Source organism: Triticum dicoccoides, chromosome 1B (genome assembly GCF_002162155.2).
Source record: "Triticum dicoccoides isolate Atlit2015 ecotype Zavitan chromosome 1B, WEW_v2.0, whole genome shotgun sequence".
In the NCBI taxonomy this organism is placed as follows: Eukaryota; Viridiplantae; Streptophyta; class Magnoliopsida; order Poales; family Poaceae; genus Triticum; species Triticum dicoccoides.
The window spans coordinates 650,258,314-650,320,687 of NC_041381.1; the positions used below are offsets into that span (position 1 = coordinate 650,258,314).

Consider the following 62,374-nt stretch of genomic DNA (forward strand, 5'->3'; position numbering starts at 1 on the left):
CAAAATGGTGCGGATACTGGCTTAACCGTGTGCGATGCAAGTGCACTGTGAAATCACCACAACTGTGCAAGCGCGAGCAAATGGTGGAGGTACTGGTTTAACCGTGTGCGATGCAAGTGCACTGTAAAATCACCATGACTGTGCAAGCGCGAGCAAAATGGTGCAGGTACTAGCTTAACCATGTGTGATGCAAGTGCGCTGTAAAATCACCACGACTGCGCAAGCTAAAGGCGGGTGAGTTTATTTAGAAAATACGATGAACCATGTGTGATAGACCAACGAGCTAGAAATATAAAAACAAACTATCCGCCTTGAGCGTTGCAAAAAATGGCGGTTCCGCCACTTTTCATTATTATCAGACACGCATATTCTTATTGGACCGTGCGTGATCTTGGCCACTCCCGCCCCGCATCAATTCATTCACCCAAATTTTAGTAGCCGCCGTACTTCAACCGTCGCCCACACTCCTCCAGCACCGACCTTATAGTAAAATTGCAGTAGCCGAGGCATTTGAATCGTCGCCCTCCCTCGTCCACCACCATCTCCGCCCACCACTACTAAAAATTTTAGTAGCCGCGGCGTATCCTCAAACACCACCACCCCCCGCACCCACCACAGTCCCCCCACCCGCCCCTTCCCTAGAACCCTAGATCGCAGCCGCCAGCGCCGCCGCCAACCCATGTTGGTCTGCCCGTTCCTCCTAGCTTAGATAATAAAGTTCAGGTTACCCAGCGATTCCCATACCGTCTCCCCACTCCCCTGAGTTTTTAGATGAGGCATGCGGTGTCCCTCCCCGCCAAATCCACATCCCCTCCTCCAGAATGTCGCAGCCTAAGCTCGACCACGTATCCTGGGGAGCCCGACGAGCGTTCGGCCAAGAAGTGGTTTATCATGGCCTCTCCGGCGGACGTTGGCGAGGTGGCCTCCGTTCGCCCTGACCTGTCGATCCCGGAGCAACATGTCACCGCGGAAGCCGGCGAAGACGTTGACTACGTTGCCATGTCGAAGGCTTCATGTCAGCGGCCTTGCTTATTATTGTATCTCGGGAAAGCTGGCTACGACATCAAGCTCGTCGACAATGACAGCTTCACGCGGGCCATGTCACAGGTTACGTGGTCCATTCCCAACCCCTCTGGTTCAACCATCGTCGATCTCTTCGATGGCCCTACCGTTGATCTCCTCCGCCAAGCGGTCAAGGATTTGTGATCCTTATACGCCATCGAGCCCATTTTGTCATTTCTGAAGGACATGTTCTACGGCGTCGGCTTGGAATCCTCAATTGCCAAGTCAGATCTCATCGACCACAACCACGAGGAAGGCACCCACAAAGGTTCTTCCACCATGGTTCTATGCTCTTCCAACTGGAAGGATCCCGTCCATGAAATGTGAGTCAACATCCTATCAGCAAATCTTACCTTTTCTAGCTTGCCAACTTGTACCCTTTATTGTAGTAGCATTTGTCGTGTGGTGCTATAACGGTGTCGTGTTTAATTATTTCAGTTATGCAAAAATGTATTGTTCAATAGGGTTATGTGATGTTTAAGTATGAATTGTCCACTTCAGTTTCACGAATGGCTATATTTGGTTGTTTATAGTGAGTAGATGCCTTGTTTATCTGTGTTGGGTTGTTAGGTTGGTTGCAGTGAGCATTTTTTCAGTTATCAAGCCGATGCCTTGTTTATATGTATTTTGTCTTAGTTTGGTTGCAGTGAGCATTTTTCCAGTTATCAAGCAGATGCCTTGTTTATCTGTATTTGGTTGTTAGGTTGCTTTTTTAGCATTTCTCCAGTTTTCAAGCAGATGCCTTGTTTATCTATATTTGCTTGTTAGGTTGGTTGCAGTGAGCATTTGTCCAGTTTTCAAGCATATGCCCTGTTTATCTATATTTGCTTGTTAGGTTGGTTCTAGTGAGAATCTGTCCAGTTTTCAATGGCTATATTTGGTTGTTATACTGATCATTTATGCCTTATTTATTTCAGTCATTCACAATGTGTTGTTCATTATGTGCAAGTCGGAACTGTGCCGCTCGACTGCATCAATACCAGTTTGAATCGCTATATTTGGTTCCATTTATGCCTGGTGTAGTTAACGCATGCCCTTTATTTTAGTTTTACACATTTATCCAGTGATGTTTAAGCATTACCTACGTTCTATTCATTTTCAACAATACCAGTTTGAATTGCAATATTTGATGGTTGTTAAGACTGTTGTCGGTAACATTGCCTTCCATTTTATATATGCTTTAACAGCATGCTGAAACCAACACATTCAAGCTATCATTTGGAGATCATATTTTTTTACCTTTGCTATATTTGTTTGATGTTAAGGTTGTCGTACTTATCATGCCTTTCCACTACTTATGCAAGACAACAACGGGAGTGGCCACCATTTTCCGCCGAGGTTAGCTTCATCCCTCGACTTGTACTCCCCCGTCTCCATAATGTAGTGCATATAGATCCAGGCCTGGACACTTGTTAGCTTCTAATATTGACTTGTTGCTTATAGGTACATATGCCCTTGGCAAGGATTCATGCATCAACCCTTTTTGCGTATGGGGCAATGAGATATTCATGAACAAGCATCAAGTGAGGAAACTAATAAGGATTATTGGCAAAAAGATACGAATGGTGGCAAGCAAATTATTTGTTTATGCTCTATCCAACACAACAGTGAGCTGTAGGATGGTAACTACAAACTCTGCAGCCTTCTCTTTTTACTGCCCATACTGAGTTTTTAGACAACAATGTCTGAATCTTTTTCATTCGTAGTGGTTCCCGAAGCAGTTCACTCAAGACTACCTCGCAAAGTACATGATTGGTGGACACGCAATGAAGGTTAAAGTATTTCATCTAGACTACAATGAGCATTGAGAAGTCGTAATGAAGACATTGATGGATGGATGGGCAGCCATCACAAGGGGTTGGCCTAGAGTCGTACGTGCATTACGCATGGAGGAGGGCACAATATGGGCATCCCGCTTCAGCTTCTCCAGCAACCAGAATGTCTTTTGTCTCTCTCTTTACAATCTTTAGTACAATTGTGGTTCATCATTCTTTACTTGGTGCTTCTGTAGTTCTTCACTATATGTACCTGTACATCGAATTATGCATTCGTGGTTGAACCTATATTTGTAATAAACCTGGTTGGATATGAAATAAGTGATTGCCAACTTTCAAATTCAAAAAGGTGATTTTTAAATGAGGGATTAATTAAGGATTACACTACACATAGTTTGCAAAAGCGAAATGTCTGCGATAGACATGGAGATCAGACACGTTTCTAGGATCCACTACGTGTGCGATCAATCTCCACCGCACACACAATCAGCCAGGAAAAAACTTGTGCGATCAATCTCCACTACACACACGATCAGCCAAGAAAAAACGTGTGTGATTAACAAAAACATCGCACACAGTTCTTTCTTATTAAATGTTTGCGATAGTCACATTATCACACACGCTTCGAAATTATTGACTGTTTGTGATATTGTGCGCATCGCAAATGTTTGGTACTTCTTGGATTAACTGTGTGGGTTGTACATACTAATGGAAACGTATTCCTTGAATGGACTATGTGGAATGTACATACGAACGGAAATGTTTAGCAAGGGCTGACTGTGTGGGATGTACTTACGACCGGAAACGATTTCACCTATACAATTGCTTTTAGCACTACTGTACGTATAACCGTATTTGCTCGCTCGCCGGTCGCACACGACCTCATTATGTCGAGCGTGTGTGCCAGGAGGGCATATCCCCGACGGTTTCTGGATCATGTGGGAAGGGTCCCCCTATTGCCCACACTCACTTGGCGACGGTTCCAAATGCCATCGCGGAAAGGGGTTTGAAACCGTTTCTATAGCACTGACGCGTACCAGTGACTAGTGTGCGTATTGAACTACGGTCACATCTATTTAGGAAGGATGGTATCCTCGGTGCATCTTTTGCATACATTATTTTTTAAGCTAAACTTTATTGCTAAGTATGTTACTACAATGTTCTTCAACAGGGACTCCTGATGAGTGTTGTGCCTCGTTGGATCGAGTCTAAAGGTCGCATGAGAATGGTTAGCTTACGGCCAAGATATCCTACATTGCACATTAGTGCATTCGTCATTTCTCGAAGCGAGCAACTCTTAATAGTCAAAGACTGGAGCAAAATTGTGAAGGATTGCAGCAGAGAAATACTAGGGGGCACCAATCAGAAGCGCAACCCACAATTAGGAGACAGGTTCATATGCATTCTCCAATATGATGAAGCAGGAGCGCTACACATGTTTTATGCTATTTTACCTAAGAGAGAGCAGCGGGAGTAGGTCCTACGTATTAAGAACAATTAGTTAGTGTTGATTATATATGACTATGATGATGATGAGAAGTTTTTACTATGTGCTACAATGTGTTAGAGTTGATGGTGATGCTGAGGAGGAGGAGTAGTGATTATGAGTACTATGATGACAATGAGGAGGAGGAGTTGTTATTATAACTAGTGACCAAGTTGTTATATGATGTCTCATGGACGAAAATGATGAGGAGGAGGAGTTGTTACATGACAATGATGTATTATGATGATAAGTTGTTAACGATGATGATGATGATGATGATGAGTTATTATGTCAATTACTGTAGAATAGTACTTTCCGAACCTTGCAATCGATAGAACAATATTTGGCGGTCCTCGCACATTCCCTGCTGCAAAAGCTGTAGTTGCACGCTCCCTTCAGACGAAGATCGTCCATAGTGGGAGTTGTGGTCGCCAACCACTTGTCGTCATCTGATTTGAGGCGCTGCACGCCATCGAGTGCAAACCCGCACCCCTTCATGTCCTCTGCGCGGACCGCGGGGGGGGGGGGGGCACGAATCACCCGTACCTACGAATGGAAGCACCGAGTATATCACGAATTGGATGACGGCAAACCTAGCAATCACCCGTACCTAACGAATCGGACGACGACAAACCTAGTAATCACGACGGCCATGGTTCTTGAAAAGAAAAACAACATCGGGGGAGTAGTATTACTTCTCAAGAGAAAAGAGACTGCCAGTACTGGATCAAGAATCTACCCCAAGGATCAAGAGACGTCTTAGGGTTTGCAGTAATCAAGAATCACGGAAGCAAAATCCGTTCCTTTCTACCCCAAGAATACTCGCCAGTCACGAGAAACAACATCCAAGTGAGAAACAAGACGACTTTCGGATCGCTGAAATCAAGGCAAGTGGCTGATGTGGAACAAAGAACAGGTTGACGAACGCCAATGTGGAACAAAGAACAGGTTGACGAACGCCGATGTGGAACAAATAACAGATTGGCGAACGAATAAACAAGTGGAGTTATGTACCCGGACAACCGAATCTCATCCTCCAAGGTGGTGGTCAGCCTGATGGTGACCGCCGCAACGTGGCTGCAATGTGGCGCGGAGCAGGTGAAGTAGAACATGGTGGTCGTGCACCGGAGAGTCTAGTCATCGTCGACCAACCGACGACGCGCCAGAGGGTCCATGTCGGCTGCCAGGAGGACTTGGACTCGAGAGGATAGTACTCTACGTCTTTGGTGGGTTGCGGCCATTTTTTATACCAAATATTTATACTATTTTATTTAAACTAAGTGTACATTTAGCAATTTTAATTAATATAATTCTTCTATTACTTAGCCACATAACAATGTTTTCAAACAATTGTTACATTATTGATTGTTTTACAATTGTAATACATCTTTGAAAATTTTGATTTTACAAAATTTGAATTGTAAGATATACCAAAAAATATCTTCTTTGTTAAAAAAATCATTCGAACTAATTTTATAATATTGCATAAATTAAATAGTGTATATACATATATTTGCATATCAATGTGCGTGTCCATATATGTTTTAATATCATTGAATGTCGTGGTAGAGATTTCTAAATCATAAATATTTTAATGGAGGTTTCTATTATATATCAGGCAACCATATTCCTAGAAACTTCTAGGGTATATCAAATGTGACATGCAAGTTGGGTTTAGTAATAGAGTCATCTAAGAACCAAATATGTTCTTGAGTGTACTTTTGCGTATGATTCGAATTATATCTGACAATATCATATAGATTCACTTAGTTTGATTAGGTGCAAATGAGATGTACTATATGTTCCTCAAATGAAAAATTATGGATTGGTTTAAGCAATGAAAACTAATTATTATAAATGGCATTATGATATTAAGACATATAACATAAAGAGAGACTAGTGTATCTAAACTTTGCCAGCCGAGTTGGTTTGCCTCCGCGTGGTGTAAACTATTATTATGTGTTGCGAACTTGCACTCCTGCCAATTGAATTTAATAATCTTTCAAATGTAATTTATCATATACTGTTTACTAGTATAATTTATAGTTCAGGCCCTCCCCTCTTGGGGCCCCGGGCGGTCGCCCCTTTTGCCCGACCTATGGGCCAGCCCTGGTTGCGACCCGTGGAACGCACCCTATTTAACCCCAGCGGTGCACGCTGCCAATTCTTGTTACTGATGCCTTTCGCGCAGGCAAGGGTGCGAACCCCCAACGGCTACTTTCTTCTTGCATTTTTCCCTGTCCAACATTTGTTTTTTTTGTTGCACCTATCCTTCGTGTCAAACCTTATTCGTATATACACGAGGGAGTACATATCTACGTGAATTGCATTTACAAGTGTGGAGTGTAACTCTTCGCTTGGGCGATTGTCGCATGATAACCCACAAGTATAGGGGATCACAACAGTTTTCGAGGATAGAGTATTCAATCCAAATTTATTGATTTGACACAAGGGGAACCAAAGAATATTCTCAAGTATTGCAGCTGAGTCGTCAATTCAACCACATCTGAAAGACTTAATATCTGCAGCAAAATATTTACTAGCAAAGTAGTATGAAAGTAACGGTAACAATGGCAAAAGTAACAGTGGCAACGAAGAAGTAACTAAGCAAATATCAATATGTGAAAAGCTCGTAGGCAATGGATCAATGATGGATAATTATGTCGGATGCAATTCATCATGCAACAGTTATAACATAGGGTGACACAGAACTAGCTCTAGCTCATCAATGTAATGTAGGCATGTATTCTGAATATAGTCATACGTGCTTATAAAAAAGATCTTGCAAGACATTTTTTGTCCTACCCTCCCATAGCAGCGGGGTCCTATTGGAAACTAAGGGATATTAAGACCTCATTTTAATAGAGTACCGTACCAAAGCATTATCACTTAGTGAATACACGAACCCCTCAAACTACAGTCATCACCTGGAAGTGTCCCGACTATTGTCACTCCGGGGTTTGCCGGATCATAACACATAGTAGGTGACTATTAACTTGCAAGATAGGATCAAGAACTTGTTGGAAATATGCCCTAGAGGCAATAATAAAAGGATTATTATTATATTTCATTGTTCATGATAATTGTCTTTTATTCATGATATAATTGTGTTATCCGGAAATCGTAATACATGTGTGAATACATAGACCAATATGTCCTTAGTGAGCCTCTAGTTGACTAGCTCGTTCATCAACAGATAGTCATGGTTTCCTGACTATGGACATTAGATGTCGTTGATAACGGGATCACATCATTAGGAGAATGATGTGATGGACAAGACTCAATCCTAAGCATAGCACAAGATCGTGTAGTTCATTTGCTAGAGCTTTTCTGATGTCAAGTATCTTTTCCTTAGACCATGAGATCGTGTAACTTCCGGATACCGTAGGAGTGCTTTGGGTGTACCAAACGCCACAACGTAACTGGGTGACTATAAAGGTATACTACGGGTATCTCTGAAAGTGTCTGTTGGGTTGACATGGATCGAGACTGGGATTTGTCACTCCATATGACGGAGAGGTATCTCTGGGCCCACTCGGTAATGCATCATCATAATGAGCTCAAAGTGACCAAGTGTCTGGTCACGGGATCATGCATTACGGTACGAGTAAAGTGACTTGCCGGTAACGAGATTGAACGAGGTATTGGGATACCGATGATCGAATCTCGGGCAAGTAATGTATCGATTGACAAAGGGAATTGTATACGGGATTGCTTGAATCCTTGACATCGTGGTTCATCTGATGAGATCATCGAGGAGCATGTGGGAGCCAACATGGGTATCCAGATCCCGCTGTTGGTTATTGACCGGAGAGCCGTCTTGGTCATGTCTACGTGTCTCCCGAACCCGTAGGGTCTACACACTTAAGGTTCGGTGATGCTAGGGTTGTAGAGATATTAGTATGCAGCAAACCGAAAGTTGTTTGGAGTCCCGGATGAGATCCCAGATGTCACGAGGAGTTCCGGAATGGTCCGGAGGTAAAGAATTATATATGGGAAGTCGAGTTTCGGCCATTGGGAAAGTTTCGGGGGTCGCGGTATTGTGCCGGGACAACCGGAAGGGTCACGGGGGTCCACCGGGTGGGGACACCTATCCCGGAGGTCCCCATGGGCTGAAGTGGGAGGGGAACCAGCCCCTGGTGGGCTGGTGCGCCCCCCTTTGGGCCCCCCTGCGCCTAGGGTTGGGAACCCTAGGGGAGGGGGCGCCTCCACTTGCCTTGGGGGGCATGTTTCCCCCCTTGGCCGTCGCCCCCCTAGGAGATCCCATCTCCTAGGGCCGCCCCCCCCCCCACCCCCCATGGGGTCCCTATATAAAGAGGGGGAAGGGAGGCCAGCCGCACCCTTGCACTTGGCGCCTCTCTTCCCCCTTGCTACACCTCTTCCTCCCACAAACGCTTGGCGAAGCCCTGCCGGAACCCTGCTGCATCCACCACTACGCCGTCATGCTGCTGGATCTTCATCAACCTCTCCTTTCCCCTTGCTGGATCAAGAAGGAGGAGACGTCACGCTGACCGTACGTGTGTTGAACGCGGAGGTGCCGTCCGTTCGGCGCTAGGATCTCCGGTGATTTGGATCACGACGAGTACGACTCCCTCAACCTCGTTCTCTTGAACGCTTCCGCTCGCGATCTACAAGGGTATGTAGATGCACTCCTCTCTCTCGTTGCTAGATGAACTCATAGATTGATCTTGGTGAACGTAGGAAAAATTTTATTTTATGCAACATTCCCCAACAGAACTCACATATATTCGTGAAAACATAATAGGTTCAGATCTAAAATCATGGCACTCGGGCCCTAGTGACAAGCATTAAGCATGGAAAAGTCACAACAACATCAATCTTAGAATATAATGGATACTAGGGATCAAACCCTAACAAAAGTAACTCAATTACATGGTAAATCTCATCCGACCCATCACCGTCCAGCAAGCCTACGATGGGATTACTCACGCACGTCGGTGAGCATCATGAAATTGGTGATGGAGGATGGTTGATGATGACGATGGCGCGATGAATTCCCCTCTCCGGAGCCCCGGACGGACTCCAGATCAGCCCTCCCGAGAAAGATTAGGGCTTGGCGGCGGTTCTGTATCGTAAAACGCGATGAATCCTCCTCTCTGATTTTTTTTCTCATCGAACATGAATATATGGAGTTGGAGTTGATCTCGGTGGAGGTCCAGGGGGGCCACAAGGCAGGGGCGCGCCCCAGGGGGGTGGTTACACCCTGCACCATCGTGGATAGGGCGTGGGCCCCCTTACGTTGATTCTTTCACCAATATTTTTTATTAATTCCAAAACGTGACTCCGTGGAGTTTCAGGTTATTCCGAGAACTTTTATTTCTGCACAAAAATAACACTATGGTAGTTCTGCTGAAAACAGCGTTAGTCCGGATTAGTTCCATTCAAATCATGCAAGTTAGAGTCCAAAACAAGGGCAATAGTGTTTGGAAAAGTAGATACGTTGGAGACGTATCATCGCGACAAGCCGAAGGATGTTATACCTTCAGATTCCGCGCCAACGAAGAGTATATTTTGTTGACCGATTCTGCTGCCACAGACAATGACTATGAGTGGGACCACATGAGCATCTTATTGAGATTCTAGTTTTGCTTCATCGCACGTGCATCCGTGCAAGTGAGTGCTGATGTCTCGATGCGGTGGCTTTGGAGCCAGCGAGCGGTGGCTGGCACTACATGCCCTTTGCATCAGACATTCTCGGGCTGGCCATGGAACCTCTGCGGTGGATCATCGAGCCGATGATGTTCGGCCCGAGTCTAAGATAATCGGCGATACTGCCCCTCGCCCGAGTTGCAGCGGCAAGACAGTTGTCCACCGTCGCAGATGAGGGACATGCCCGTCGACGCAGACAATTGAGGGGTCACCATGCATCGTACGTGGACATGTCTGGACGTGTCCGGGAATATTTGGGAGGTGATATTTAACGAGTCCGGTTGCAAGCGGAGGCTCCATATTCCAACCCAAACGTTCAGGCCGCCTCCATGGTCATTATCCGACTGAAAAACGATACCCAATCGGACTAGGCAAACACAACCAAACGTCTACTCTAACCGGCACCCCATACACGGTCCATATTTGGGACGGATATGGCGCGAACCAGACGCCACCGGACGCTGTCGCCACGCCAGACGGGCCCACGCCACATCCCCACCTTTGCCCCCATAAATACCTCACCTGAACGACAAACCCTAGTCAAACCATCACCCTCTCGACCTCTACGCTCCACCGCCCCATCTCCTGCCCTCCCTCTCCCCTTCCCTCCACCATGGCCGACCAAAGATCAGACAGCGAGTCCGACGACATTGATAGTGTGGCGCTTGTCAGGAATGACTCAAGCTCCTCCACGCTGGATGACGAAGAGCTCGTGTTCCGCATTGCCATGATAAACGTAAAAATTTATCGAGTTCTTCTTTTTGAAATGTAAAATTTTATCGAGTTAGTCTAACTCATTTGTAGCTTTATCCTAGTTCAACACCGTCACGTTTTATAAAAAGTATGCAGTGAAAAGGAGAAAATTTAGGACCGGCCTGGATTTGCCCACACACGCACACCGTCAGGTTATAAAAAGCGTGACGTTATCTTATGATGGATCCGTCCGGTGGCTCGGACACGGACGAGACTTGCCTGCTCCCCCGGCGTGTGCCCATCCGTGCTCCCACGTACGTGGCTTGTTTTGATTGGAACAAAATAAAATCCGGCCCCACCCCTTTAAAATCAAGGGGAGGGGAGATGATTAGATTAGAAAGAGAAAGAGAAAAAAGACAGCCGTAGGATGAAGTGGGAGCACGAATGAAAGCATGAAAAGGGAGCAGGCAAACCGGATCCCTCGGACACATGCTGGACCACGCATCTCCCGGGACCAAGGAAATCTCCGCGCGGTTCTTGGAGGTAGCCCTAGACTCTTAGCTAGCCCTCTTGCCTTAATTAAGCTAGATCTCCCAATAAATGCTTGGTTGTTCCCCGCAGAAAGGAAAAACGCATCTGCAGTAAGACGCCCGCCATTGTTAAAAGGAAACATCCTCCGATGTCTTTGCCATTCCTTTGGTATACTCACTACTCGAATTTAGTTATACGCCGAGTGCCGCGGACACTCGGCAAAGGGCCTATAATCGCCGACAAAGCCTTTGCCGAATGCTACACTCGGCAAAAGTCACCTAGCATACACCTCTCAGACAAACAGGAATTTGCCGGGAGCCAGGGTACGAGCACTCGGCAAAGACTTTGTCGAGAGCCGAACAGTACAGCTCGGCAAAATAAACTAACTTTCACGTCGGTTGGTTCCGTCAGCTGTTTGCCGAGAGCGGCTCTCGGCAAAGACGCCACAACAAACAGCAGGGGGATGCCACTTTGCCGAGAGTGGCTCTCGGCAAAGATCCGTTCCCAGACAACTTTTTATTGCTTTTTCCCTGATCCCTGCCGCAAAAATTTATATACAATACATAAACAAGCATTACAGTGTTTAAGAACAATGTCACATAACCATTATATAAAATAGTTCACACGAACTTCTTTTGAAATCACAAGGTAGCGCTTTAGTACAAATGCCTACTTACTAACAATAAAGTGATCAATGTGTTTCTACATGCGACCACATGATAAAAGCAACACCAGAATTATCACAAACTGAACAAGAATGATTCCCCATGGACCCGTCTCCGTCTCCAAAATCATCAGCTCTGCCCAAAATTCGTTTGTTGAGCTCCACCTGCCCATTAGCTTCATCCTTGTTCTCCTCGTCGGTTTTGCCATGCCCAAGCTCCTGAATGTTCTGCGATAAATTGTCCATTCCATGTATTCCAGGTTCACTGAGGACACCCGAATCAAACAATATCAGACGAAATGCTCACAAAATTCCGTTAACATCATATTTGATCCATCAATAAACTTTTCATTCGACATGTAGAAAAACTTGCTTTCTCTTGGTCTATTTGAACCTCTTTTCCAAGATGTTCAAAATTTAGCTCCTAATTGTCTTATTTTTGCTCTATTTAGAAACAGAGCAAAAATAAGACAGTAGGAAAAATGGGCCTGATGGCTGACGGGCCGAGCCAAGCCAAGAATGTTGGCCTGTTCCTTTCTCGCTGAGATGGACCCGCTGGCGGCCGGTCCAAAGGCGAACCGGGCCGCGTCCAGACTGACCGAGGGGGGGACAAAAATCCCGGAATCCCGATTACCGGAAACCAGCCGTAGAATTCGGGGAAGAGGAGGCAGCCTCCCTCCATAAACCCCACCCCCGCTCCCTGAGCTCGCAGAGCCCCAACCGACGCCGTCGGTCCGTCCGTCTGAGGAAGCCAAGCCGTTGTGCAATCTGCACCCAAGTCCAGCCAGCCAGCCAGGTCTTTTCTCCTCTCTCCCACTTTTGCTTTCCCCTTCTATGTCGTATGAGGGTTTCGACTTACTTCCTTGCTGATCATCCGCGAAACAGATCGGGTTTAGGTTCTTGCTGTTATTTGTTTGATGACTTACCTACTGAAGCCACCGTATCAATTGTCTTGTACCTCTGCACTGTGGCGATATGAATAGTACAAATTTTATTGTGCGATGACCACCAATTTCATTTGCAGGCGAAGAGGAAGGGGCGGAGCCATGGGCAACTCCGGCAGCACAGGTACGTTTGCCCGCCCAATCCAGCTTCAGACTGTTTCTGCTATGAACAAAAAGTCTGACGCGATTCACACCAATCCCTTTTAAGTACATAAGTACATGTCAGGTTAAAACATACTCCCTCCGTCCCAAAATAAGTGTCTCAGCTTTAATACCACTTCATATTAAAGTTAGTACAAAAAGTTGTGACACTTTATTTTGAGACGGAGGGAGTACGAGACTATAACTTTATTTAAATTGAGGAAGCACTTGCCGTCACCATCATGTTGATGAATCGGCAAGATGACTGCATACTGATGTGTTGAATGCAGCACCCTTTTGGAGAAACACCATCAATGCATTACGGTGCTGGTCCTTGATCGTAATGCTTATTGATTACAACTAACAGTAGAGACTATTTATATATGAAAAAAAGAGGCTAAAGGGGGGAGAATCCCTCCGTTAACTTTCCGCTGTTAGATAGAAGTAAGATTCTCCGCGAATAAACTCGGATATATAGCATCCCCATGGCCATGGGAAGGATTTAAACGCGGGTGGGCGGGTTCAACAACCTGGCCACTCTTGCCAAGAGCTAGCCCTTAATTAGTTCTCAATATTTATTTAGATATACGAGAAAAGTGGCCTCTTCAAAACAAACAGAAAAGAAGAGAAAAGTGCATGTTCGGTCGTTTGTATCCTAGATTCGTGACATGATAACTACCAAGAATATTAGTGGTCACTTCTCACAAATCACTGGATGCAAGATTTTCATTCACATAATCTGAACATAGAGAACTATTCTGCACCATTCCATTTTCCCCATGGTGAATATTGCAACTTGTTTATCTGCTGGAACTACAACCTGGACATAAATTTGCTCATACCACAAACTCCTTTTCTTTTCTCTGTTATACAATTTTGATTTATGCATTTTTCAAATTTCAGCTCCCGCACCACTAGGAAAGACCCATGTTCCAGACTTAGAGTGGAAGGTTCATGACTTCTCAGCGCTACTTGAGACGAAAGCTACCTCGGCGATATCCGCTCTTTTTCACTGCTCTGGGTACAATTGGTACGCATCATAACACAAAAGGAACTGTACAAAGTTAATGTATTATATGTATAAATATCATGCGGTCATGTTTCGGTCGGGTTCAAATATCAATCACAATCACGCAAACCCATGAAAACAGCCAGACAATGAAGCATGCATGAAATGAGGAAATTAGGTTTGATTCAGTTATGACTTCTAGACTTACCTGGTTCTTCTTAAATTCCCTTCGCAGGTGCTTGCTACTGACTCCAAAGCACAAACAAGATGATAAAGAAAATCTATATGTTGCTCTTTCTCTTATGATATCCAAGGGAGACTTGGAGCAAGGTCAAACGGTGCATGCAGTGTTTGAGTTGTCAATATTCAACCATTCAAATGGAATGTATTGTGGATACAAAGGTAGACTCGTGAATGTGTTTTTTCAAGTACATCCATCCTATTTCCCCACACACACAAAAAGTAGACCCATCCTATTAGCTATGACTCTATATATAGTCTTAGTGCATCACAAGTTTGAGTTATAAATTCCATCATTACAAATCAATAGCTATAAATGTCGTAACATGGTCATTTACTTTTCCCATTAACAAGTTGCTTCATATGTTTTTCTATGTTAAGTTTATCTGTTGACTGCCATTTGTGTCACGCTTGAGACTCTTCTGATTCAAACAATATCCTGGTGTTCCAGAGTACATATACATGTTCTCTTTTACTTTGTTAATCTTTATTTGGATGGATTTCACTATTTTCATCTCTCCTTAAATGCTTAACTGGGGTGAAAGTTGATTATATGTTTTTTGCTTGCGGGGGAAAGTTGATTATATGTTACTTGGAATATTTTCAAGTTTGTATTTCTCTAATTTTCTAACTTTTACCTAAACACAGCTAGCTACAACTTCGCTTTCAACAATGCCCAATCGAAAAAGGAATGCTTGATTCCTCTTCAGGAGCTACTGAAATCATCTGCTTTTCTAGTTGATGATAGTTGTGTCTTTGGTGTGGAGATATTAAAAATTGATGTCTCTTCTCCTGAAAAGAAGGCCGTCGTGGTTCAAAAGAAGGCTACCACAGTTCAGAACCTCTTTGTGCAGAAGAAGGGATTCATCAAAGGGACTTACACTTGGACCATAAACAATTTCCTAGAATTGGACTCTCAGAACTTTGTCCGTTCTCCTACATTTGAAGTTGGCGGGCATAAATGGTATTCACCCTGTTACCAGTTGCATCACTAATTATATATATACCATGCATGTGTTACCGACATGATTGCTTACACATAGTGGACAGAAGCATTTTTTAGTGCTTTGTGTCAACAGACATTACCGATGGCCAAGTCTTTGTGCAAGGCAAGGTCTGTTATCCCTTCAGATATTCCAACTGGACATCTTAGTTTGATCTCTAAGCATGGAACCAAAGAACTCTACTTCAAGTATATTTACAGTAACATTTTTACTATATTGTACTGTAGTCATCTTTTGCTTAGATTTTTTGTATAATTGTAATACTCTAATTTTGATGCCACCAAGTCGTGTTCAGAGTTAATGGGTGTACCTGCCTACACACAAGCTCAGACACAACTTTCTGATGTCATAACTAACTACATTCTTCAAATACATTTACCCGGGTACCCAATTGTATTTGAAGTATCACTTCCCATTCTTGTCAATAGGTACATCGGCATGTATCCACATGGTGAGAGGCGCAGTACTGATTGCCTCGCGTTGGGATTGTACCTGGAGTCCTCGGATGAGCTCTTTATCGAGTCCAGGAAGGTGGTTCAAATTACGCTGTCCATCCTGGACCAAAAGACTGGGAAATACTTCACTAGAACTACAGGTTAAGATCTCCCTAGCGACTATAGTGCGGTGTGTGAAATACTGTTTGTAACCCCCTGATAATTACCGTTGATCTTACTTTTGAGGTGATGGCAGATCTTTTGGTGTGTACACATCGAGAAGGGTGGGGATGGTTCGACTTCTTGCCACTCAAGGAACTCCAGGGTATGTCCAGAGGCTATCTTATAGAATCGAAGTGCGTCCTCAAGGCAGATTTCACTATCTTCGGGTCGTCGAATGATGGCTAGATCTTTACCTCGTGGCCTGATGTAGAGTCATCCTTTTTTTTGCGGGTAGATGTAGAGTCATCCTACTACTAGTTAGAGTTATATATATGAGATGGTGTTGCTGATTTGTTTGATGTTCTTATTGAACATATAAATGATGAAGGGTGTGCTAGACATGACCGTTGCCTCCACGTCCTCGCTATTCCTCGCTATGAAGAAGGGCAGCGGGCAGTAGGAAGTCGTGGCTCATCCCAAATCTATGCTACACATCTTCTGCTTCGCCACCCGCTCCCTCTCGCCGGCGCCGACACATGGGTCAGACCCTGCGCCGCACCTCGGGGCGCCTGACACCCCCTCCCCCGCCTCCGCCCCCGGCAAGCCCCCCGCGCGCCCACCCTCACCCGCCTCCACCACGGGCCGCACCAGCGGCTGCTGCTGGCGGCGGCGGAAGTCCTCCCCCGGATCGGCTCGACGTGCCACATGGTATGACGGCTTCTGCTTTTTTCTTGGATCTCGCTTAGCATTCTCGTGCTCACAAAGATACCTGAGACAAAGGATTAGGAGGGCGGCCGGTGATGAGGTAGGACGCTGGGCAGAGAGACGGCAGTCGTGCGGGAGTAACCTGGATCCTGCAGCCGGCGGTGTGAGGAGCGAATCAAGACGCCGCCAGGTCATGCCCGACCTCGCGGGTGCAGGCCGACAGCAGCCGATGACCCTCTCCCGTCTGCTGCACCTCCCTCTCCTATTTCCTCCCACTTTCTCCATCGGCGGTGGCGGCGGCGGCGGCAAGAGGAAAGAGGGTCCCAGGGGGAGACGCGGGCTAGGTCTCGCTCTCGCTGCCCACTCGCTTCGCTCCTTCTTATCTCGCTGCTCGCCGGTTTTTTCCTTCGCGTGGCGCACTCGCTGTACTGATGGTATGACGGCTTCTGCATCTTTCTTGGATCTCGCTTAGCATTCTCGTGTTGTGCCATTTAACCTGGCTGTTGGTTCTTGATGCCACCACAACTGTCGCTGCTGTGTGGCTTTGTTTAAATGCTGATGCCTGGATATTCTTAGGTTCTTGACCTGGCACAAATGCTCTGATTTTCTGGTCATATTGAGGTGCGGTTCTGATAGACTATGTAGAAGCTATTTCATGATCCTTAGTGCTTCTTTTTTGGGCATCGTCCTGCTCACGAAGATAACGTGCAGACTATTGAATTGAAATGCGACATGCTAATTAGGTAGTGGGTTCTGTTTCATCTAATGAAGTGTAGCATGTGAATTTCTGCAAATCAGTTTTGTGATCCCTTTGGGATTTTACGAACTGAAAGACTAAAACCAACTACGACCAATTTAGCATGGGCTATATATTGGGTTAAGTCAGCCAATTCATAAGTTTCAGAATTTGTTGGTATGATCATACTATACAAGAAAACTAGGAATGTCAGTTAACTTTATATCGGGTGTTTTCTGACACTGAATAGCACCGTTGTCAGTAAGTTATTGTTTCCGCCCGAGTGCAGCAGGGCATGAACAGTCTATCCAAAATTGTTATTGAAGTTTGCTCATGACATGATTGACCATAGAATTTGGTAAGCTGTTGCATTTTACGGATTTTACTATGAAGAACTCAGCGGCTGTTTGGATTGATTCCTACAGCTGCCCATCCAAAATATTGATCGTTGACCAAGCTGGTGAAGTCGTTTGGATGAGCACTGATTTTTTGACTCACCCAGCCCACCAGATTTTAATTTCTTGATTTATGTTTTTTCTAAACAAGATGTGTGCAGATCGGATGAAGAATACAAGAGGAAGGACCTTGAGGAAGACTGAAGAACAATGTACGTGTGCATACTTAATTTCTTTTTAGCTGTTCTATTGCGTTCTTTCTTCTTTCTTATTTCACAGAACTAAAAATATGCTCTAGAAAAAAAAAATGTGTTTCAGCCATGCCTTTCTTCTGTTTAAAAGAGTACACCATTCTTCGTTCGATCACTCTTGGATGATTCCTTCTGTTTGAGGAACTCAAATTGTCAGTAGCAAATATAGATATATGTGAAGGTCACTCGCTTGGTAGAGAAAACGAGTGGTTTATATAGATCTGTATGGTAAGTGCATGTGCTAGCATATGCATATCTCCTGTCAATACGAATAGCACACAAACACTTCAAGGATATATCAAGCAAAACTGAAGCTGCAATAAGGAAGGATTTTATTCATGGGGTGCTATTTCATTGTAGTGTAATGCGTCACTGAACTAAGTGAGATGTGCAGTTCCTGCCTTACATTATACAATGTACACCTGAAAGTTACCATTTCATTTAGGTCTGTATCAAGCCAATTGGCAACATGCAGTATTCTTTTCCTTTTGATTTATATTTGATTTTTAGAAGTCAAGTCTTACACGAGGTGAGTTGTCAGGATGGATGTTGACTACAACCCAACAGGATGGGAATTTGTTACAAGCCACTTTTGCAGATCCAGATTCACACGGTAATCATTTTTAGGTGATGTCTCACTATTTTTTACTGCTTTTGCAGGTATGGATCTTCAATTATAATGATGATCATAGCAGGGAGATATACCATACTAAGAGCATGCAAAGGTTTGTTTCTATTATATTCTTTTCACTCTACCTTGCTTATTTTGTCTACCTCATCTTAAACCCAAAATTCAAAATGGTTCCCAACTTATATACCATAGAGTAGGGATGCAGGCGGACGGTGTCCATATGTCCGCAAAGCAATAACTGCACTAATTTGCATTACATTAATAACCGTGTTAGTGTTTATGTTTCTTCAGTCTGCACACCCCTGATGGGCATACTGTTGTTAGTTCAACCAGTGAGTTCAACTATAGGAAATTATGTTCAAGAGGGAGATATGGTTGTAAACCTTAGTTCTATAAAGACAAACATGCATGCTGACAACGGTTTGAGCATACCACAACTTCATCATGTACTGACGAAAAATCCTTTTACTTGATTGTGTGTACTGCCGTTTTTTTTCCTTTTCTAAATCTTTGTGAAGTGCTTTAATTTATTTTCTCAACTTTGTAGATAAGCACTGATGTAGAAATATCAAGTTCGGAAGAGCACAAAACAATAAAACAGTTGATTAAGGCTTCACTTGGTAATGACAACTCCATGTGGTCAAAGGTTTGCAACCTGATTTCCTTACAAAATGTAGTTACTAGGGGAACCCAAAGTACTTAATTTTATAATAGTTCAGTTTGTTTTTTCTGAAGCATAATCTTCTAATTTCTGTGCTAAACAATAATGAGTATTTGAAAAATAGGGTTCAAACTATTTGCATTCTAATTCCAGCCTTTCAGTACATGAGGTACTGGCTGCTAGGCAGATTGCTTTGTTTTTAATTGCTGAGATGCTCAATAATCAGGTCCACTATTCATGCCTATGCACAGGAAGATTAGTTTAATTAATCATTCTTTTTTATAGCAATGATTAGTTTGCTCTCAAAAAGATGCTTTAGAAGAATCTATTCAGTTGTTTCTTGAAAAAGTTCTGCATGTGGCAAAAGATGCGGTGGCAAAGGTATACCCTTTATATTATCATTAGATCTGTTCTTTGTTCGGCTTTACTGTTTTCTTACCTTAATATTTTTTTTGGGTATGCAGATTTCAAATGAAGCGAACCGATGCATAAATATTTTGTTGGCAAAATAAGATCCTTTCAGATATCTTGTTGTATGTACAAATCATTTCTCTTTATGTATCACTGTTACTTTTGTTTCTGCTTCGTGCATCCCTACATAGTTGGTATCATGGGTTATCAACCCCTCAAACTTGTTCTGCTATCGGATACCAACCAGATCAATTTAGTGTGAGATTAGTTTTCAGTTGAACCAATTTTATAGTTGAATATGTTGCTTTGTTGGAACGTATGAAGGTTTGAGAAGAAGTACATTGCAACTTAATGCAAAACCATATAACCATGGTTCTTGGAATCGGCTTGAATGTAGCAGTTTTGATAGATATGAATATATCTATATATTTCTCTGTTTCTATCTTTAACAACTTGCTTTTATGTAATTTCTGTTGTGTTGTAACCAGATTTACCCTTACCTTGGCAGTGTGTCTTGTGTGAAATACACATATGATGTTCTTATAAATAGTAATTCCATTAATTGTCCTTTGTTTGTAACTTAGTTGAGTGGTCTGGTTGTACATGATTAAATTCTGGATAGAAACTACTTTGTGGAAATGTGAAAGCTTGAGGCTGGAGCTGGAGCTGGAGGCTGCGCTGCTCTATGTGCAGGTGGGTAGTCGGAGGAGGTCACCGAGGGAAAGCTGGCAAGTTGCAGCGACAGGAAAGCTGGCAAGCTGCGGCGACCGCGGACGTTTGGGGTGGCGGCCAGGTCGTTGGCCCTCGGCGCGAACTTGATGTTCTATGGTCTGAATTCAGTTTGATTTTTTTTGTTTTACTTGCTATCTGCTGCCTCTTAGACCAGTTTGAAGGATGTCCGCTTGCTTTCCAGTATATCCCAAGCCTTTGCTGTGGATACTAAAACCACCACTCGCAAGGACAAGTGAAGACTGCTACCCTGTTGCTGTCCTCATACGCTTGTACTTTCAGTGTTTTGAACAAACCCAGGCTTTAGCACTAATAAAGGTTGCCTGGACAGCAAAGCCGTTTTCAATATTCATGAAACGTGCAACGATGACTCCATCTAATGTTCGTTGCCTCATAAGATGTATCTCTGGGTATCTACCTTGCTTCCTAATAACATTGTAAATAATTGATAAAAAACTTCTATAACACTGTATCATCACTAAGTATCTATCTACCAGCAGTAAGTATTTATTATTTCGGTATGTGCCTGAATTTTCCTATCACCCCTCTTACAATACTTGGCTTGCTATCGCCATTTGCGCCATTGGCGCAACGGGTCATCTAGTGGTAGTATAAAGATGAACTAGTAAGTTGAGAAAGGATTTCTAGGTACATTGCCTCTAATATATTTCTATTTACAAGTACTTCAATGTTTGGACGGATGATGTCCCGTCGATCATGTAGTCATGGCCTCAGGCATTTTCAAATGTCAGCCAACAAGAGGTTAAGTGCTATATTTGTTTATGGACACGCATAGGGAGGGGACGTTCCACAGAAATCTTCCCCGTCGCATACATATGTATGCTCATAAGGGTTCAAAGATGGGTTAGCGTAGTCATCGTAAGGGTTCAGAGATGGGTTAGCTCTCATTAGTCATCGTGTTGCTCTAGGGGAAACTCTGATCCTCGGGTCAGGCGGTGGCGGCGTGTTACCGTCGTAACCCTCTTGAAGGCACCGCCTTGGAGCACATGGTTCGTTATATGCGGCTTCATCTCTTTGCGGTGGAGGACCCTGATTGCTCTTGTAGTGTCAGGGGTGGTGTTGTTGCGCTTAGCGCCTATATGTCCCGCCTTGGGTGGGTGTGTGTTGTCGTGGGATGCATTTGTACTTGGGCTGTGATTGATCGTTGCTTTATATATAGAGCGGGGCGAAAGCCTTTTTCGATAATAGTCATTGCTTTGGCATGAGAAAAAGATAATTATGTTACATTATAACTGAACTGCTTGGTCGCCTTTGTGGTTCAGGGTTGAATGTATGTTGGCATGTCCAAGTTTTCCTCGTGTGAAGCGGCTAGCAGATCATGTGTTAGCATGGCTACATCCATCAACTTAAACATGATTGATAAAAAACTGCCTATCAGTGCACATTGCCTAAAGGGTGATTGTGCTTAGCTTCGAGTTCAATAATAAGAACACTAACCAATACTTCCTCCGTTCGGAATTACTTGTCGCAGAAATGGATGTATCTAGACGTATTTTAGTTCTAGATACATCTATTTTCAAGACAAGTAATTCCGAATGGAGGGAGTACCTTGCAAAGGTTATCAACATTTATTATCTCAATATAACAGAGGTTCCAGCATACACTACCAATCATCACACAGGACACAGGCCCTAAAAGTAAGGTAAATTGGCAAATGGACAGCAGCAGGAGAAATGGGTAAACCCACACCCAGATGCCAACGGCTGACTACAGACCAGACTTCCACAACAAAACTTCACCCAACGAGTATATACAGTAACACACTTCCACAGCTACTGCTGCTGAACACCAGCTCAAGACCAACCGAATGTCGACGACCTGGACCATCTTCTTCAGAGTTGCGAGTTTAGGTACCCATTCAATACACGTCATGGGTCTCCATCAAGCGACGCCTGCATCGAAGAAAGCGAGCATTGTTATATTCTAGAACAATTCTCTCTTTTTTTTGCAGGAATTCTAGAACAATTCCTAAATGACACGACTTGAGCAAGTGGAGAGAGGCAGGTGAGTACTTACAGCAATTAGTCTTCAGCTTCTACTCTCTACCCAGAGGTGCCATCAACACGGTCCAATCTCCGGTATGGAACACCTCAGATAGCCAGTCATGTTGCCACCAATCAACTAAATCTGGTTAATGAACAAACGAGAAAGCTTCAGTAAGTATAGCAAAAGAGGGAAAGCCATAAACCAGACCAATCGAGAATGAAAACAGGCATGTAGATTTCAACCATGTTCTCAAAGATCCAACCACTACACTAACTCTCAGTCTTGCAGACTTATGGCAATACATGTGTCACTGCGTTAATTAGCATATTACGATATTTTCACTACACTTATTAGTAAGATTATGATATTTGTGTCATTGAACACGAAATATACCAGGTTGTTCAAGATGATCTGCAATAGTAGTACTGAAGAAGCAATGTTTGTTGGTTGAAGTGAACCACTGTGAACAAAACTCTACTGCGGGCTAGTAGAACTCAGATACCCCAACTGCTGTGCCAGTTCGTCGATATCTTCAGGTCTCCTTCCCTCCAACTCTGACAGCCCAGACCCGTCTCCGTCTCCAAAATCATCAGAAAATAGCTCTGCCCAGAAATCGTTGTTGATATCCAACTGCCCATTAGCTTCATCCTTCTTCTCCTCGTCTGTTTTGCCCTGCCCAAGCTCCTGAATGTTCTGCGCTAAATTCTCCATCCCATTCATTCCAGGTTCACTGAGGACACCAGAATCAAACAGGAACTGTGAATCAAGTTGCTCGCTCTGACTTGTTGTCGCCGCGGGACCATAAAATGGAGCATTGTCTATAGGCCGCCTTCTTTTCTTCGAGATGGCATCCTCAAGCTCCTTCCTCTTATCTTGCTTCTGGACTAATTGTTGGAAGAAGTGTGGGTTACGCATTGCTCTTGCCAAGAACCCCATCATCTGGGCCTGTCTCTGTTCAGCAGCTCGTAGCCTGCCTTCCATGGCTTGCACGTTATCCTTAGTAGCTTGCTGCTCCTGCCTTAGCTTCACTACCTCTGTGATCAAGAGGTTCTTGTCGCGCTTGAGCCTGTCAATCTCTTCCTCAAATCCAAACTCGCCAACCTCCAGGCAAGATGTGAGGGCCTGCTGCTGCGATGAGGGCGCGTTGGATGGCGGCTTCCTTCTCTTGATCATCTTGAGAAGATGCCTCTGACCCCTAAGGAAACCTTCATTTGCAAACTCCCATCTGTCAGGATCAACCTTTCTGAATCCCTGCAGATTGCAAGAGGTAAGTAACGACCACGGTTAGGCCATGGACAGAACTCACAACAGTCACAAGGCAACATGGCTATGCTGTAACTTCTAGATTATAGCTTGATCATCAGTACACTACATCATCAGTAGAGTCTTCTAGAACAAAACAATCTGGTTCCTGTACTTCATCCAGTATCTTGTTCCATCTAGTAGCTACAATAAGAGGTTCAAGGAATGATGTCAGGATGATACAATTTTTTCTGGAGAGTTCATCTCCATGCCTCACCGTCGGATGAAGCTCGTTGCAGGACATATTGCTTCAAGAATAAGCACATTCAGAAGATTTCCACACACACACATAATCAGTACAATGTTAAAAGTTTTAGAACTAGGATGTATACTTGCATTAAAGCTGCAAAGCCCTTTTACACTAGTGGTTGGCTTATTTTACACTTATTAATTAAATAATCTCAAGTAGAGTACAATACAACACACACAGAAGCACAGTGCATTACCCTGGACAGCAACAGATCCAGTTCTCATATCGCAATCTGAAGAGCACAGTGCTTGTCTGAAATGCTGCCGATTTACCAAGACTAGCTACAGATGAAATGAATATGAATATATGATGCCGACTTGTTAATACAAACACGCATATGCTTAATTGCAGCCATGACAAGACAAAAAAAGTAGCAAGATCGATTGATTAATTAATAAGTAGCTTAAAAGATGATTCTACCTCTCCATCCCTTATTACCAAAACAAGTCCCAAATAAGCACCATGACTAGAAGAAGTTAGCAAGACTAATCAGCACCAGGACACAGGAGGCAAGAGGGCGTTGAGTACTCACATAGGTGTTGAGCTGGCGGACGAAGCTGGAGAAGTTGGAGTGCTTGAAGAGGCGCGGGAGCAGTGCCTCGGCGAAGACGTGCGGGTCCCAGACGACGAAGGTGTTGCCGGCGCGGCCCCATGACACGACCTGGTCCGTGGCCGGGTCCTCCACCAGGTCGTACGTCTTGGTGAGGAACGGCGGCGGCCCGGCCTCGTGCAGCCCCTCCATCGGCCGCGGCAGCGCCCCGTCCTGCTGCTGCGGCCCCGCCGGCGGCTGCTCCTCGTGCAGCAGCAGCTCCTCCTCCTTCACAACGCCCCCCGCCACCGCCGCCTCCATGACCCCCACCTGCCCAAGCAAGAACACGAATCAAGCCCAAGAAACTCTGCCGGCGGCGCCGGGAAAGAAGAAGCTCGGATCGGACACCGACCAACTCTGCTCCCGCTGAAGCTCGGGTGGAATCGCGGGATATCTCGGGTGGAATCGAAGGCGGCGGGATAGATCTTTGTCGTGCGGTAAAGAAATGGTGGGCGGGTGGGTAAAGAAATGAGGGAGACGGTGGGTGAATTTCGTCGGGCGGCGGGGTGGAGTGGCGGCCGCAGTGCTAAATACCCGTCCGTACAGTGCGCGCGCGTCGGGAGGCGTCGGGAAGGTTCTAGATCGCGCGCCGGGCGCGTGGCCTCGGAAGGTTCTGGAGGATGGGTGATTTTTTCGCCCAAGTGGCCGGGCTGCGGCTCGGCCAGCAGGCCCAACCGCCGGTCGACAGCTCACCGGGGCATGGCCCAACTGCTTCGTTGTTTTATGCCTTGGAAAGATTCCTCGGAGCGCGGGCCTAGATTTTTCTGTTTTCTGTTACTGCACACGCCTAAAAAAAACTTGTGCATGGTGGTGTCGTCTGCCAATCAGCAACGCACATGCTTGCACAGTTGTTGCACTTGTACCCTGAGTCAAATCGCACATACTTTTCTTTAGAAAACTTAGAATCTATTCACCTTCGATCATAATAGTATAACGAAACCATAAATAATACTACAAAATTACATTCAAATCTGTAGACCACCTAACAACGGCTGCAAGTATTGAAGCAAGCCAAAGGTGCGCCGTTGTCATTGTCCTTCCTCGTCGAAGCCGGGGGAAAACTTGTTGTATTAGACAGTCGGGAAGTCGTCATGCTAAGATCCCAAAGGACCAGCGCAGCAGAACAGAAACTGCCGCCGATGAAGAGTAGCGTAGATCGGAAGGATCCAACATAAAAACACATGAACATAGACGAATTACGACCAGATCCGAGCAAATCCACCAAGAACATATCCGTCGGTGACACACCTCCTCACGCCCATCGATGATGCTAGACACACCATGGATGGGGGCTGGGCGGGGAGAACCTTATTTCATCTTCAGGGAAGCGCCGCCATCTCGTCTTCCTGAGCAGGACACAAACCCTAACAAAATGTGAAGGAACAACTGAAAACAGAGCCCTCCCACTGGTAAGGGCCGAGATCCACCACGCATACTACATTATCTTGTACAATCTCTGTTTGGGTTTATTGACCCTTAGTTTATTATAATCGTCTATATGTTTTTGCAAAAAAAAAAATCTATATGATTAATATAAAATATAAATTATATGGTAAATATATTGTTGGATTTGTATTTGAAAAACCTTTTCGATGATGTAATTTTTGTGACATATGCTTCACATTTTGCTTGTTAAATTTACACATCGAACATTAAGACAAAATAAGAGGGGTCGTAATAAACACGGGTGGAGAAAGGAAGTGTAGTGCTCCCTCGGTTTTTATTTACTCCACATATTAGCTTTGATCTAACTCAAACTCCAGGGTCAGCCAGCACCAGGCCAGGGCCGCCAGGGCCGGCCCCAACATGCCATGAACACGGAGAAGATGGAAGGAGGGCGACGAGTGGGCGGCTCGGAGTGGCTCGCCGGTGGTCGGAGTCGAGCTCATACTCGCCCATGGCAGCACCCGCGGGAGGACAACCGGGGTTATGGGGATTTGCAGCAGAGAGGGGAGGAGCTCCGTAGCCGTCGACGCCCCGGCCGAACGCCACCAGGATGCACCGCAAGCTATTGCACCCATCGACCACACCCACCTTGGCCACGAGCTCGAGCACGGGCGGGGAGTAGCCAGGGAGCACGGGCGGTTCCAGCCCGCCGTCACCGCCGCTACTAATTCCCGCCGGCCACAGCTGTCGCAACCACGTCCAAAAGCAACGCCGGATGATCAGCAAAGGTCCCTTCATCGGCCCTGGCGACAAGCTCGCCGACGAGGACCCGATTGCTTGAGTTTTTAATTTTGTAGGGACCCGATTACTTCTTTTCAGGGACCTAATTGCTTTTAGTTTTTACTGTAGGGATCTAATTGCCTTTCAAAAAATATTTGGGCCCCGCCTATCATAACCTGTCAATGGTCAACCTGACGAGTGGACCCGAGCTATAATAATAACGCTTAAAGTTAACCAACATAGTCATCAGTGTGACATGGTCGTTTTTTGGAACAGCGAACCAAATTTGTGGTAGCATTTTAAAAATCAAGTGAAGTGGTAGTTTTCCATAACCCTAGCCCGTATTGTGATAGTTTTTTTTTACCATTTACTCCATTGTTGCCTCCTTCGCGCCGATCTCTTCTAGATTTCCACCATCTAGCCTCCGCTCGAGAGCAGAATGGAGTTGCTGCTGTGCCAATCTGTGTTGTCGGAAAGGTGGAGGAGGACGAGAAGAAAGACCAACGAGGGAGATGAAAGGAGAGTAACACATCTCCGACATCATAGTACGCAAAGGGAGGAAAAAAGGGCAGAAACGATCGAACCAGGAGCTCCATCACCATGCTCTAGCGCCCGCCGACCGCGCTAGGAGGCGACACTTCAGGTGGAATCAAAGTAGAGAGATTTTTTTGAGACATGAATCAAAGGAGGAAGAGAACGTAGTAGTTTGAGAGGTAAGTTCGTTACAAACTCGTCCTCTCGTGGCCACATGGTCCACAGCCTCTCGGTCCGGTTAACTAAAAGGCATCCAGGTAGGTTTGCGGAGCAGTGGACCGTTTACGTGTATCAGGTATCATAGAGTTGTGTTGCGACGATGGAAAGAAGCAACAGAATATCCTATTCGACGCATTTTGCGTCGAACAATCGACGTTTCGCATAGAGCTCGCGATCGAGCGGTAACCTGGGCCGGCCCATTAACGTGTTCCAACATTTCTGGTTTTGGGAATGTTCTAGAGTTTCCCAGCCGGATTTTTCTGCTTTTGGAACCTTCTAGAAGGTTTCCCGAACCAGTTTTCTGTTTTCCATTTGGTTTTTCTTTTTTTTCAATTTTTTTTATTTTTCTTCTTTCTTTTTCTTTTCTTTTCTTTTCCTTTTCTTTTTTGTTTCATTTTTATATTTAAAGTTTAAATTCTTTTTTTAATGTTCATGTTTCAAAAATTGTTCGGAAACTTAAAACCTTTGTGCTTTTAAAATGCTCAATTTTTTTAAAAATAGTCGTGATTTAAAAAAATCATATATTCAATTTTTTTGCTTTTTTAAAAGATTGTTTGGGAATTTAAAAAATGTTTCTGTTACTTCAAAAAAATCGAAATATTTTGTTCATTTTATCAGAACTTTAAATGATGACCGGATTTCAAAAAATGTTCCTATTTTAAAATATTGTTCACAAATTTCAGAAAATGTTCTCATTTCCAAAATTTTATTCACGTATCAAAAAAATTGTTTGCGTTTCAAATTAGTTTACGATTTTCAAAGTTGTTCTCCATTTTGAAATTTGTTCTTAAAATTCAAAATTTGTTCATGATTTCAAAATTTTGTTCAAAAATTCAGAAAATGTTCATGTTTACGGAAAAAGTTCAGAAATTTCAAAATGTGTTCGCCATTTCGGGAATTGTTCAGGTTTGTCGAAAATGTTTCGTAATTTCGGTAAACAACTCAAATTTTAGAATATTGTTTGGGATTCTTTCAGATAGTGTTAAGTCTCCTACCGCTATTTAGTTTTTGAATTCTGGCGATGCATTTTTGTCACGAGTCATCTTCAGTCGTAAAGTTTGATTTCCAGGAAAAGCAAAGCGCGAACTGCCTTTTTTGCGATATTTTACTATCGCATTCGCGGGGCACCGTAATGGGCCGGCCCAGTCGGGCGCACATAGGAGGCAGCTCCCAGAAGCAAAGGAAGAGGATCTGAACCCCTCAAAAAAAAAAACTGAAGAGGATCTGAAGTACGCCTCCCTCCTTCCCGAGCGTTCCTAGCCGCCGCCGGCCAGCCGCCGCGGCGCACCCAGCCGGCCGAAGCCTCCGCTGCCCCTCCGCCCAGCAGCGCCTCCCTCCGTCGAGCAGCCGCTCCCACCAGCAGCGTGGAGCAGCCGCTCCCGCCCACCAGCGCCGCCGCCCGGAACTACGCCGGCGACCAGTCCATAGGCAGGTAGCCACCACTCCCCCCTCCTTCCCCTTCCCCCCTCCCTCCTCCTCTTCCATCCTCTGTTTGTTCAATTTTATTATCTTTCCTGATTCTTGTATTAGATTATGAGTACTTGCCGTAGATTTGATATTGTGAGACTATAACGTTGATTTGTTTCTCGATGAGTACTTGCTGCATGATTTTTCAAGTGCGTGTTCAAGTTTACATGTGAAAGAAAGGATTTCGCTTGATAGGTGTTTGCAATAATGCTTGTCCCATGTGGGCTGGTGCACATCCCTGTCTTTGGCTGAAGAACTCTTGGGCCACCATGACCAGAATTCTTGCCGCCTTGCGACACAATTTCTTAACTTTTTGCCTCTGCAAACCAGACCAGTAATCAATATAATGCAATATTGGACACACAATACCAGTAGGATCTGAGGGCATGATGATTCCATTAAAGCACGCGTTGTTCCTGGTCTTCCAAATTGACCAAACTACAGCAGCTACTCCACAAGCTATAAGCCCTCTACTACTAACAGGGAGCTTACTAATCCAGACAGGGGTATCATAAAAAACACTAGGTATCTCTTGCAAACTAAACGTACATTTGATCACATGCCAAACATATCTGGCAACAGGGCACAAGAAGAACAAGTGATCTATCCCTTCTCTAGTATTACAAAATATGCAATTTGCACTTCCTTTCCATCCCCGGTGCAATAAGATATCTTTGGTCAGTATACTTTTTTCAGTAACTAGCTACAAGAAGACTTTAATCTTAAGGACAGTATAACCAAGATTGCCCTCATATTTACATCATGGCCGATCTTGCCCGAATTATGTTTAGTATCTTGCTCTGATCTGTTTTACTAGTCATTAATGGCAGTACAAGAAAGATGGCCAATGAAGAATTGCTGAGGGATAAGCTTGATAGTTACTGGCAGGCCTTATAAAACATTGACCTACTAATTAGTGAACCTTTTAAGAATATATGTACTCCCTCCGTTCCTAAATATAAGTCTTTGTAGAGATTCCACTAGATAGACTACATACGAAGCAAAATGAATGAATCTAAACTTAAAATGCATCTATATACATCCGTATGTGGTCCATAGTGTAATCTCTACAAAGACTTACATTTAGGAACGGAGGGAGTACTTTATAATAATACATTTTCGTTTACGTGATGTTAGCTGCTCCCTTCGTTCCTAAATATGTCTTTTTAGAGATTCCACTATGGACTACATACGGAGCAAAATGAGTGAACCTACAATCTAAAATATGTCTATATACATCCGTATGTAGTCCATATTGAATACTCTAAAAAAGACTTGTATTTAGAAACGGAGGGAGTATTATCCAGAAAATTTGATTTTGCAATACTATGCTTGGATAGTTTGTAGTAGCATTATTTGTATGTATGCTCTCACTTGTGCCTAGTCACATCTCCTCCTCCAAAATCTGATATCTCTATCAAAATAGGGCTTGTCCAGTAGACCAGTACCCCCAAGCCGCTGTGGTAGCAGCAGCTGTGAGGTGAGGAAGGTGAGAAGGGTTATCCTTTTCTTCCGATCCATCTTCTTCTGTATTTCTGTTGTCTTGTGTGGTTCTAGTAATGCGAGCATATCTCACATGTAAATTCCTTTTCTTGGTAGGCGGTTATAAGCATGGAGCCCAAAGAGAAGCCCGAAACGACCAGCGCTGCCAGCCCACCTCCACCGCGGCTGGACTGTATAAAGTGCTTCGATGCGCTATGGTTCTGCTATACCCCTTTCCACCAGCTGCAGACCTACTACCGCCACGGGGATTTTGACACCTGCTTCGGCAAGTGGGGCGACCTCGTTGACTGTCTCTCGCTCAAGACGAAGCGGAGGGCGGAGGTAGAGGAGATCCTCATCGCCCGGGAGAAGGCCAAGCCGCACATCTGGACCTTCCGGACTGCCGAAGAGGCGCAGGCGAACTGGTGGCAGATGTACAAGCACAAGGTGGTGATGTCGTCGCCACCCAAGACTGCAGGTTCTACTGTGCCCCCTCCTGGATCATCTGGTGCTCTTTCCTGAGAATTGAAGGTCGGGGGAGCCTACAGAAGCGTCGATTGCGCTTTTGTGCGCTGTGCTTGGACCGCTGGTCTTTGTTCAGACTTGAATGTACCCTGGCAGGGTAAATAATTGGAGCCTTGGATTGAATGATACCTTGATCCTGTTCTGTAGATCATGGCAGGCAACTGAACCAAGATGTTCTGGTGGCTCTTTTGCTATTTTTTGCACAAGCTCTGATGCTAGCTTTTTTGCTTAGTTGCTTATCAGGCATAAATGTTCTCCCTCCTGGTTCTTCAAGCAATTGTTATCTGAATATCACACCTGCAGCAATGCTGCTTTTGTTATCTGAATATCACACCTGGTTCTTCAAGCAATTGTTCTGCAGTCTTGCAAACTCCATCTGCCCTTTGCACTGCCAAGAAAAAAATAGTATCTGCCTGTAGGTGTACTCGCCGCTTATTCGAAGTCGGAAGAGTTGTATTATCTCGAAGAAAAAATTGGGCCTGAACCGTGAGACGGCCGGAGATGCAAATTGGGCTGCCTAACACTACGTCCTATATTCGCTAAAAAAAACACTACGTCCTATATAATCCAAGCCAATAGCTAGCTTGATGATCAGATCTACGACGGGACTACGATGGAGGTGGTTGCGGCGACGAATCTCGGCGGACGCCGTCCTCCATGGCAGGACCTCCCGTCGGAGCTGCTGGGCCTCGTGCTCCAGCGCGTGCTCTCCCACGCCGACCGCGTCCGCCTCCGCGCCGTCTGTCGCCAGTGGCGCTCCGGCGCGCGCCTGCAGCCTCCGCTGCCGCCGCTGCTCCCGTGGCTCGCCCTCCGCGACGGCTCCTTCCTCAGCCTCTCCGACGGCGAGGTCCACCGCCGCGGCCTCGCCCCGGACGACAACGTCGCGCACCGCTTCTCCACCGGCAGCAAGCTCTTCCTCGTGCACAATGACAAAAGGTTCTCGTGCTCGCTGGTGAACCCTCTCGCTCGGGAGACGACGGCCACCCAGCGCATCAACCTCAACCGCCTCCGAGCTCGGCGGGGCGTCCTGCTCGACGCCGGCAACATCCGCAAGGTGGTGGTGATTGTTATATTTGTGTCGAATATACTATGTACGCAAGGGGTTACGTGGACTTGGAGTTGTAATTGGTGTGGTTAGGTATGAGTTGTGTAGGAGTCGGAACTTGTATCCTAGGCCTCTTATATACGGAGGGGCACCACACGTTGTAACCCATGACGACTTGATAGTAACAAGTACGCGGGGGAGCCGACGGCTTGTGCCGGCGCCCGGGCGGTCGGTGTTGTGGTATCTTGGGGAGGAGCGCCCGTAGTCATGCCCCGGGGATGTAGACATATCGGTGAACCTCGTTAACAAATATCGTGCTTCGGTGTGTCGTCTATGATCTTGCATTAGCGTTTTATTCTAACAAGTGGTATCATGAGCAAGGTTGCGAGAAGGCTATGCGGAAGATCATCCGGAGGTGCGAGGATTATGCTCGACGGGTGCCATGGAACGTCCGATTGGTGCAAGGTGGAGCATGACGGCGATCGCGGATGCGGTCGGTGGTGTCGGACACTTCGGGCAGGAGGCCTGGACCGTTCGATGGGCTGCGGTCGGTAAGGATCGGCTAGACGTGGCGATCGGACCGGCGTAGTGGCTGTTGAAGGCGTTGCGGAGGCGACGGATTCGGCTCGCGATCAGACCGGCGACCAGACGTGGGGGATGGCCGGATAGATCGGAGTGTGAGAGCATCAAGATGATGCGTTCGGTGTTGCACAAGGGCGGTGGCGCAGCACTGCGGACGGATTGTGTCAGCGACGCGGGTGGTCAAGGTACGGCACGGCTCGTGCACGGATGATGCGCGAGGTGGCGACTGTTGTGGCAGGGTTGACGTGCGGCACGTACGTGCGACAGGGCTGGACAGATTGCCGGCGAGAACCAAGAAAAGTGACTAGGCAAAGTTGTTCGTCGAGATCAGCGACGGATTTTTCCCGAGACACACGGACAGAGGAAAGGAAGGTCACGGCACGGGGCTGCGTACGCGAGACAAGCGTGTTTCGGCATCGTGCGGCAGCAAGTCTCCGTTGGCCGCGTGCGCTAACGCGTGTTGGTGGAGGAGTCTACAAGATTGGCAGCGATTGCATGGCGGTTTCTAAACTAATCAAAGGAAAGCTAGCGTACGTGCTGGTGCAGTTGTTTAGTTTGGTATGCAATGCATTGGGCCCAGTTTTTTGGGTAAAGGCCGGTCAGAATTAGACTTGAGTCAGGAGACTTGTGCAGGCCGTGTCCGTGAGGCTGTGAAACTCGTTCTCCGTGTCAGGCAAGGGGAAAAAGGGCCGGTTCTACCAGCGGTAATAAAAGGCTGGGATCGTCGAGGCGAACAGGCACAGAAATCGTCTGCAAGTTCAGAAAAAAGGTGGAGCGGGCTAGTTTTCGGCGGTAGCTAGTTTGATCAGCCACGGTGATTTCTGAAGGGCAGATTGGGTGCGGTGCAAGTCAGGGTTCTTGGTAGATCGTGGACTGCGGCGTGGTTTCAGACGAGGAATACGGGATCAGTGATTTTTTTTTGTGAGGAAGTCGCAAAGGAAAACCAGGGCGGTCAGACCGGCGGCAACAGGTCGGTTAGATCGCGGCTCGGCATGGCGCCGGGGTTCACCAAGTTTGATGTGGAGAAATTCGATGGCACGGGTAACTTCGGTCTATGGCAGACAAGAGTCAAGGATATTCTGGCGCAGCAGGGAATCTTGAAGGGTTTGCAGGAGACGAAGACGGCCAAGGCTGACAATGATGTGTGGGAGGATATGCAAGTGCAGGCGGCCGCTACCATACAGCTTTGTCTTGCGGATCAGGTCATGTATCATGTCATGGACGAAGATACTCCTAAGGGAATTTGGGACAAGTTGGCAAATCGTTATATGTCCAAGTCGGCGACCAATAAGCTGTATTTGAAGCAAAAGTTCTATGGGCTGAAGATGCAGGAGGGGTCGGATCTTGTGGAGCATGTGAATGCCTTTAATCAGTTGGTCACGGATCTAGCGCGTCTGAATGTGAAGATTGAGGATGAGGATAAGGCACTACTTCTTCTTGTTTCGTTGCCACCGTCCTATGAGCATTTGATCATTACATTGACACATGGAAAGACAACCATCAATAATGAGGAAGTCACTGCAGCGTTACTTGGACATGAGTTGATGAAGCAAAAGAATGATGTAGAAAGGGAGAGTACTCAAGGTTTGGGGTTGGCAGTTAAAGGTTATCAGCTCAGGAAGGGACAAGAGGCGGAGAAGAAAAAGAAGAAAAAGGTGCAGTGCTACAGGTGCAAAGACTGGGGACATATAAAGAGGGAATGCCCAGAACTGAAGGGTGAGGCAAGTGCTAATGCGGCTACTCATCGTGATGGCTCGGACAGTGATAGTGATGTTCTCGTTGTATCAAATAGACGGTCAACAAAAACTGAAGCGTGGATGTTGGATTCAGCTTGCTCTTTTCATGCGACGTCCAACAGGGAGTGGTTCTCTTCGTACAAGTCTGGTGAGTTTGGTTTAGCCTATGTGGGTGATGACACAGGTTATCGTGTTGCTGGAGTAGGTAACATCAAAATCAAGATGGTTGGCGGAGTTGAGCGGATGCTTCGGGGAGTCAGGCATGTGCCAGGGCTAAGGAGGAATCTAATTTCGCTTGGTGTTCTTCATGATGGTGGTATGAAATTCCGTTGTGATCGGGATACGAAGACCATGAAAATCATGGAAGATGGGGTGACCGTGATGATAGGAGAGAGGACGGCTTCGCATCTTTACAAGTTGCAAGGGAGCACTATTGCAGGTGGAGCCATGGAGAGTGGAGCTGCAGGAGTAGCAGTGGAGTCCCACGGTGGCGGCGGGTCTGGCCCGTCGGATAGCTCTCAGTAAGCTACGAAGGAGACAACCCAAGTCCGGAGTACATGGAGGTTCGAGCATGGACGACTTCTAAGTGGTGGAGAATATTCGCCAAGGTGGAGTTTGTTATATTTGTGTCGAATATACTATGTACGCAAGGGGTTACGTGGACTTGGAGTTGTAATTGGTGTGGTTAGGTATGAGTTGTGTAGGAGTCGGACACTTGTATCCTAGGCCTCTTATATACGGAGGGGCACCACACGTTGTAACCCATGACGACTTGGTAGCAACAAGTACGCGGGGGAGCCGACGGCTTGTGCCGGCGCCCGGGTGGCCGGTGTTGTGGTATCTTGGGAGGAGCGCCCGTAGTCATGCCCCGGAGATGTAGCCATATCGGTGAACCTCGTTAACAAATATCGTGTCTCGGTGTATCGTCTATGATCTTGCATTAGCGTTTTATTCTAACAGTGATGTCCGACCACATTACCGCCGTCCAGACGGGGAGCCAGGTGAGCGGTGGGAAGGTGATCACCATCTCCATCCGCAGGCCCCAGTCAACGACCGTGGAATGGCAGTGGCAGTGGATCCCCCATGGAGGCACCTACTGGCCCCACCCCTATCATGTCCTCGACATGGCACTCTTCCAGCACAAGCTATACGTCCTTACCGCAGCAGCCGTCGGTGCGTGCCACTACTACCAGCCTCTCCGGCTTCGTCTTTACGCCATGGACATCGTCGGCGGCAACCATGTCAACGTGCAACGCGTGCTCATGAGGCCGCAGGACGACGTCGACCGATGGCACCACGGCGGCCCTCGCCACTACCTGGTCGCTTCCGGCGACCGGCTGCTGATGGTGAAGCAGACAAGCCCGTTGCTCATGCCGGCCTGGTTCGAGGTCCTGGAGGCGGCAGACATCGGCGGCGGCCGAGGGCGGTGGAGAGACGTCGAGACGCTCATGGGGCGCGCTCTCTTCGTCAGCGAAGGCTGCTCCGAGTCGCTCCCCGCCGGAGACGGCAAGTACGGGGGAGCTCGGGAAGACTGCATCTACTTTCTCAAGGAGCATAACAATTATGGTGGAAGGATGAGTGACCTCTGCTCTGGGGTTTACGACATGAGACGAGGGACGGTGTCCCCCTTGCCGGTGGACACGGTGGTGCCGCATGACGGATCATTGACCGCGACCTGGTTTTTCCCTCCTGACACTTGAGTTCAGATGTATGTATGGGTAGAAAGTTCATGCTCATGCATAACCATACTTAACTTTTGCACTGTCAGGAAATTTTTGCTGTGTGTCTTTAGTACTACTCACTTATTCGAAGTTAGAAGAATTAGTTTGTCTCTTTGAACAAAGTTTTTTATATGAAAGTTAGAAGAATCAGATTAACTGGCCGATATTTGTTCAAAGAGATAATCTCACATATAGCCTCGGGAACCAGAAAGCATATAGGAGTATATGTTCGGCGATATGTTTCCTCACTCCTCAGCCAAAGGAAAAGGAGTGGAGAATGAAGATTTGACCAAGAATTCGATCTGTCTTCACTTCAAGGGTAACCTTCTACTTTGGTCCTAAGATCATAGATTGATGTGTGGACTGAAAAATTACTGTCCGGTTAATGCAACTACTAATTAGAATCTGAATACAAAGGATTAAAATCAAAACTGGGTTTAAGCACTTGAGAATTTGATATGGCAGTATAGCACATGCAATTACCTAGTGAATATTGACAAGTACGTAGGTAGCATATCTATCTGGTTTCAAGATTACAACACGGTTTCATCCAAGTGTATGTATATGTCCATGGGTGTTTATAATACATAGCTGAGGAATCACAAACAAACTTCAGTGTGCTGCCAGAGCAAGACCAGCATTGTCGTCCGTGAGCCTCTTGACATACTCTTGCCGCACCGGATGGTCCTCCTGAGGCCGGTTGTGCGCCGTCCACACTGGTTCTCCCAGGAAGAGCCTCATGAGCTGTGCACAGACAAGGCATCAGAATGTGTTAAGTTTGATATAAGGATCCAGTTGATATCTGATGCAAGCTATAGAGCTTCTGCGCATAGTTCGTTAGTTACCGGCTGAAAATGAACCTTGTTTCTGCATCCCACGAGAGCAAACTTTCTGCTAAACTTGAATATACTACCCAGATTGGCAAAATTGTGTTGTACATCTGATCCGTGAATGTGATATACTGCTAGTTCAGTATTGTATTGTTTTTCCTTATTGGTCCTCACCAAGTAGCTCATTTCACTCTCAAGCTCTCTGAGAAGAGAGAATCCGATTCAAGATGTTACATGAAGAATTAGTTGTCAACCATCTTGTTGGTCAAAAGATCTGTTTTGCAACTACTGATTCTTTCTCGGTGGTTCTACAGATGTCTTCTAGTCTAGTGCCTAAATCATGTTTTCATTGAGCTTGACAACATAGATTCATATTTCTATGCAAAATGTGATACATAAATAATTACTGCAACAGCTATTTAGATGTAAAAACATATAAAAGATCCCAATCAGTACCTTCACATGGTTGGCGGCGTCGAGGGTGAACCGATGATAAATTCCAGCCGGCAGCACGATCATGTCCCCTTCTTTTATCCAGATCCGAACCCACTTGTCATCCTTGTCGCGCACATCAAAGTACCCGCCGCCTTCCAAGCAGTAGCGGATCTCTTCGTCGGCATGCATGTGCTCTGTGAAGAAGTTCTTGAGCTTCTCCTCAAAGTTTGCCAACTTTCCAGGGCATATGTCGAGATAGTCCTTCAGCAAGCGATGCATGTGCAATACTATCAGATTACATACACAAGGTGCGCACGGTTAAAGAGAAGCGAAGAGGGACTGAGAGTTGGTGGGGGTCGCAAACCATGTAGTTGTATCCTCTGTCTTTGCGGATCTTCGCTAGCTCTTCTTCGCTTTCAGGCTTCTTTGGGTCCAAATGCCAGTATAACACACCAATCTCTGAAAAAAAACAGGGTAAGTATTGGAGGTTGCTTAGGAAATTGTGTCCGATACAAGAACCGAGCCCTGCTTCTAGGCACCTTGTGTTATGAAAAAGTGGATTCAGATACTGGGCCGTTTTTGAAAATAATTCAAATTGTTATTTTCAAAGCTAAAAGAGAACTGAAAACATTCCCCTATTTCACTTGCCTTAGTCAGGTGGTATCCATTCCCAGCAGTTACTTTTTTGGTGGTGAGGAGCATAAATTGTATAAGTTCGAATCGACAGAGGATAATCAAGAACAATGGCAGGTTAATTTTTTTTAACCAATCTCTCGATGTGGCAATTGGTCAACTGCAGGATGCCAGTCACACATATAACAAGTTTGCAAGTAGCAGTACATGGTTTGCGACACCCAACGAATAAAAGCTCATATATATTCAGCCAAAAGAGGCATTTTTAACCCAAACAAATAGGGGACACATCAACAATCCAAGAAACTGAGCCAGGATCATCATTCGCACCTTGGAGCTTGGAGAGAGGCAGGAGCTCCCCGTGGTTCTTGAGGTCCTCGCCGTCCTCCCCAACCATCCACACCTGATCCAAGAACCAAGAGCAGGCGCAAATCAGATACAGAGAAGATAGAATTCATCTCGATTCCAAGAGAAGATCCAGGGGATCGAATCCTGCGTGCTCCTACCTGAGGAGCCATGTTGAGCGGGATGGATGGAGGAAACCAACCCAGCAGCTGGTTTGATTGGCTTTGCGTTCTGAGTGCTTCCAAGGCGGTTCTTTCTTTTTCTACGGAAAAAATGGTGGAGGAGGATGATTGGCGGTGGTAGGGTCGAGAAGCCGGATCTGCCCCTCTGGTTTTTGTCTGCGCGCGCTGTGTGGCCATGGCCGTGCGATTGATTGTGGTAGCGAGGAGAGAGCCACAAAGGATCCTGATATGATCTGCAGAGCTGATGATGTCAGGCGTGAGGCTATCAATTTTGATTTTTACTTCAGGGGATCTCAGCCGGCTGTTCACGAGGTTAGCAATTCAATGAGCAAGAGCACTTTAGCAGAGTCCTCGTATCCAAAAAAAAAATTGTTTGAAAAAGCTGTAAAGGAAAAAGAGTCCTCGTATATCTATCCAAAAAAAAAAGAAAAATAAAAACATTTGGATGTCACTTCTTCCAAATAAATCGGCCCAGCACATTTGCTATTCCGTGCTCGTCGTAATATTTTTTAGAGCACGCTGCAAAAACCGCCTATATTTGAAGGCCGGAAGAGGTAATATGCAACCCCCCCTGCCCGCCAAATGTTGTTGTTCCGCCGTTGTTTGCTACAACCCCCTCCTCCTCCCCCCTCCCTCTAGATCAACCTGTATCTCACCGCTCTATGTCGTTGACCAATTTTTGGCCATACCACACGTCACCGGAGTTGTATGCTTCCAGCCGTTCGCCCGACCACAGTCATGGCCGCACCGCAGAAGCTCGATGCGGGCATGCCCCTGCCGCTATTCCTCCCTTCCACGACTTGATGAGGAGGTTGACATCACGCGTCAACCGTCCGTCATTGCCAACTCCATCTCCCTCATCAACAATGTCATACCTCACCCGTACAATCTCAACACGTTCGACGATTTGCCTAAACCAATATATTTTCTCAAAAAAATCATCTTTAGTAGTCTATCTCATTATAGATTCGTGTAAATGACATAGAATTCAACTTTGGTTTAGATGTTGATGATGGTAGAGGAGTTACTTGGTGATTCATTGTTCATCTTCGGATGACTCCGAAAATGATTTGTTGGATGACGAATGTGAGGGAGATTTTGTTTTCGCGAGTACACAAAAGCCTTGTGCATCTTTGCATTGATAGATAAAGTGAAGTTACAGAGTTATTATGCTCAAGGAAAGATACAACAACAATTGGCAGCCAACAAGCATGTGCATGTGGATGGCATGAGTGGGCTGACTAGGTGCGTGAAGAACAAATGTGGGCGCACCTCCCACTGTGGACTTAGTCTATGTCTGCGGGATGATGATAGCTAGTCCCTTGGCGCCGGCGCGCGCCCAAAGTCGAGCCTCCTCCTGGACAGCATGAACCACGCAGCTCACAGACGGCTGATCCCCGTCGAACAGGCATCCAGCAAGAATGGCCAAGGAGGACAGGCCTCGCCGTAGTTGGTTCGACACGTCGTTGAGAATCGAGGTGAGCTAGTCGATGAACTCCTACTCGTGGCCCGACAATCTTGCAGTAGATCGACACCACGAGAGAATCTCATGCCAGACTAGGTGAGAGAATGAGCACCCTTCCAGAATGTGTTGCATGGTCTCAAGTTCGTGATTGCAGAAGAGGCATGTGGCTTCGTGGGAGAGGCTGTGGTGTGCCAGGCGATCGACAGTCCAACATCTCCCAAGTAGCGCCAGCCATACGAAGAATTTGATGCGGTGATCGAGGAGCCCAAGATCTCCAGGTGATGCGTCAATTGGAGTAGGTCGTGGCTCTAATGAACATCGCCTTGTAGCAAGAATTGGCTGCGTAGGAGCCCGTCGGGGACCAGCGCCATGTCGGCCGGTCTGGCTCGTCAGAGAGTGTCATGAGTTTCAGCCAGCGCCAGAGGGAGACATATTGGATGGCCACCACAGCGGTTAGAGCGCCCTGGATGTCCACAACCCAAAGCACAGTTCGTGAGCCCATCACGCACAGAGCGCGTTTTGCGTCGCCACTTGGACACCTTGATGTAGACAAGGGGCACAAGCTCAAATATGGATCTCCCGTCGATCCAATGGTCCTCCAAAAATAGGCATGATCGTCCATCACCAATCGACCAGGATGTGGAGGCCCGAAAGATAGCCTGAACCTCGGGGCTCCGCGAGATGTGGAGGTGCTGCCATGGGCATGACACGTTCATTCTTTGGAGCCAAGCCAGCGCGCGCGTAGGGATATGCCCATACGGTGAAGGTCTAGAAGCCCGAGGCCCCCAAGCGAGGTAGGGTGGCACACCTGCCGCCGGTTGATAAGGCAGTACCCGCTTCTTGTGTCCTTGCGTCCATAACACAGGAAGTTCCAGATGAGTCGGTTGATCTGCTTAAGCACAGGTGGGTTGATGGCCATGGCGAGAAGCGTATGTACTGGTGTAAGGGCATATTTATTCCCAATATGTTTTGGTGATTGATGACAATGCTTGTATGGACTAATCGTGTGCGTTAGTTCTTTCAGAGATTCATCCATTGGCACGAGACGATTTCCTCCCCTCGGTGTTGTAATTCAAGACGGTGTAGCTCCTTCGTTTCATTGTTGGTGGACTAGTTTCGTAGGAGTCACCGTACTATCAAGAGGGGATCCGTTTTGGTAAGACTTGGGTGGAATCACACGTACACATCATTTTCACACCCGTCGTCTTTCCTTCCGCATCTCTGGAGCTGCTGTTTTCCCCTTACTATGCTCTGCTTTGCCCTAGCGGTAGTACCACGTCCACAGCGGTAGTACCGCCGAAAACTCCACAGCGGTAGTACCGCTCTCAGAGCGGTAGTACCGCTCCAAGCGGTAGTACCGCTCTCAGAGCAGTAGTACCGCTTGGGTGTTTCGGCCGTAGTACCGCCGTGCGTCTGGGCTACTTCCGCCTCGATTCTCGAACGAATTTTTTCGTGTCGGGTTTTGCGGCACTAAGGGAGGTAGTAGGGGCGGTAGTACCGCTCTAAGCGGTAGTACCGCCCTTCCCTAGCGGTAGTACCGCCCTGGCGACAGGGCCCTGGGCAGTGCGGCAGTACCGTTGGGTCTAAGCGGTAGTACCGCCCTGAGCGGTAGTACCGCTCTTCCCTGGCGGTAGTACCGCCCTAGAGTCAGGGCCCCAGGCAGCGCGGCAGTACCACTGGGTGGAGCGGTAGTACCGCCCTTCCCCAGCGGTAGTACCGCTCTGTGCGGGCTGGTAAGTGGGATAACGGTTGGATTGTTCTTCCCACTATATAAAGGGGTCTTCTTCCCCAAAGTTGACCTACCTCTTTCTCCTAAAGCTCCATTGTTGCTCCAAGCTCCATTTTCGCCCGATCTCTCTCCCTAGCCAATCAAACTTGTTGATTTGCTCGGGATTGGTTGAGAAGGCCCAGATCTACACTTCCACCAAGAGAAATTTGATTCCCCCCACTTATCCCTAGCGGATCTTGTTACTCTTGGGTGTTGAGCACCCTAGACGGTTGAGGTCACCTCGAAGCCATACTCCATTGTGGTGAAGCTTCGTGGTGTTGTTGGGAGCCTCCAATTGTTGTGGAGATTGCCCCAATCTTGTTTGTAAAGGTCCGGTTGCCGCCTTCAAGGGCTCCAATAGTGGAATCACGGCATCTCACATTGTGTGAGGGCGTGAGGAGATTACGGTGGCCCTAGTGGCTTCTTGGGGAGCATTGTGCCTCCACACCGCTCTAACGGAGATGTACTTCCCCTTAGAAGGAAGGAACTTCGGTAACACATCCTCGTCTCACCGGCTCCACTCTCGGTTATCTTATCCCTTTACTTTTGCAAGCTTACTTGAGTTATATCCATTGCTTGCTTGCGTGCTTATTGTCTGTGCATCATATAGGTTGTCCACGTAGTTGCACATCTAGACAACCTATTTCATTGCAAGTTTTAATTTGTTAAAGAAAAGTCTAAAAATTGTTAGTTGCCTATTCACCCCCACCTCTAGTCAACCATATCGATCCTTTCAATTGGTATCAGAGCCTCGTCTCTTTATTAAGGACTTTGCCGTCCGAAGAGAATGATTGACACCAACGACGGTGCGGAGGAGCACTCCGGTGTGAATCCCGTCTCGTCTTCGGCCGAAGGGGGAACCTCGGTCTCTCGTGAGGAATTCAATGTGGATTTAGACACATTGAAAACCTCCATGACGGCCGAGGTTAAAAGCATGTTTACTGAATTCCTAGAGGGACTCAAACTATCTACCTCGCCGATGAAAGTGGGTGATCCCACTAACAAGGTGACGGATGCTAACCCCGACAAGGGGGAAGCTAATAGTGAAAAGAGTCCGTCTACTAGTGGTAGAAATGGCACCGGCATCTATGCCCATGTGGAACCCCAGTGTATAAAGGACCGATCCCCTCTACGCATTTGAATCATGCCGGTCCTCCTCCTAAATATGTGAAAAATGAAGATTGTGATTCTTGGGTTTATCGCTTCAAGCGTCACTTAAAACATGTGAATACTAACCTTTGGAGAATTATTGAAGAAGGTTTCTATCCTCATGATCCAAGCAACTTCACCCCTCGAGAAGAAGTGGACAACCAATTCAATGAGAGTGCTCTCTTCATCATCCAAGATGCTATTCTTCCCGAAGATCTCCCTCATCTTCGACCTCATGTCATGGCTAAAGAAGCATGGAAGTGTGTCGAGCGTATGTATCGAGGAAGTGCTAGCATTCAACGCTCCAACTATGAAGTGGTGCAATATGAAGCCGATGAGTTTGCAATGAAAGAAGATGAAGAACCTCGTGAGCTCTTTCGAAGAGTGACCAAACTTGCGGTCGCACTCCGAGATCATGGGAGTAAGGACACGGATGACAACTGGATCAAGCGCAAGTTCCTCAAGGCCATGATGCCCTACAACAAGGCCATGTCCTCCGTCATCCGCGAAAGACCGGATTTCCACTCCATGACCTCTGGTGAAGTGTTGGATGAGTTTGTTGCAATGAACATCTTGGATAAGACCGCCGACAATGCGGTGCTCCGTTCCCAAAGGGCAAAGAAGCCCAATCTTGCCTTGAAGGCCAAGGTTAGTGTGGAAGAAGAAGAAGAAGAGGAAGATGAGGAGAGCAACCCCAAGGACACGAAGTATGATTATCATGAGCACATGGCTCTTGCCTCAAGACAGTTTTGGAGTAAGAAGACTACAAGACCCAACTTCAACAAGAACAACTCAAGTGGCCTCAAAGGGAAGCAACGAGTTAGAACTTGTTTCAACTGTGGCAATGTCAGTCATTTCGTTGCGGATTGTCCATACGAGAAGCGGGAAGACAATGGTGGCAAGTTCATTCGAAAAGACAAAGCCAAGTCCTTCCCCAACAAGAACAACTTCACCAAGAAGACTCCTTCTCGCGGGTTGGTGGTTCAAGAAGAATACCATGAGGATGACGATGATGATGAAGATGGTGAAACAATGGCCATGGCATCCGTTGCCATTGTCTCAACTCCTCGGGTGTCTCTCTTCGATGCACCTAACGAGAACATCACCGCCAAGTGCCTCATGGCTAAGGCCACCAACAAGGTAACCCCCAACATCAAAACCACCATTATTCCTAACCCTCCTTCAACGGATGACTTTGATAATGGTAAGGGGTCTAATGAGGAGATCAATGAATTTGAGTCCTTCATGAGTAAGCTCAAGGGAAAATCCAAGAAGCATTTCGTTGCTCTCTTGGAACAACTTGGTGAAGCCAATGACATGATCGAGGCTCATGAAGAAACCATCACTAAGATGGAAAGTCGTAGTCGTGACTATGCCGACGAGATATCGGATCTCTCTAATGCTCTTGAGGAAGAGCGTGAGCATCGTTTGGCTCTTGAGGAGTCACACAATGATGGTCATGCTAAACTAAAGAAAGATCTTGATCATGCTCTTGTTGTGTCTCGTGTTCTAGATTCCGAGAAGGCTAAACTTGGGGTTGATCATGTTAGACTCATGGAGGAGTTTGATGTACTTGACAAGGCCCACAAGGTCTTGAAAAGTGCTCATGCCACCCTCAAGGAGTCTCATGCTCAACTCCAAGTTAAGCTAACTAAGGAAAAGGCCACATTTCCTCACATGGTCTTAATTCATAATGCAAATGCTACTAACCCATGTTGTGAGCATGTGCATCTTGTGGAGGAAAATGCCAAGTTGAAGGAACAACTCGAGAAAGGTCTTGTGTCATGCATACAAGGTGAGAAGAACCTAAATGACCTTTGGAGCAATCAAAAGGAAGTTGTGGGAAAGGAGGGAGTTGGGTTCGCACCCAAGTCCAAGAACAAGAAGAAGAACAAGGAGAAGAAGAGCAAGACCAATCGACCTCCTCCGCTCACGCAAACCTTTGTGAAGGAGGGAGAAGGTGCTCCTAAGGAGAAGAAGAACAATGAGAAGAGCGGTGAAGCCAAAGAGCGCAACGCCATCTCTCCCAACAAAGCCGGCGACTTTAACCCCTCTTATGTGTTGTGCCGTGCTAGTGATGGACATGTTTATGCTAAATTTGTTGGTTCTCCTTATGAGTACATTGAATGGTCTATTTGGATTCCTAAGACCCTTGTTACTAACATCAAAGGACCCATTACTCAATGGGTACCTAAAACCAAGCATTGATCTCTTGTAGGTGTTTGCTTCCGGTGGGGGATCATGGTTGCTCGATAGTGGAGCAACAAATCATATGACCGGGAGCAAGGACTTGGTGGTGGACGTGCACAATATCCCATCTATGCCCACCAATGTCGAATGGGGTGATGCCTCACGTTCTAAGGTATTGGGTCTTGGCAAGGTTGTCATTTCTCATGATCTAATGATCGAGAAAGTCATGCTTGTTGAGTCCCTTGCGTTCAATTTACTTTCCGTTCGTCAACTCGCACTCATGGGTTTTGCCACCTTCTTTTATATTGATATCGTGGCCCTCTTGTGGAGCAAGACTCTTAAAGTAGCCTTTGTTGGGCATGTCGAGAACGGTCTCTATGTGGTTAACTTCTCAGAGCAACCCACTAAGACCGCGACATGCCTAATGGCTAAAGTTGATGTGGGATGGCTTTGGCATCGCCGTTTAGCCCACGTCAATATGAGATCTTTGCAAAGTCTTCTCAAGGGGGACCATGTCCATGGACTAACGAATGTTAGTTTTGCCAAAGATCGTGTTTGCAGTGCTTGTATCGAAGGAAAGCTTCATGAGACGGCTCACCCTCCCACGACTATCATCTACTCGAAGAGACCCTTGGAGCTCCTCCACATGGACCTCTTTGGGCCCCCATCCTTTGATAGTCTTGGGGGTAGAAAGTACTGCTTGGTGATAGTGGATGATTATTCAAGATACACTTGGGTATACTTCTTCAAGAGGAAGAGTGAGACCCAACAAACCGTCATCGACTTTGCAAATGAAGCTCAACGTCAGCATGATGCAAAGATCTTGACAATAAGAAGTGACAACGGCACCGAGTTCAAGAACTACACCTTGGATGAGTTTCTTAGTGATGAAGGGATCAAGCATCAATATTCTGCACCATATACCCCTCAACAAAATGGTGTTGCGGAGAGAAAGAACCGGACGTTGATGGATGCGGCAAGGACCATGATGGCGGAGTTCAAGTCTCCATACAACTTCTGGGCCGAAGCCATCAACACAGCTTGTCATGCATCCAATCGGCTCTACCTCCGCAAAGGCTTGAACAAGACTCCGTATGAGATACTCACCGGGAACAAGCCCAATCTCAAGTACTTCCGGGTGTTCGGGTGTAAGTGTTTCATTCTCAAGAAAGGTGTTCGTTTGTCTAAATTTGAAGCTAGAGCTCATGAGGGCATATTTGTTGGTTATGCTACAAACTCTCATGCTTACCGTGTTCTCAACAAGTCCAACGGACTCATTGAGGAGACGTGTAACATAGAGTTTGATGAAAATAACGGCTCCCAAGTGGAGCAAAGTGGTACTTGTGATGTAGGTGATGAAATTCCTCCCCAAGCCATAAGAAGAATGGGTATTGGTCATATCCTACCCATTGAGTAACCCCTTGTGGCCGAAGGAGAAGGACAACGCTCCACTCTAGTGGAGCCATCACCTCCCCAAGACCCACACGCTTCCGAAGAACAAAGTGAAGGCCCTCACCTTCATGAACAAGACCAAGGGCAAGATCAACCTCAAGATGGAGGTGAACCTCTAAATGATGCCCAAGGTCAAGTTCTCCCCCTCGAGCAAGTTCAAGATCATGAGCAAGCTCAAGACGGCACTCAAGATGATCAAGTTAACCTTCCTCCTTCCACACCCGAGGAAGAATTAGAGCGTCGTGCCGCGAAGATTGCTTCCAAACTAACCACACAAGGCCATCTCATGGAAAACGTGGTTGGAAGTCTAAGAAAGGGGGTAAGCACTCGTAGACAATTAGCTAACTATTGTGAACATCATGCGTTTGTCTCTTGTGTTGAACCCCAAAAGGTCTATGAGGCGCTCGAAGACTCGGATTGGCTCAATTCCATGCATGAAGAACTCAACAACTTCGAATACAACAAGGTGTGGAGATTGGTGCCAAGACCTTCGGGGAACCACAACGTCATTGGAACAAAGTGGATCTTCAAGAACAAGCAAGATGCTCATGGGAACATCATTCGCAACAAGGCAAGATTGGTAGCACAAGGCTACTCCCAAGTCGAGGGTATCGACTACGGTGAAACCTTTGCTCCCGTTGCTCGTCTTGAATCCATTCGTTTGTTGATTGCATATGCTTCCCATCACAACTTTAAGTTGCAACAAATGGATGTGAAAAGTGCTTTTCTTAATGGTCCCATTAATGAGTTGGTCTATGTCAAGCAACCCCCCGGGTTCGAGGACCCCTACTTCCCGGATCATGTGTATCAACTCGATAAGGCACTCTATGGCCTTAAACAAGCCCCATGTGCGTGGTATGACCACCTTACCGAGTTGCTACAAGATCGTGGATTTGAAGTAGGACAAATCGATCCCACTCTTTTTACTAAGAAGGTCAAAGGGGAGTTGTTTGTATGCCAACTATATGTTGATGACATTATCTTTGGTTCTCCTAACAAAGCTTTCAATGAGGAATTTGCCGCTCTCATGACCTCCAGGTTCAAGATGTCTTCGATGGGAGAGTTGAAGTTCTTCCTTGGTTTTGACATCAAACAAAGAAGAGAAGGAACCTTCATCAACCAAGCCAAATACACTCAAGACATGCTTAAACGGTTCAAGCTAAGCGATGTCAAGCCGGCTTCTACTCCAATGCCTACCAAGTGCCAACTCGACATCGATCCCAATGGTAAAGCGGTGGATCAAAAGGTATATTGCTCCATGATTGGCTCCTTGCTTTACCTTTGTGCATCTAGACCGGATATCATGTTGAGTGTGGGGATGTGTGCACGGTTTCAAGCCGCACCAAAGGAAAGTCACTATGTGGCGGTCAAGCGAATCTTTCGATATTTGGCTCATACCCCAAACTTTGGCTTATGGTACCCAAGAGGAGCAAATTTCAAGCTTGAAGGGTTTACGGATTCCGATTGGGCGGGAGACAAAGTGGATAGGAAGTCCACTTCCGGAGGGTGCCAGTTTCTTGGGTGCTCTTTGGTAAGTTGGTCTTCCAAAAAGCAAAGTTGTGTGTCTCTCTCGTCCATAGAAGCAGAATATGTGGCGGCCGGTAGTTGTTGTGCACAACTCTTATGGATGAGGCAAACTTTAAAGGAATATGGTGTCATTTGTGACAAAGTGCCTCTTTGGTGTGACAACGAAAGTGCCATCAAGATTTCTCTCAACCCGGTGCAACACTTCAAGACGAAGCACATTGAGATTCGGTATCACTTCATCCGGGATCACATTAGGCGAGGAGAGATCAAGCTCAAGTATGTCAACACTCATGATAACCTTGCAGATATTTTCACGAAACCCTTGGATGAAGCAAGATTTCGCGAGTTAAGGCATGAGCTAAATATCATTGATTCGAGCAATGTGACTTGAACCCTTGCACACCACACCCCACTCAACTTGGTATCTTGCTTAGATGTAGGCATGGACATAGGGGGAGTGTTGTTCTCTCAATGAACTTTCCCTCCCCCCATTATGCATAAAATGATCAACTCTTTCACAATAGCCATTTTTGATGGTACTTGTGCTTCAAAGACGAGTTTTGGTCATGGGCCCAAGGATAATTCTTCGCGGTGCCATACCAATTGACTCAAACATAGGTGGCTCCGGCTACCGCCCTCTCCTGAGAGAGGCCAGAGCTTGCTCTGTTTCGTGTGGTTGTTTGTGTTTGAGTTGTTTCTGGTCTGTTGTGTGTGTGTGTGTTGTCGCGTCGGTCCTCTCGTTCTGTTGGCTTTGCTTTCCGTTTCTTTTTGAGCGTTAGCCGTTGGTCTAGTAGCAGCGTGGTTGCTGAAGCGGTACTACCGCCCTCCAGAGTGGTACTACCGCTGTGAGGCGCAGGCTGGGGGTTATATCGGGGGCAGGGGGAGTTTCTTATCCCTCATACCCATTCGCTCACCCCTTCGCCCCGTTCGTCTCTCTCTTCAGCAACCGGCACCGCGGGAGGGCTCCGGTAGATCTCCCTCTCCGGGGCGCTCCTCTCCGTTTCCTTCGGTGGAATCGATCCCCACCTTGTCCTCTTGCCATGGATGCCGGTATTGCCCCCGTTCCCTGTTTCCTTTTGTCTAGATTTCCAATCTAGCGTTCTTGGGGCAATAGCAGTTGCATCTCTAGATTTTTGTCCAGATCTAGGCTTGAGTAGGATGGAGAATGCTTCTAGACTGTTTGGATTAGTGTTTGGTTGGAGTATTTTTGAATTTGGTAGGACGGTAGTACCGGATCTGACCACGGTAGTTGGAAACTGCTGTTTCCCCGCCTCGAGCGGTACTACCGCTCTCCCAGAGCGGTACTACCGCTGAGAGCGGTACTACCGCTCTACCAGAGCGGTACTACCGCTTGGGGCGGTACTACCGCTCAAGGGTCACGGTACTACCGCCCTCTACCCAGTTCCATCATCCTTCAACCTTTCAGTGATCTTTTCGTTCGTGTTTGTGGCTTACGCTCGTTCTTTCTGGTTGTTTTGCGTGTTTGTGTGTGTGGTTCCAGGTGATGAGGTTCCTGAGCATCAGGCTCGTCGTGTCAACCCCGGTCGTGCTTCGTCCAAGCGCTACCGCACCATTGAGCCCACTGAGCCTGCCGGAGGATCTTCCAGTGCTCAACCTCCTCCCCAACTGCCGAAGAAGCCTGGGGTCAAGCCAAAGCAAAGCAAAACCGTGCCAGAAATGCCGCCCAAGGAGTTCTGGGCAAGGCGCCGCCGCAACCCATATGAGGTCGACCAAGATCCCACTTTGGTCAACCGTCCGTTCTGGAACAGGTTCCAGTTGAAGGAAATATGCCCTAGAGGCAATAATAAAGTTATTATTTATTTCCTTATTTCATGATAAATGTTTATTATTCATGCTAGAATTGTATTAACCGGAAACATGATACATGTGTGAATACATAGACAAACATATAGTCACTAGTATGCCTCTACTTGACTAGCTCATTAATCAAAGATGGTTATGTTTCCTAACCATAGACATGTGTTGTCATTTGATTAATGGGATCACATCATTAGAAGGATGATGTGATTGACATGACCCATTCCGTTAGCCTAGCACTTGATCATTTAGTATACTGCTATTGCTTTCTTCATGACTTATGCATGTTCCTATAACTATGAGAAATATGCAACTCCCGTTTACCGGAGGAACACTTTGGGTACTACCAAACGTCACAACGTAACTGGGTGATTATAAAGGAGTACTACAGGTGTCTCCGAAGGTACATGTTGAGTTGGCGTATTTCGAGATTAGGTTTTGTCACTCCGATTGTCGGAGAGGTATCTCTGGGCCCTCTCGGTAATGCACATCATTATAAGCCTTGCAAGCAATGTGACCAAATGAGTTGGTTACGGGATGATGCATTACAGAACGAGTAAAGAGACTTGCCGGTAACGAGATTGAACTAGGTATTGGATACCGACGATCAAATCTCGGGCAAGTAACATACCGATGACAAAGGGAATAATGTATGTTGTTATGTGGTTTGACCGATAAAGATCTTCGTAGAATATGTAGGAACCAATATGGGCATCCAGGTCCCGCTATTGGTTATTGACCGAGAATGGTTCTAGGTCATGTCTACATTGTTCTCGAACCCGTAGGGTCCGCACGCTTAAGGTTTCGATGATAGTTATATTATGAGTTTATGAGTTTTGATGTACCGAAGGAGTTTGGAGTCCCGGATGAGATCGGGGACATGACAAGGAGTCTCGAAATGGTCGAGACGTAAAGATCGATATATTGGACGACTATATTCGGAGTTCGGAAAGGTTCCGAGTGATTCGGGTATTTTTCGGAGTACTGGAGAGTTACGGGAATTCGCCGGGGAGTATATGGGCCTTATTGGGCCATACGGGAATAGAGGAGAGAGGCCGAAAGGAAGGAGGCGCGCAGCCCCCCTCTGGTCCGAATTGGACAAGGGGTGCGGCCCCCTTTTCCTTTCCCCTCTCCCCCTCTTTCCCCCTTCTCCTACTCCAACAAGGAAGGAGGGAGTCCTACTCCCGGTGGGAGTAGGACTCCCCTTGGCGCGCCCCTACTAGGCCGGCCGCCCCCTCCCTCCTTGCTCCTTTATATACGGGGGCAGGGGGGCACCTCTAGACACAACAACAATTGATCCCTTGGATCTCTTAGCCGTGTGCGGTGCCCCCCTCCATCATAATCCACCTCGATAACATCGTAGCGGTGCTTAGGCGAAGCCCTGCGTCGGTAGTACATCAAGATCGTCACCACGCCGTCGTGCTGACGGAACTCTCCCTCAACACTCGGCTGGATCGGAGTTCGAGGGACGTCATCAAGCTGAACGTGTGCTAGAACTCGGAGGTGTCGTAGTTTCGGTGCTTGATCGGTCGGGCCGTGAAGACGAACGACTACATCAACCGCGTTGTTCTAACGCTTCCGCTTACGGTCTACGAGGGTACGTGGACAACACTCTTCCCTCTCGTTGCTATATCATCACCATGATCTTGCGTGTGCGTAGGAAATTTTTTGAAATTACTACGTTTCCCAACAGTGGCATCAGAGCCTGGTTTTATGCGTTGATGTTTTATGCACGAGTAGAACACAAGTGAGTTGTGGGCGATACAAGTCATACTGCTTACCAGCATGTCATACTTTGGTTCGGCGGTATTGTGAGATGAAGCGGCCCGGACCGACATTACGCGTACGCTTACGCGAGACTGGTTTCACTGTTGCGAGCACTCGTGCTTAAAGGTGGCTGGCGGGTGTCTGTCTCTCTCACTTTAGCTGAATCGAGTGTGGCTACGCCCGGTCCTTGCGAAGGTTAAAACAACACTAACTTGACGAACTATCGTTGTGGTTTTGATGCGTAGGTAAGAACGGTTCTTGCTCAGCCCTTAGCAGCCACGTAAAATTTGCAACAACAAAGTAGAGGACGTCTAACTTGTTTTTGCAGGGCATGTTGTGATGTGATATGGTCAAGACGTGATGCTATATTTTATTGTATGAGATGATCATGTTTTGTAACCGAAGTTATCGGCAACTGGCAGGAGCCATATGGTTGTCGCTTTATTGTATGAAATGCAAACGCCCTGTAATTGCTTTACTTTATCACTAAGCGGTAGCGATAGTCGTAGAAGCAATAGATGGCGTAACGACAATGATGCTACGATGGAGATCAAGGTGTCGCGCCGGTGACGATGGTGATCATGACGGTGCTTCGAAGATGGAGATCACAAGCACAAGATGATGATGGCCATATCATATCACTTATATTGATTGCATGTGATGTTTATCCTTTATGCATCTTATCTTGCTTTGATTGACGTTAGCATTTTAAGATGATCTCTCACTAATTATCAAGAAGTGTTCTCCCTGAGTATGCACCGTTGCGAAAGTTCTTCGTGCTGAGACACCACGTGATGATCGGGTGTGATAGGCTCTACGTTCAAATACAACGGGTGCAAAACAGTTGCACACGCGGAATACTCAGGTTATACTTGACGAGCCTAGCATATACAGATGTGGCCTCGGAACACGGAGACCGAAAGGTCGAGCGTGAATCATATAGTAGATATGATCAACATAGAGATGTTCACCATTGAAACTACTCCATCTCACGTGATGATCGGACATGGTTTGGTTGATTTGGATCACGTAATCACTTAGAGGATTAGAGGGATGTCTATCTAAGTGGGAGTTCTTAAGTAATATGATTAATTGAACTTGAATTTATCATGAACTTAGTCCTGGTAGTATTTTGCAAATTGTGTTATAGATCAATAGCTCGCGTTGTTGCTTCCCTATGTTTTTGCTTCCCTATGTTTTTATATGTGTTCCTAGAGAAAACTATGTTGAAAAATGTTAGTAGCAATGATGCGGACTTGGTCCGTGATCTGAGGTTTATCCTCATTCCTGCACAGAAGAATTATGTCCTTGATGCACCGCTAGGTGACAGACCTATTGCAGGAGCAGATGTAGATGTTATGAACGTTTGGCTAGCTCAATATGATGACTACTTGATAGTTTAGTGCACCATGCTTAACGGCTTAGAATCGAGACTTCAAATATGTTTTGAACGTCATGGACCATATGAGATGTTCCAGGAATTGAAGTTAATATTTCAAGCAAATACCCGAGTTGAGAGATATGAAGTCTCCAACAAGTTCTATTGCTAAAAGATGGAGGAGAATCGCTCAACTAGTGAGCATGTGCTCAGATTGTCTGAGTACTTCAATCGCTTGAATCAAGTGGGAGTTAATCTTCCAGATAAGATAGTGATTGACAGAATTCTCTAGTCACCATCACCAAGTTAGTAGAACTTCGTGATGAACTATAATATGCAAGGGATGACGAAAGTGATTCCCAAGCTCTTCGTGATGTTGAAATCAATGAAGGTAGAAATCAAGAAAGAGCATCAAGTGTTGATGATTGACAAGACCACTAGTTTCAAGAAAAGGGCAAAGGGAAAGAAAGGGAACTTCAAGCAGAATGGCAAGCAAGTTGTCACTCCCGCGAAGAAGCCCAAAGCTGGACCAAAGCCTGAAACTGAGTGATTATACTGCAAAGGAAATGGTCGCTAGAAGCGGAAATGCCCTGAATATTTGGTGGATAAGAAGGATGGCAAAGTGAACAAGGGTATATTTGATATACATGTTATTGATGTGTACCTTACTAGTGTTTATAGTAACCCCTGAGTATTTGATACTTGTTCGGTTGCTAAGATTAGTAACTCGAAACAGGAGTTACAGAATAAATAGAAACTAGTTGAGGATGAAGTGATGATGTGTGTTGGAAGTGGTTCCAAGATTGATATGATCATCATCGCACACTCCCTATACTTTCGGGATTAGTGTTGAACCTAAATAAATGTTATTTGGCGTTTGCGTTGAGCATGAATATGATTTGATCATGTTTATTGCAATACGGTTATTCATGTAAGTTAGAGAATAATTATTGTTCTGTTTACATGAATAAAACCTTCTATGGTCATACACCCAATGAAAATGGTTTGTTGGATCTCGATCGTGTGATACACATATTCATAATATTGAAACCAAAAGATGTAAAGTTAATAATGATAGTGCAACTTATTTATGGCACTGCCGTTTAGGTCATATTGGTGTAAAGCGCATGAAGAAACTCCATAAAAGATGGATTTTCGGAATCACTTGGTTATGAATCATTTGATGCTTGCGAACCGTGCCTTTTGGGCAAGATGACTAAAACTCCGTTCTCCAGAACAATGGAACAAGCTACTGACTTATTGGAAATAATACATACCGATGTATGCGATCCAATGAGTGTTGATGCTCGTGGCAAGTATCGTTATTTTCTGACCTTCACAAGATGATTTGAGCAGATATGGGTATATCTACTTAATGAAACATAAGTCTGAAATAATTGAAAGGTTCAAAGAATTTCAAAGTGAAGTGGAAAAATCATCGTAACAAGAAAATAAAGTTTCTGCGATCTGATCGCGGAGACAAATATTTGAGTTACGAGTTTGGTCTTCAATTAAATCAATGTGGAATAGTTTCACAGCTCACGCCACCTGGAACACCACAACATTATGGTGTGTCCGAATGTCGTAACCGCACTTTATTGGATATGGTGCGATCTATGATGTCTCTTACCGATTTACCGCTATCGTTTTGGGGTTATGTATTAGAGACAGCTGCATTCACTTTAAATTGGGCACCATCAAAATCCGTTGAGACGACGCCTTATGAACTGTGGTTTGGCAAGAAACCAAAGTTGTCGTTTCTTAAAGTTTGGAGTTGCGATGCTTATATGAAAAAGTTTCAACCTGATAAGCTCGAACCCAAATCGGAGAAGTGCGTCTTCATAGAATACCCAAAGGAAACTGTTGGGTACTCCTACTATCACAAATCCAAAGGCAAAACATTCGTTGCTTAGAATGGATCCTTTCTAGAGAAGGAGTTTCTCTCGAAAGAAGTGAGTGGGAGGAAAGTAGAACTTGATGAGGTAACTGTACCTGCTCCCTTATTTGAAAGTAGTTCATCACAGAAATCTGTTCCTGTGACTACTACACCAATTAGTGAGGAAGTTAATGATGATGATCAATTGATCATGGAACTTCAGATCAAGTTGTTACTGAACCTCGTAGGTCAAACAAAATAAGATCCCCACCAGAGTGGTACGGTAATCCTGTTCTGGAGGTCATGCTACTAGATCATGATGAACGTACGAACTATGAAGAAGCGATGGTGAGCCCAGATTCCGCAAAATGGCTTGAGGCCATGAAATCTGAGATGGGATCCATGTATGAGAACAAAGTGTGGACTTTGGTTGTCTTGCCCGATGATCGGCAATCCATAGAAAATAAATGGATCTTCAAGAGGAAGACGGACGCTGATAGTAGTGTTACTATCTACAAAGTTCGACTTGTCGCAAAAAGGTTTTTCGACAAGTTCAAGGTGTTGAATACGATGAGATTTTCTCACTCATATCGATGCGTAAGTCTGTCTGAATCATGTTAGCAATTGCCACATTTTATGAAATTTGGCAAATGGATGTCAAAACTGCATTCCTTAATGGATTTATTAAAGAAGAGTTGTATATGATGCAACCAGAAAGTTTTTGTCAATCCTAAAGATGCTAACAAAGTGTGCAAGCTCCAGTGATCCATCTATGGACTGGTGCAAGCATCTCGGAGTTGGAATATACGCTTTGATGAGTTGATCAAAGCATATGGTTTTATACAGACTTTTGAAGAAGCCTGTATTTACAATAAAGTGAGTGGGAGCACTACAACATTTCTGATAAGTATATGTGAATGACATATTGTTGATCGGAAATAATGTATAATTATTCTGCAAAGCATAAAGGAGTGTTTGAAAGGAGTTTTTTCAAAGAAAGACCTTGGTGAAGCTGCTTACACATTGAGCATCAAGATCTATAGAGATAGATCAAGACGCTTGATAAGATTTTTCAATGAGTACATACCTTGACAAGATTTTGAAGTAGTTCAAAATGGAACAGTCAAAGAAAGAGTTCTTGCCTATGTTGCAAGGTGTGAAGTTGAGTAAGACTCAAAACCCGACCATGGCAGAAAATAAAAAAGAATGAACAGTCATTCCCTATGCCTCAGTCATAGGTTCTATAAAGTATGCTATGTTGTGTACTAGACCTATTGTATACCTTGCTCTGAGTTTGGCAAAGGAATACAATTTTGATCTAAGAGTAGATCACTAGACAGCGGTCAAGAATATCCTTAGTGAGGACTAAGGAGATGTTTCTCGATTATGGAGGTGATAAAAGAGTTTGTTGTAAAAGTTACATCGATGCAAACTTTTACACTGATCCAGATGACTCTAAGTCTCAATCTGGATACATATTGAAAGTGGGAGCAATTAGCTAGAGTAGCTCCGTGCAGAGTATTGAAGACATAAGAATATTCGCAAAATACATACGGCTCTGTATGTAACAGACCCGTTGACTAAATTTCTCTCACGAGCATAACATGATCATACCTTAGTACTCTTTTGGGTGTTAATCACATAGCAATGTGAACTAGATTATTGACTCTAGTAAACCCTTTGGGTGTTGATCACATGACGATGTGAACTATGGGTATTAATCACATACAGATGTGAATATTGGTGTTGAATCATATGCTGATGTGAACTAGATTATTGACTCTAGTGCAAGTGGGAGACTGAAGGAAATATGCCCTAGAGGCAATAATAAAGTTATTATTTATTTCCTTATTTCATGATAAATGTTTATTATTCATGCTAGAATTGTATTAACCGGAAACATGATACATGTGTGAATACATAGACAAACATATAGTCACTAGTATGCCTCTACTTGACTAGCTCATTAATCAAAGATGGTTATGTTTCCTAACCATAGACATGTGTTGTCATTTGATTAATGGGATCACATCATTAGAAGGATGATGTGATTGACATGACCCATTCCGTTAGCCTAGCACTTGATCGTTTAGTATACTGCTATTGCTTTCTTCATGACTTATGCATGTTCCTATAACTATGAGAAATATGCAACTCCCGTTTACCGGAGGAACACTTTGGGTACTACCAAACGTCACAACGTAACTGGGTGATTATAAAGGAGTACTACAGGTGTCTCCGAAGGTACATGTTGAGTTGGCGTATTTCGAGATTAGGTTTTGTCACTCCGATTGTCGGAGAGGTATCTCTGGGCCCTCTCGGTAATGCACATCATTATAAGCCTTGCAAGCAATGTGACCAAATGAGTTGGTTACGGGATGATGCATTACAGAACGAGTAAAGAGACTTGCCGGTAACGAGATTGAACTAGGTATTGGATACCGACGATCAAATCTCGGGCAAGTAACATACCGATGACAAAGGGAACAACGTATGTTGTTATGCGGTTTGACCGATAAAGATCTTCATAGAATATGTAGGAACCAATATGGGCATCCAGGTCCCGCTATTGGTTATTGACCGAGAATGGTTCTAGGTCATGTCTACATTGTTCTCAAACCCGTAGGGTCCGCACGCTTAAGGTTTCGATGATAGTTATATTATGAGTTTATGAGTTTTGATGTACCGAAGGAGTTTGGAGTCCCGGATGAGATCGGGGACATGACGAGGAGTCTCGAAATGGTCGAGATGTAAAGATCGATATATTGGACGACTATATTCGGAGTTCGGAAAGGTTCCGAGTGATTCGGGTATTTTTCGGAGTACTAGAGAGTTACGGGAATTCGACGGGGAGTATATGGGCCTTATTGGGCCATACGGGAATAGAGGAGAGAGGCCGAAAGGAAGGAGGCGCGCAGCCCCCCTCTGGTCCGAATTGGACAAGGGGTGCGGCCCCCTTTTCCTTTCCCCTCTCCCCCTCTTTCCCCCTTCTCCTACTCCAACAAGGAAGGAGGGAGTCCTACTCCCGGTGGGAGTAGGACTCCCCTTGGCGCGCCCCTACTAGGCCGGCCGCCCCCTCCCCCCTTGCTCCTTTATATACGGGGGCAGGGGGGCACCTCTAGACACAACAACAATTGATCCCTTGGATCTCTTAGCCGTGTGCGGTGCCCCCCTCCATCATAATCCACCTCGATAATATCATAGCGGTGCTTAGGCGAAGCCGTGCGTTGGTAGTACATCAAGATCGTCACCACGCCGTCGTGCTGATGGAACTCTCCCTCAACACTCGGCTGGATCGGAGTTCGAGGGACGTCATCAAGCTGAACGTGTGCTAGAACTCGGAGGTGTCGTAGTTTCGGTGCTTGATCGGTCGGGCCGTGAAGACGAACGACTACATCAACCGCGTTGTTCTAACGCTTCCGCTTACGGTCTACGAGGGTACGTGGACAACACTCTTCCCTCTCGTTGCTATATCATCACCATGATCTTGCGTGTGCGTAGGAATTTTTTTGAAATTACTACGTTCCCCAACACCAGTTTGCCATCTATTTTGACGTCCTCAAAGCCAAGAAGAATCTCTATGTCAACGTGCATTCCATCGACACCGAGCATATGGAGAATGATCCTGACTACTTTGGTGAAGCTCTTCAGATGTGCACTCAGCTGAACATTCTCGGGATCATGCAATTCAACAAGGACTATGATGCTAATATTGTGGCCCAATTCGATGCCACGGTTCACCTTGGGACCGATGAGGACAGGACTCTGACTTGGATGACAAATGGCAAGTTGTTGTCAGTCAAGTGGAAAGCTTTCATGCAGTTGATTGGGGTGGAAGATCTTGGACTTGAGTCTACTGTCGGCTTTCGCCCCCACCGTCGTGCCAATGCCACTCACAAGCAAGCTCTGTGGCCCTACTGCACTCTGAGGATCAACCATGAGACGAAGAAGGAGACCTATGAGCTGCCTGCCTATCTGGACATTCTTCACAGTATCTTCAGAGAAACTCTTTTCCCTCGCATCGGGAATCTGGACCAGGTTCACTCTTATCTTGTGGACATGCTTCTCTTCTGTCAGTGGGAGAAGGGGCAGAGCACCGGAGAGTCCTTGGATATCTCTCATGTTATGTGGTCTGAGCTGGTTTCTGCTATCTCCGAGCGCAAGTGCCCGATTTATGGTCCGTTCATTATGCTGCTCATTGAGAAGGCCTGGGGTCGTATCTATCCCAAGGTGGTGTTGGAGCTTGGAGACTTGGTTTCTCACGATGTCAAGCGTCTGAGGAAGAAGGATAACTGGGGCACTCAGGCCCCTAGGACTGGAGTTCCTTCATCTGCTGCTGCCATGGAGACTGAGGAGGAGTTTGGGGCTGAGGCTGAGGCTGAGGATGAAGATGATGACTACGTGCCTTCTGAGGCAGAGCCCTCTTGGGCCAAGAAGCTCAAGATCAAGGTGAAGAAGCTGTTCTACATGGAATCTCACGGTCAGTACATGACTCATGTGGCTGAGAAGAAGGCTCGAGGTCGCCACAAGGAGCTCATGCGTCAGATGGGTGCTATTGTGATTAGTGGTTCTGAGGATCAGCTTACTGAGGAGGAGGAGTGGATTCAGCAGCACTGCCCCTGGACTGGTTCTGATGCTGAGCACTTCCCGGCTGACGATGGCACCGCAGATGATCCCTCTGAGATCTGATGGGTGTCCCTCGTTTACCTTCACCAGGAGCCGTAGCATCACTCCCTCTCCTTTTTGGTGTCTCGCTGCCAAAGGGGGAGAGAGTTTAGGGATTTGCATCTTGTGTCTTTCGTCGTTTGTGTTTGTGCTTTCGCTTGTCGTCTTATTTGGTTTGTGTCTGTGAGACCTAAGTTCTGGTTCTGTCAGTAAGACCTAAGCTCGAGTCATATGGTGTGAGACATATGCTACCTTATCTCTTCGTATCTTTATCTATGTCTATCTAGCTTATGAGTTCCATGCTTATCTTGTTATATATATGTTGCTCTCATATCATGCTTAGGTAGTTGGTCTCTAAAATGTAGGGGGAGCATTGTTTCTGGCTTCTGTGCCGTGCAGTCCAAAGCACCTTTCTAAGTAGCACACATCCAGGGGGATCCCTTCTACATTTTAGGACAGTTGTACTTTTGCGCTTATCCTATATCTTTCATATTGTGCAAATCCCGTATTGTCATCAATCCACCAAAAAGGGGGAGATTGTAAGGGCATATTTATTCCCAATATGTTTTGGTGATTGATGACAATGCTTGTGCGGACTAATCGTGTGCGTTAGTTCTTTCAGAGATTCATCCATTGGCACGAGACGATTTCCTCCCCTCGGTGTTGTAATTCAAGACGGTGTAGCTCCTTCGTTTCGTTGTTGGTGGACTAGTTTCGTAGGAGTCACCGTACTATCAAGAGGGGATCCGTTTTGGTAAGACTTGGGTGGAATCACACGTATACATCATTTTCACACCCGTCGTCTTTCCTTCCGCATCTCTGGAGCTGCTGTTTTCCCCTTACTATGCTCTGCTTTGCCCTAGCGGTAGTACCGCATCCACAACGGTAGTACCGCCGAAAACTCCACAGCGGTAGTACCGCTCTCAGAGCGGTAGTACCGCTCCAAGCGGTAGTACCGCTCTCAGAGCGGTAGTACCGCTTGGGTGTTTCGGCCGTAGTACCGCTGTGCATCTGGGCTACTTCCGCCTCGATTCTTGAACGAATTTTTTCGTGTCGGGTTTTGTGGCACTAAGGGAGGTAGTAGGGGCGGTAGTACCGCTCTAAGCGGTAGTACCGCCCTTCCCTAGCGGTAGTACCGCCCTGGCGACAGGGCCCTGGGCAGCGCGGCAGTACCGCTGGGTCTAAGCGGTAGTACCGCCCTGAGCAGTAGTACCGCTCTTCCCTGGCGCTAGTACCGCCCTGAAGTCAGGGCCCCAGGCAGCGCGGCAGTACCGCTGGGTGGAGCGGTAGTACCGCCCGGAGCGGTAGTACCGCCCTTCCCCAGCGGTAGTACCGCTCTGTGCGGGGCTGGTAAGTGGGATAACGGTTGGATTGTTCTTCCCACTATATAAAGGGGTCTTCTTCCCCAAAGTTGACCTACCTCTTTCCCCCAAAGCTCCATTGTTGCTCCAAGCTCCATTTTCGCCCGATCTCTCTCCCTAGCCAATCAAACTTGTTGATTTGCTCGGGATTGGTTGAGAAGGCCTAGATCTACACTTCCACCAAGAGAAATTTGATTTCCCCCACTTATCCCTAGCGGATCTTGTTACTCTTGGGTGTTGAGCACCCTAGACGGTTGAGGTCACCTCGAAGCCATACTCCATTGTGGTGAAGCTTCGTGGTGTTGTTGGGAGCCTCCAATTGTTGTGGAGATTGCCCCAATCTTGTTTGTAAAGGTCCGGTTGCCGCCTTCAAGGGCTCCAATAGTGGAATCACGGCATCTCGCATTGTGTGAGGGCGTGAGGAGATTACGGTGGCCCTAGTGGCTTCTTGGGGAGCATTGTGCCTCCACACCGCTCTAACGGAGACGTACTTCCCCTTAAAAGGAAGGAAATTCGGTAACACATCCTCGTCTCCACCGGCTCCACTCTTGGTTATCTTGTCCCTTTACTTTTGCAAGCTTACTTGAGTTATATCCATTGCTTGCTTGCGTGCTTATTGTCTGTGCATCATATAGGTTGTCCACGTAGTTGCACATCTAGACAACCTATTTCATTGCAAGTTTTAATTTGTTAAAGAAAAGTCTAAAAATTGTTAGTTGCCTATTCACCCCCCCCCCTCTAGTCAACCATATCGATCCTTTCAACTGGCATGGCACAGAGCATGTTCCATTAGTAGAAAAAGGACCTAATATGAGAAACATTAGTACCGGTTCGCATATGAGCCGGCACTAATGCGCCCATTAGTGCCGGTTCAAATGACTTGGCGGGAGGTGACCTTTAGTACCGGTTCTTTGGGAATCTTTAGTACCGGTTCGTGCCACGAACTGGTAGTAAAGATGCTGGTGCCCGGCCAGCACCTTTAGTACCGGTTCGTGGCACGAACAGGTACTAAAGAGGTTGTGGCAGGAGCAATTTTTAGTCCCACCTCGCTCCCCTAACAAGAATTTGACCATCTTAAGTATGTTACTTCTCAAACTATCCCAAACATTTGGTCTTCATTGAATTCTATCTGTAGGATCTGTGGCTGCAATAGGAGTCTTCGCCGGTTCTTAAATCGGTGGTAGATTCCTATTGACGATTTAGATTCTATACAAAAAGATCGTTGATGATCAATGTATTTTTTATATGTACTTATGTGTAGCAGTAGCGCGTTTTGGCTGAAAGGCGGTACTGATCAATGTATTTTTTCTACGTTCAGATGCACAATTTAAATGTGTTATTTTTCAAACTATCACAAGCATTTGGTCTTCATTAAACTCTATATATAAAGAAGAGGAAGAGGAAGAAGAGGAGGAAGAAGAAGGAGAAGGAGAGGAAGATGAAGAAGAAGAGGAAGATGAAGAGGAAGATGAAAAGGAAGCAGAAGAGGAAGAAGAAGAGGAAGAAGGAGAAGAAGGAGAAGAAGGATAAGAAGGAGAGGAAGATGAAGAAGAAGAGGAAGATGAAGAGGAAGC

At 46.0% G+C, this 62,374-nt stretch overlaps 4 protein-coding genes across 14 annotated transcripts; 2 read left to right on the top strand and 2 right to left on the bottom strand.

Moving 5' to 3' along the window:
• The first annotated feature begins 16,261 nt into the window (after window positions 1-16,261).
• On the top strand, window positions 16,262-19,989 carry LOC119349382. Of its 6 annotated transcripts, none has more exons than XM_037617405.1 (5): window positions 16,262-16,523; window positions 16,596-16,954; window positions 17,813-17,863; window positions 18,563-18,627; window positions 19,081-19,989. In XM_037617405.1, exons 1-4 carry the CDS (start codon window positions 16,300-16,302, stop codon window positions 18,580-18,582), a joined length of 654 nt encoding a protein of 217 aa, XP_037473302.1. In that variant the 5' UTR covers window positions 16,262-16,299; the 3' UTR covers window positions 18,583-18,627; window positions 19,081-19,989. The 6 variants fall into 6 exon arrangements, 1 of the variants encoding a protein (XP_037473302.1); XR_005169396.1 differs by having other exon boundaries at window positions 16,268-16,523; window positions 17,803-17,863; XR_005169398.1 differs by having other exon boundaries at window positions 16,270-16,523; window positions 16,596-17,863; window positions 19,081-19,179; window positions 19,659-19,989.
• Window positions 19,990-21,904: 1,915 nt separating this feature from the next.
• LOC119349381 (heat stress transcription factor A-2c-like) lies at window positions 21,905-25,056 on the bottom strand. Of its 2 annotated transcripts, none has more exons than XM_037617403.1 (5): window positions 24,835-25,056; window positions 24,426-24,752; window positions 22,735-23,592; window positions 22,372-22,482; window positions 21,905-22,247 (listed from the first exon to the last, which is right to left on the bottom strand). In XM_037617403.1, exons 2-3 carry the CDS (start codon window positions 24,741-24,743, stop codon window positions 22,816-22,818), a joined length of 1,095 nt encoding a protein of 364 aa, XP_037473300.1. In that variant the 5' UTR covers window positions 24,744-24,752; window positions 24,835-25,056; the 3' UTR covers window positions 21,905-22,247; window positions 22,372-22,482; window positions 22,735-22,815. The 2 variants fall into 2 exon arrangements, with proteins under 2 accessions (XP_037473300.1, XP_037473301.1); XM_037617404.1 differs by lacking the exon at window positions 24,835-25,056 and adding an exon at window positions 23,714-23,787 and having other exon boundaries at window positions 24,426-24,697.
• Window positions 25,057-28,600: 3,544 nt separating this feature from the next.
• Window positions 28,601-31,221, top strand: LOC119349384 (uncharacterized protein C227.17c-like). Of its 5 annotated transcripts, none has more exons than XM_037617407.1 (3): window positions 28,601-28,833; window positions 30,295-30,357; window positions 30,468-31,221. In XM_037617407.1, the coding sequence occupies exon 3, from the start codon at window positions 30,480-30,482 to the stop codon at window positions 30,870-30,872; it is 393 nt and encodes a 130-aa protein (XP_037473304.1). In that variant the 5' UTR covers window positions 28,601-28,833; window positions 30,295-30,357; window positions 30,468-30,479; the 3' UTR covers window positions 30,873-31,221. The 5 variants fall into 5 exon arrangements, with proteins under 5 accessions (XP_037473304.1, XP_037473306.1, XP_037473305.1 ...); XM_037617409.1 differs by having other exon boundaries at window positions 30,295-30,348; XM_037617408.1 differs by having other exon boundaries at window positions 28,601-28,829.
• A 5,157-nt stretch (window positions 31,222-36,378) lies between these two features.
• Window positions 36,379-38,516, bottom strand: LOC119349385 (1,2-dihydroxy-3-keto-5-methylthiopentene dioxygenase 4-like). Its single transcript, XM_037617412.1, has 5 exons — window positions 38,364-38,516; window positions 38,188-38,260; window positions 37,589-37,683; window positions 37,246-37,485; window positions 36,379-36,703 (listed from the first exon to the last, which is right to left on the bottom strand). The coding sequence occupies exons 1-5, from the start codon at window positions 38,373-38,375 to the stop codon at window positions 36,572-36,574; spliced, it is 552 nt and encodes a 183-aa protein (XP_037473309.1). The 5' UTR covers window positions 38,376-38,516; the 3' UTR covers window positions 36,379-36,571.
• Between the last annotated feature and the right edge of the window lie 23,858 nt (window positions 38,517-62,374).

What these genes read in the sequence shown, in the direction of transcription:
- LOC119349382 (XM_037617405.1), top strand. Translation starts at nt 16,300, where the DNA reads ATGCTACACATCTTCTGCTTCGCCACCCGCTCCCTCTCGCCGGCGCCG. An exon ending in TCGGCTCGACGTGCCACATG is followed by an intron (nt 16,524 to 16,595) that starts GTATGACGGCTT and finishes CCTGAGACAAAG; the next exon opens with GATTAGGAGGGCGGCCGGTG. An exon ending in GAGGAAGACTGAAGAACAAT is followed by an intron (nt 17,864 to 18,562) that starts GTACGTGTGCAT and finishes CTGCTTTTGCAG; the next exon opens with GTATGGATCTTCAATTATAA.
- LOC119349381 (XM_037617403.1), bottom strand. Translation starts at nt 24,743, where the DNA reads ATGGAGGCGGCGGTGGCGGGGGGCGTTGTGAAGGAGGAGGAGCTGCTG. An exon ending in TCCGCCAGCTCAACACCTAT is followed by an intron (nt 23,593 to 24,425) that starts GTGAGTACTCAA and finishes TGCAATCTGCAG; the next exon opens with GGATTCAGAAAGGTTGATCC.
- LOC119349384 (XM_037617407.1), top strand. Translation starts at nt 30,480, where the DNA reads ATGGAGCCCAAAGAGAAGCCCGAAACGACCAGCGCTGCCAGCCCACCT.
- LOC119349385 (XM_037617412.1), bottom strand. An exon ending in GCCTCTCTCCAAGCTCCAAG is followed by an intron (nt 37,684 to 38,187) that starts GTGCGAATGATG and finishes GTTTTTTTTCAG; the next exon opens with AGATTGGTGTGTTATACTGG. An exon ending in ACAGAGGATACAACTACATG is followed by an intron (nt 37,486 to 37,588) that starts GTTTGCGACCCC and finishes CGCTTGCTGAAG; the next exon opens with GACTATCTCGACATATGCCC.